At 34.5% G+C, this 72,089-nt stretch overlaps 2 protein-coding genes across 3 annotated transcripts; both read right to left on the bottom strand.

Moving 5' to 3' along the window:
- Nucleotides 1–31,695: 31,695 nt before the first annotated feature.
- Nucleotides 31,696–33,859, bottom strand: LOC107009056 (F-box/kelch-repeat protein At1g30090). Its single transcript, XM_015208316.2, has 2 exons — nt 33,606–33,859; nt 31,696–33,375 (listed from the first exon to the last, which is right to left on the bottom strand). The coding sequence occupies exon 2, from the start codon at nt 33,296–33,298 to the stop codon at nt 32,090–32,092; it is 1,209 nt and encodes a 402-aa protein (XP_015063802.1). The 5' UTR covers nt 33,299–33,375; nt 33,606–33,859; the 3' UTR covers nt 31,696–32,089.
- A 6,956-nt stretch (nt 33,860–40,815) lies between these two features.
- Nucleotides 40,816–47,405, bottom strand: LOC107012036 (protein MALE DISCOVERER 2-like). Of its 2 annotated transcripts, none has more exons than XM_015211755.2 (14): nt 47,000–47,405; nt 46,384–46,839; nt 46,137–46,269; nt 45,850–45,921; nt 44,463–44,606; nt 44,193–44,333; nt 43,433–43,519; nt 43,284–43,351; nt 42,731–43,198; nt 42,376–42,566; nt 42,096–42,228; nt 41,798–41,952; nt 41,503–41,691; nt 40,816–41,367 (listed from the first exon to the last, which is right to left on the bottom strand). In XM_015211755.2, the coding sequence occupies exons 2-14, from the start codon at nt 46,496–46,498 to the stop codon at nt 41,107–41,109; spliced, it is 2,157 nt and encodes a 718-aa protein (XP_015067241.1). In that variant the 5' UTR covers nt 46,499–46,839; nt 47,000–47,405; the 3' UTR covers nt 40,816–41,106. The 2 variants fall into 2 exon arrangements, with proteins under 2 accessions (XP_015067241.1, XP_015067240.1); XM_015211754.2 differs by having other exon boundaries at nt 42,731–43,201; nt 47,000–47,404.
- Nucleotides 47,406–72,089: the final 24,684 nt, after the last annotated feature.

Raw genomic sequence — 72,089 nt, 5'->3', positions numbered from 1 at the left:
TATGGTGGCTCGTACCAGGGTTCTCAGGTTTTGACTTTCAGGGTTGCACAACAGATCTTAGGAAAATTTATATGCTAATTTGCCACAAATTGCCCACGTTAGGTGTTGAAATTAGAATAATGTTGATACTATTAACTTTGTTTTGTCTAACTTGCTATGATTTTGTACTAAGACATGTGATTAGGTGGTGCATGAACTTTCAAGGTGAATGAAGTCTATATGAGCAAAGAAGGAGTTAGGAAGCACAAAGATGGCATAAGGAGCACTGTAGGGTGGCGAATTTTCTGGCATGAGGAGCTAAGGCCTCTACTACTGGCGATCTCCTGAGGCGCATTGACTGGCGCGACGCGCCAAGGCCACAACTATCGAGGCACTTCACAAGCACAGTGACCGATGCGGCTAGCCAGAGCAAGAAATATTGAAAGTTGTTGCTGATGCATTGAGTGGCGCGGTGACCTAGCCTTTGCTCGACGTTCCCAATGAAAGTTGATCTAATTAGGACTCCTTTTTAAACCGAAATTAGAAATACCCTTCCTAAAATCTATAAATAGGACCTTAGTGTTATTTTTTGGGGAGTTCGACTTTTTTTTGGTGGGCAAGAGCAAGTATTAAAGTTTTGTAATAGTTTTCAATTCTATAACTCTTTATTTATTTGAAAATCACATGGACAATATTATTTTGCGGTTTTTAAATATTATGAGTGGATAAACACTCTTGTTCTAGGACTATAGCTAGGGAAAGTCAAGATATTTCTCAAAGGTCTCAGAAGCAGTTATACCCATAATGCCAGAACAATATATATGAGTATTTGTGCAGTTCTTTTAGAAGATAGTCTTGGATTTGGAATGGTTCACTTTCTAACCAAACATGTTGCAGAAATTCTGGAGTACTGTATAATTGTATTTTAGCTGTTGTCATTAGCTTTTGCAAATAGGCAAAGGTCGTCAACAAAGAAGAGAGGAATATTTTGGGGTTCATAGGAGAAATTTTATGGGGGTCCAACTATTATTGATGATGGCTTTATCAATGTTTGTGAAGAGTCTCTCCATGCACATGATGAAAAGGTAAGGGGACATAGGGTGTCTTTGCCTGAATTTTCTTAAAGGTTGAAAGTAGTAAGTTCTCCTTCCATTGATCAAAATGGATATGGAGCTAGGCTAGTGCATGACATGATTAGATTGGATAGTTTAGGAGGAAGACTGAAGTAGTGCAGGCTATCCTTAATGTAGGACCATTCAAGCCTATCAAAGGTCTTCTCGAGGTTAATTTTTAGGATCATGTTAGGACTCTTCCCTTTCATCTTCCCATAATGGGTGATGTATTATTGGGAAATGATATCATTGTCGAAAGCTCTCTTATTCGTCAAGAATCTAGCTTGGCTTGGGCCAATAATAGTGAACAAGATGGGCAGGATGGGCTTGATGCACTTGACAATGATCTTTGTCACAAGTTTGTAGTTAGTATTACATATTCCAATGGGCCTGAAACTCTTGAGAGTGTGGGGGTAGGGGAAATATGGGATAATGCAAACGAAGGTGGACTTGATGTTGAGGAGCATGAAGGAGTTTTCATAAACACCTCTGCAAAATGCAATTATTTTTCCTTAGATGATGTTTCAATATTTTTGGTAGAACATGTGATGAAATTCATCAGGTCCCGAGTCTTTGAGAGGCTTGAAGGAGTTGAGAGCATTAAGAATTTTCCTATATCTAATTAGAGTGCCCATAGATTTATCTAGATCAATAGATAAGATGTGGAGGGATTCGTATTGGTTGGGTGGATTTTCCTAGAGCTAGGGTGTTCAGTGGTGTAGAGATTCATGTAGAAAGTAGTAATATGGTTCTTATTTTGTCTTGATCTTCCAGTCCATTACATCATTGATTGAAATGATGCGATTCCTCCTACTTCTTTGGATGGTGGAGGTGTGGAAGAAGCTGACATTAAATTTCATCACTAAGCTAATTGATTCTTGAATTAATTCTCCAAAAGTCTTTTTCAACAATGAGGAGGTCATCGTAATCCATAAGAACATTGGATTCAAGGTCCTGGATGAAAGGGATGTGGTGGTAGATGGGGTTTATAGATCTCCTCCAGTCTGACAATGAGTCATCTCATTTTGGAGAAGTTGTTACCAAAGGCGGTGTTTTTCCAGTTGGTTGCTTTGATTTGGAAGATGTCGATAGATTCTTTAAGGTTTTCGTGCTTGTCGAAGCATTTTAGGACAAGACCTTGAAAGGATGGATACCCACACTGCATGAGTTCCATTCTTAAAGTCATGGGTCTTTTATTGGTATGCGTGTTGTTCAATTGGACGAGCATTGGATATTGGTCAAACTTGGTTCTGGGTAGGTGGGTTACCTGAGAGTTAGGGAAGAGCTCTACGCATGGGTAATTTGCGACACACCCATCAAGTCTTTCTAAAAGGAGGTTGCTTCTTTTTTGTATCACTTATTGGTCTAGGTGTATTTACATCCTCTATAGCCCAAATCTACCATTTACACTGATTAAGACATTCCTAAAAGAGATTGGCCTTAGTGTTGTTAATTTATTCCCTCATAGTTTCTCTTTAGCATTCAACATTTTGTTGAAGTCTCCTCCAATTAGCCATTTCTCATTGATGTTTTGGTTTAGACTACAAAGTTCATCCATAAAATAGTTCTAGGGTTAAAAAAAAGGGCTACCATAAATTGCGGAAAAATGCCAAGAGTGATTGTTCGGTAGTACCTTAACTGTGACGTGGATTCCTTGGGGGCATTACTGATAAGTTGTCCAACTTCAGTGCGATCTCCTTCCATATGATCATTATTCCACCGCGAGCCATTATCAACTAATTGGATTTGGGTGTTAAACTAGTTCTTTAGTAGGCTCTTAATTTTTTTTTAAAAGTACGAGTATATTCATCACTATACCACTTGCGAGTGTTTACATCCCTGCTCTGTCGAAATAGGGCAAAACGTCGCGGCAACTCGAAAATAATTAATTGATTCAATTTTAACAAAGTTTTAAAAAATAAACGAGTTTTAAAAAAAGAGTCGCCACCTAATTTTAGGGAAACTAGGAAACCAATTATTAGTCTACGAAACCAAATTGATTCTAGGTAAGGGGTTCAAGTTATTTCGAAGGGAAGGGGTTAGGCACCCTTCGGAATACACAATTGTGGTTCCCGACTGAATTCATTTTTTTTCAAATTGAGGAAGAATATATAATAAACACATATAATAAACTCACAATATACACAATAAAATAATAATTATCGGCCTAAAGTTTGCCTAACGTTAATATTCACAAAATAATAAAATAAAAGTATAATTCGAACTTTTTCGAATAATTTCAAGGAGAAGCAACTCCGTGTACCTGTAAAGACACTTAGTAAAAGAGTTAGTGTCAAATAAATAAAAATGAATAACTCAAATAATGACTTAAAAATAAAAATCCGTCTTATTAACATGGGAGGCCTTGGAAATCGACGGTAATTTCTTCATCGGCCAATTCCAACAACTAAAATTATATATAAACTTGAATTAGATTTCCGTCTTTTAAAATGGAAAGGCCTCTAAACCCGACGGATAGATTTTTCATCGGCCCTTTTCAACATATAAAATATGTAAACTTGAATTAAAATTCCGTCTTTTAAAATGGAAAGGCCTCTAAACTTTTTCATTGGCCATTTAACAAATTATAATATAAACTTGATTAAATTTTCCGTCTTTTAAAATGGGAAGGCCTCCAAAATCGACGGAGAGTTTTTTCATTGGCCCTTTTAACAAATATATTTAATATAACTTGAACATCAACAAAACATAACAAACTTATCCCAAGAGAATATGGAAAATAACAACCAAGAATTCTCAAAATTTTATGAGTATTCTTTTGTTTTCCCCTCCAAATCCTCTCCTAAAAATAGTGAATGAAGTGGGCTTATATAGAAACCCAAAAATCCTCAAAAAGGATGAAATACCGATGTGGGACTATTGCAAAATTGAAAAAATTGTTTGAGAGACAATGTGGGAAGGCAGATTTTATTTTTTTTGTATTTGACTCAAAATGTATGAATTTTAAAATCATCGGACCAAAATTGCTATTAAATAAATAAAGCTTCAAAATCACGAATTTTTAAAATGTTAGGCCAAAATTGGGTGTCAACAGCTGTCCCTTTCGTTGTGTATGATTGATGAAAGAAATCGTGGACAACGAAAATTGACAAATCTAATTTTGACCAACACATGACTTTTGTAGAGAAGTGCGGTTGCATGTGGTGGAAGTCAATCCAGACCTGTCTCCAAAAGGTTCCATGATGTGTTGCGTCCTTGTTGAAGTAGTTTGCACCTGTTTTATTTTTTTTGATTTTTTTTTTGATTTTTTGTTTGAAGAAATTCATCCTTTCGAATGCTCTTGACAAAGTCTGAGATAAAACTCGTCAGCTTAAAAATGCAATTTAAATGGGAGACAGTGTCTTCCACCGTGTCGACACTCAATTTTTCTCCTCGGCATTTAACGTTAGTTGACGTTGAAGGATAAATATTTCATTTGAGATGCACGATCCCTTTTCTGACAGTGCATGATTGCTTGCAGGGCATGAATATATTTCCGCGACGCGCAAATTTTGCGAGGGATGGAATCTTCTCGCGATGCATAAAATTTTGCGAGGGATGAAATCTTCTCGCGATGCATAAATTCCGCAAGGTATGAAATCTTCTTGCGATATGTAAACTTTTGCGAGGAATTGAATCTTCTCGCGATGCATGAAATTTTGCGAGGGATGAAATCTTCTCGCGATGCATAAATTCCGCAAGGTATGAAATCTTCTTGCGATATGTAAACTTTTGCAAGGAATTGAATCTTCTCGCGATGCATAAAATTTTCCGAGGGATGAAATCTTCTCGCGATGCATGAATTCCGCAAGGTATGAAATCTTCTTGCGATGCATACATTTCTGCGAGGTATGAAATCTTCTCGCGATGCATGAATTTTCTGCGAGGTATAAAATCTTCTCGCGATGCATGAATATTAACCAGTGATGCATGAATTGACTCTCAATGCATGAATTAACTAGTGATGCATGAATTCCGCAAGGTATGAATTCTTCTTGCGATGCATACATTTCTGCGAGGAATGAAATCTTCTCGCGATGCATGAATGTTAACTCTCGATGCATGAATTAACTAGTGATGCATGAATTCCGCAAGGTATGAAATCTTCTTGCGATGCATACATTTCTGCGAGGTATGAAATCTTCTCGCGATGCATGAATTTTCTGCGAGGTATGAAATCTTCTCGCGATGCATGAATTTTCTGCGAGGTATGAAATCTTCTCGCGATGCATGAATTTTCTGCGAGGTATGAAATCTTCTCGCGATGCATGAATTTTCTGCGAGGTATGAAATCTTCTCGCGATGCATGAATTTTCTGCGAGGTATGAAATCTTCTCGCGATGCATGAATTTTCTGCGAGGTATGAAATCTTCTCGCGATGCATGAATTTTCTGCGAGGTATGAAATCTTCTCGCGATGCATGAATTTTCTGCGAGGTATGAAATCTTCTCGCGATGCATGAATTTTCTGCGAGGTATGAAATCTTCTCGCGATGCATGAATTTTCTGCGAGGTATGAAATCTTCTCGCGATGCATGAATTTTCTGCGAGGTATGAAATCTTCTCGCGATGCATGAATTTTCTGCGAGGTATGAAATCTTCTCGCGATGCATGAATTTTCTGCGAGGTATGAAATCTTCTCGCGATGCATGAATTTTCTGCGAGGTATGAAATCTTCTCGCGATGCATGAATTTTCTGCGAGGTATGAAATCTTCTCGCGATGCATGAATTTTCTGCGAGGTATGAAATCTTCTCGCGATGCATGAATTTTCTGCGAGGTATGAAATCTTCTCGCGATGCATGAATTTTCTGCGAGGTATGAAATCTTCTCGCGATGCATGAATTTTCTGCGAGGTATGAAATCTTCTCGCGATGCATGAATTTTCTGCGAGGTATGAAATCTTCTCGCGATGCATGAATTTTCTGCGAGGTATGAAATCTTCTCGCGATGCATGAATTTTCTGCGAGGTATGAAATCTTCTCGCGATGCATGAATTTTCTGCGAGGTATGAAATCTTCTCGCGATGCATGAATTTTCTGCGAGGTATGAAATCTTCTCGCGATGCATGAATTTTCTGCGAGGTATGAAATCTTCTCGCGATGCATGAATTTTCTGCGAGGTATGAAATCTTCTCGCGATGCATGAATTTTCTGCGAGGTATGAAATCTTCTCGCGATGCATGAATTTTCTGCGAGGTATGAAATCTTCTCGCGATGCATGAATTTTCTGCGAGGTATGAAATCTTCTCGCGATGCATGAATTTTCTGCGAGGTATGAAATCTTCTCGCGATGCATGAATTTTCTGCGAGGTATGAAATCTTCTCGCGATGCATGAATTTTCTGCGAGGTATGAAATCTTCTCGCGATGCATGAATTTTCTGCGAGGTATGAAATCTTCTCGCGATGCATGAATTTTCTGCGAGGTATGAAATCTTCTCGCGATGCATGAATTTTCTGCGAGGTATGAAATCTTCTCGCGATGCATGAATTTTCTGCGAGGTATGAAATCTTCTCGCGATGCATGAATTTTCTGCGAGGTATGAAATCTTCTCGCGATGCATGAATTTTCTGCGAGGTATGAAATCTTCTCGCGATGCATGAATTTTCTGCGAGGTATGAAATCTTCTCGCGATGCATGAATTTTCTGCGAGGTATGAAATCTTCTCGCGATGCATGAATTTTCTGCGAGGTATGAAATCTTCTCGCGATGCATGAATTTTCTGCGAGGTATGAAATCTTCTCGCGATGCATGAATTTTCTGCGAGGTATGAAATCTTCTCGCGATGCATGAATTTTCTGCGAGGTATGAAATCTTCTCGCGATGCATGAATTTTCTGCGAGGTATGAAATCTTCTCGCGATGCATGAATTTTCTGCGAGGTATGAAATCTTCTCGCGATGCATGAATTTTCTGCGAGGTATGAAATCTTCTCGCGATGCATGAATTTTCTGCGAGGTATGAAATCTTCTCGCGATGCATGAATTTTCTGCGAGGTATGAAATCTTCTCGCGATGCATGAATTTTCTGCGAGGTATGAAATCTTCTCGCGATGCATGAATTTTCTGCGAGGTATGAAATCTTCTCGCGATGCATGAATTTTCTGCGAGGTATGAAATCTTCTCGCGATGCATGAATTTTCTGCGAGGTATGAAATCTTCTCGCGATGCATGAATTTTCTGCGAGGTATGAAATCTTCTCGCGATGCATGAATGTTAACTCTCGATGCATGAATTAACTAGTGATGCATGAATTCCGCAAGGTATGAAATCTTCTTGCGATGCATACATTTCTGCGAGGTATGAAGTCTTCTCGCGATGCATGAATTTTCTGCGAGGTATAAAATCTTCTCGCGATGCATGAATTTTCTGCGAGGAATGAAATCTTCTCGCGATGCATGAATGTTAACTCTCGATGCATGAATTAACTAGTGATGCATGAATTAACTCGCGATGCGTGAATATTAACTCGCAATGCATGAATTAACTAGTGATGTATGAATTAACTCGCGATGCATGAATTGACTCTCGATGCATGAATATTAACTAGTGATGCATGAATTAACTCTCGATGCATGAATATGAACTCGCAATGCATGAATATGAACTAGTGATGCATGCTCTTTGTAGTTGCTATCAAGCTTCTGGCAGTACTTATCAGTATTTTGAGGTCTTTCTTAAAATTCTGTCCCAGTTAGAATTTTGGTACATCTCAAAATGATCTTCAATCTTGACTTGTTGGCTAACTCTATTGTGAATTTTTGAAATATCTTCAAAAATTCTGTCCCAGTTTTCACTGTAATGAGAAGTAATAATCACACTGGGTATATGACCGAGCCATCGTGGCGCCTACATATCCTGTTGAGGCAGGAATCAGGTCAAATGTAATTCCAATCTTGTGGATGATGAGTGCTGCAAAGAATCTGGAAGATTATCAATAGAAAATGCACAATATGAACATGATGAAATATGAAAATGGTATTTCTTGCTATATTCAAAGCTTAAAACAAGACATATCACATTTTGGGGATGGACAATCCAATGAAGTAAAATAGGCGTCTCACACATATAAGATTAACTTAATGACACCTTTTATAATGAACAGCTCAAAAGACAATTTTTTTTCAAAATATATAAAAAGTTGATGAGATAGTCAAGTCTTCACCACGATTGGTACCAACAGTTAGGATTGCAGGTAAATCTCTCATTCCTCTTTTTTTTTTTGTAAGATTGAATTAAGGTAATTCCTACAGCTTCAAGTGGTTCCTCAAATATACTTAAGGATCAACAAGATCCGTTCATCTTGTTTCAAACAAAGATTTCGAATTGTATCAATCCTCATGTTTCAAGTGCCCTCACGACAAAGGCTAGTCTTATTTCACACATATTTGAAACATTTGATTATAGGACATTTTTCAAAGCACTCACACTCACAAGAATGTTCAATGTACACAACTGTGATACCATATGCTTGACCCTTATGTAAATCTCCACTAATGTGAGAACATTTGGAATGAGATCATGTAGGGCTTGTCATTGGCTTGTAACGTAGGCTTAGGGATGGATAGGATATTTATTTGAGGTAAAAGTGACTGAATTCCTCCTTGAGCTCACACAGAATTTGTGCTCTTAATGATTGGTACGCCTTTGACGTCAGATCCTCTTCATTGTTCTCCCACCTTTCAAATTCTTTTGAATTCTCATTTTGAACGTTTTTCCTTTTTTTTTCTTTTTTCATTTCTCATTTTTTGAGCTTTTCTCTTCTTCTCTTTTTTTTCTTCTTTTGATTCCTTATTCGTTGGAGCTTTTCTTTATTCACTTCTTTATTATAATAATTTTTCCCTTTTTTGTTGGAGTATTTTCCTTCCCTCCTTTCACTGACCCTGTAAGGGTATTCTTTACCTTTCTTTATTTCTTCCACTTTCTTTCTTCCTTTCTCTCTTTTATCTAGAGGTCTTTGCTTCCTTTTTTTTTTGGGAGACTCAATATCTTTGCTTTTGGAAATTTCAAACATGGATCTCCTCTTATAATTCGCACATTCTTGGTGCACTCAAGAAGGTTGGGCCAAGAGAGGATAGTGCTCGTAAGCACTCAAAATGGTAGTGGTTAAGATGTGGTTGTCCAAATGAAGGTTTCAGGCTCAAAATGGGAAAACTAGGGATTAATGTAATTTGGTAGGCTTTGAAAGGCACAATCGGGTCAAAAAAGGCGTACAATCATTTCTCAAACCAAACATTACTCATGATTTCGCCTCGAAAAACATTCAGGTCAAGTTCTAGATCAACAGTGTAACACAATTGAACTTTGATCAAAATCTCACCACACAATGCACATGAAACATAAGGTTAGTTTTATTCTTATCTTGATTGCATGCAAGAGAATTTTCAAGCATCACAAAAGTACAGATAAGAGGTACCACGAGAATCTGTAGTTTACCGCAAAGTCAGTCTTTTCAATTATATCGAATATATTTACATGCTCTTAACCACATAGGTCCCAACCGAGCTGAAGACATGACTCTTACGTTATGTACAAATTTTTTTTTTGAAAGAATGATTATCGAATCCGATAAGGGCTGTCTACGTATCTCATTAACATGAGAATCAAGTACGCGTAGTTCGTGCAGACATCACATGGAAAATATGCACAAACTATTTTTATAAAATCTTTTTTTGGAGAAGATAATACCGAACCCAAGAAGAGTTGCCTACGTATCTCATTAAAATGAGAATCAGGTACGCGTAGTTCGTGCAGATATGACTTGAAAATATGCACAAACTATTTTACTTTTTTAAAAAAAGATACCGAACCCAATAAGAGTTGCCTACGTATCTCATTAAAATGAGAATCAGGTACGCGTAGTTCGTCCAGATATGACTTGGAAAATATGCACAAACTATTTTTTTTAGAAGATAATACCGAACCCAAGAAGGGTTGACTACGTATCTCACCGAAATGAGAATCAGGTACGCGTAGGTCGGCCAGATAAGGCATATAAGAATTTAAAGATTTAGACAACTCAACGAAATTCCTAGGTCTAGCGCCACTAAAATTTGTAGTCATGAAGTTTTTTTTTTTTTTTAGCTAATATGTTTTATAGCCTCTTAATCGTCAATATTTATACTCTCTGTTGAATATACCCTACGAATTTCCACAGTAATCATTTGTTGTACTCTTTTTGGATGTTTTCTTGAATCTTTGTCTCTTCCCAATTTTCACGAGATCCAAACATCGTTATGACCATCCCCGACTGATGTTGGGGACGGTATCCCTACAAAAATATGAGAAATATGTGAGAGCAGGACCATCATGCAGAATAATAATAAAAATAAATGGATGCGACCTCATAGTCAAATACTCCCCTGATTTATCGTTTTGACTTGATATAATTGAGAAATGCGAGGACTCTAATTTCGCTAATCCTCTTGTCTCTTGCAATTTTGGACAAATAATGATTTCTGAATTCAGACATAAATCAACGTTTCGCTTTGAAGAAGAACAACTCAAAAATGTAAAAGTGTTAGTTCCTGTACATAATGAATAATGCAAAATGTCACACATAATGAATAAAACACATAAATGTTGTTTTAATTAAAGAAAAACTGAATATATCACAAAGCATACAAACAATTATTGCGCGTCCTATACAAATATGTGACCCTTTTATGCCAGGACTATCGATTCGAAGGATGTATACGTCATTTGAAATATTTCATTGCCTCAAATCTCAAATTATACAAATTTTATAAATAAAACTTAATGGGGATACATAATAGGGGAAATGTATACAAAATAATCAGTCCCACACAGGGGTATGACCCTAAACTATGCCTCCACGAAAGATCCTTCTGCTTTCTTGATTTGTTGTCATCCCCGGGTGCCAAAATCTTCGAATAGGCTAGTAGCTGGTGAAGCTCTTTCTTTAACCTAAGCAAACTATAACTTAATCCTTACCCTATGAGACAATAATTTTCTCAAACAACGTATACATCCTTCAAATTTAAACACATAAGTATAAACGTCCATTTAGGCCGTGGGCCGTTTTGGACTCAAGGTGGTCTTCTAATGGGCCAAACACGCCTTGGGTATTGATTCATCTTAGTTCAAATGCGCTATTTTCGGAAATTGGCTCGGCTCTACACTAGTTGACTAGGAGTGGGTTGTATTTAGAGTGGAAAAGGTAACCCAAGCGGACTACTTGGGCTGGGACAGTTAACGATCGTTGACTATCAAGTAGCCAACTACACTCGTCAGGGTGCCCCGAGAAAATCTTTGGTTAATGAACGACTGCGAACCCGCATAATCGTCCTTTAGTGGAAATGAAATAATTATCGTTTGACGGAAAATATTATGCCATGAATGCAATGATAATATACATACAACAAGATAAATAATGAATAAATAAAATATACAAATAATCAGCGAAATATAAAAATACAAGGTATAACATAATAATAAAGCAAAAATTTCCTCAATTTGAAAAAATAAATAAATTCATATTGGTTAAAACCTCTAAAACTCCCCAGCGGAGTCGCCATTCTGTTTACATCCCTACTCTGACAAAATAGGGCGAAACGTCGCGGCAACTCGAAAATAAATTAATTGATTCAATTTTAATAAAGTTTTAAAAATAAACGAGTTTTAAAAAGAGTCGCCCCCTAATTTTAGGGAAACTAGGAAACCAATTATTAATCTACGAAACCAATTCGATTCTAGGTAAGGGGTTCAAGTTATTCCGAAGGGAAGGGGTTAGGCACCCTTCGGAATCCACAAATGTGGTTCCCGACTGAATTCATTTTTTTTTCAAATTGAGGAAGAATATAAAATAAACACATATAATAAACACACAATATACACAATAAAGCAATAATTATCGGCCTAAAGTTTGCCTAACGTCAATATTCACAAAATAATGAATGAAATATAATTCGAACTTTTTCGAATAATTTCAAGGAGAAACACCTCGGTGTACCTGTAAAGACACTTAGTAAAAGAGTTAGTGCCAAATAAATATAACTAAAAATGAATAACTCAAATAATAACTTAAGAATAAAAATCCGTCTTATTGACATGGGAGGCCTTGGAAATCGACGGTAATTTCTTCATCGGCCCTTTTCAACATATAAAATATATAAACTTGAATTAAAATTCCGTGTTTTTAAAATGGGGAGGCCTCTAAACCCGACGGATAGATTTTTCATCGGCCCTTTTCAACATATAGAATATATAAACTGAACATCAACAAAACATAACAAACTTATCCCAAGAGAATATGGAAAACAACAACCAAACTAAAATAACATAATTAGAAATGGAAACAACAATAACGTAATATATAAAAATTAAAAATAACATTAAAATAGAATAATAACAAAACCCTGAAAAGTTAAGATAGCAAATAGTTGACTAACAATTTTAAAATAATAGTAATAATAAATAAATAAACATCGAATCGTAAAATAATGCTAATATTAAAACTACAATAAACACAAATATTAATTGACTTTTAGAACTACATTAAACTAAAAAACAAAACAAGCTACATATAATAAACAGAAAACATAAAAGAGCTGGGAATTAATTAAACAAAGCTAAGAAAAAAATTTACCTGGTTCTGGACAGCGAACCGGAACTCCGAGTTTGAAAGAGACGACTCCACCTCCTCAACTTGAAAAACCACAAAAACACTTTAAAAATTTTGAACTATGGGAACCAAGAATTCTCAAAATTTTATGAGTATTCTTTTGTTTTCCCCTCTAAATCCTCCTTTAAAATATTGAATGAAGTGGGTTTATATAGAAACCCAAAAATCCTCAAAAAGGATAAAATACCGATGTGGGACTATTGCAAANTTAAGATAGCAAATAGTTGACTAACAATTTTAAAATAATAATAATAATAAATAAATAAGCATCAAATCGTAAATTAATGCTAATATTAAAACTACAATAAACACAAATATTAATTGACTTTTAGAACTACATTAAACTAAAAAAAAAAAAAACAAGCTACATATAATAAACAGAAAACATAAAAGAGCTGGGAATTAAATAAAACAAGGCTAAGAAAAAAAATTTACCTGGTTCTGGGCGGCGAACCGGAACTACGAGTTTGAAGAAGACGACTCCACCTCCTCAACTCGAAAAACCACAAAAACACTTTAAAATTTTTGAACTATGGGAACCAAGAATTCTCAAAATTTTATGAGTATTCTTTTGTTTTCCCCTCCAAATCCTCTCTTAAAATAGTGAATGAAGTGGGCTTATATAGAAACCCAAAAATCCTCAAAAAGGATGAAATACCGATGTGGGACTATTGCAAAATTGAAAATTGTTTGAGAGGCAATGTGGGAAGGCAGATTTTTTTTTTTGTATTTGACTCAAAATGTATGAATTTTAAAATCATCGGACCAAAATTTGCTATTAAATAAATAAAGCTTCAAAATCACGAATTTTTAAAATGTTAGGCCAAAATTGGGTGTCAACAGCGAGCCCATTAACAGTTGATTGGATTTGGGCGTCAAACTTTATTTCTTCAGTCATGGCTCTATCACTATCATATTTTGCTATGTGGCATAATTTAGACCCATGATTATTTATCATACCCCAACCCAATTAATCTCTTTTATGAGTAGTAAATATGAGTCATTTCATTAAGTTCAATGATATACTTAAGTCATTTCTTAGTCTCTTATCACGTCACAACCACTACTAACACCCCAAATTTCACCATTAAAAGACATGTCTACTCTTTATTCATATTCATATGTACTTTCACATCCAACTACACCTCATTAGTGTACTCTATTTAAGGCTTAAATCATCAACAACAACTTAAAGTTGTCCGTGTATTTAATTTAAACACCTCTACTAGAGAATGTACTTATTGAACACTAATATTATTCAAAACAAGTACCTATTAAACACTTTTTCGTTGATGTGGCAGTGAAAGTGCATTACACGAGAGCGTGAGAGACTATTTTTTTTGTTTTTTAAAATCTCTTTTTCTTCCTTTTTCCTTAATTAAACCTAATTTCTTCCACCACCATTTCCACCGGTTCCACCGCTACCGCTGGCACCATCTACCCTTCTTCTTTCTCTCTTATCGTCAGCCATCCCACTTTGATCCTCACCACTATCGTATTTCAACATGAAATTTATCAATTTCCTTCCGCACCAAGCACACAAACAAGATAAAAAGAAGAAAATGGAGATAGTTTTAGTTACAAACAACACAATTTCAAAATTCTTTTCCCAGAAATATGTACTTTTTTCTTAAAACAGCTCAAATCCGTCATTAGCAATTTCTTTTAGCAACAAAGATAAGAAAGAAATGAAAATGAAGAAATTTAAGAAGTGTTGATTTCAAACATACAGTTTTAGAAGTCATTTGCTAGAGTTGAAAATTTTCTTCACTAAAACAACTAAATTTCATCATTAATGATAGAATTTTTTCAACTTTCTTAGAAATTGAGACGGTAAAAAAGAATAAAATTGAAGAAATCGCAGAAGGAAATGTAATTTGTTATTTTAATATTTTTCATTTAAAATCATATCAGAAAAAGGAAGCAGATGGTGGCAATAGTGGCTCAAAGGATGTTAAAGCCTTGAAGGTCCATGGTAGAGCAGACACTATAGAGCAGACAAAGATTTTTTTCTTTTCTTTTCTTTGTAAGCTTTTAATAAATATTTTGTCTCAAAATGCCACATGTAGGTTAGTCATTTGCCAATTTCCCACATTAGCGCAAGTGTATTACACACATCAATTCTTTTAGTTGAGTGCTAAAAAAGTGTTCAAATAGTTTAAATTTAAGTTGGTACAAGTATTCAACATGTATAAGATTAAGTTGATGTGTCTAAGTGAAATGTGCGGACAACTTTGAGTGTCGGTTCATGACTTAAGCCCTCTTTAATCCTGTTTTTTTCTCAAGGCTTAAGTCATAGAGAGCCCCTTAAAATTGTCCACATATTTAACTTATACACCTTGATTAAGCTTTGTACCTACTGAACAACTTATATGTTTAAAAGTGAATCATATTAGACACAAAAGGCTGACATGGCAAAAAAGGTGTATTTCAACCTCCTTAAGTGTGTCAAGCAATTTGAAAATACATTTTTTTTTACTTATACACCTTATTAATAAATAATAATAATTAATTCATTAATTATTTAAAAAAAGGCTGAAACATTTTTGGTCTTCTCCCCCATCTCTCCCGCAATTTATTAATCATTCTTTACACCCACCCCACCCCCTCCACCTCTCTCTCTCACACCCTCTCCAATTCTCCAATTCTTTTTTGCTTCTTACTTTTTTTTCATGTAAATCTAATGTAAAGCCTCAAATAATTCGATGAAGCTCAATTGTTTCTATTGAAAGAATGAAGTTGATTATTTTTTTTCAATAAAACTTTTCTTTTCTTAGTGTAAGTGTGATAAATGATTACTAGTGGAAAGGAGATGAAGGCAACAGTTGAAATGTTTTAAAACAATTAGAATGAAAGGTGAATGAGGGTTAACTTAGATAGGGATCAATAGTATATTATCGGTCTCGGTGAAAGGGATAAGATTCAAGAAAAGGGTGAAGACGATGATTTACGAGCGGTTGAAGTGCAAAAGCTCAGTAGAATGGAAAGCAAGATCCGACAGAGAAGAAAGTGGATAGAGGCACTGGTAGCTGAGGCACAGGAAAAAGGGAAATAAGTTCGTCGAGAAAAAAAGAAGACGAAGGGTGGAGTGGTGTGGGGATTGGTGTGGGTTAGCTTAAACATAATATTTTGTTTTCTAAAAATTCCTTGGGGATTATTTGGAAAGAGTTTTTAAAAAATTAATTCAATTGACATGTGTCAACATTCCATTGGTTTATTTTGTTAAGTATATGTGTTTGAGATGCACACAACTTTGTATTTTTATTAACTATCACTTTGTGTCAAATCTGTATGAACTTGTTAAGATTTAAGTGTTCAATAGGTACACGGCTAAATTGAGGTATCTAAGTGAAATATGCGAACAACTATAAGCGATCACGTATGACTTAAGCCTTTTCACAAACAAATTTTATGTCCTTTTCCAAGCCATCATCATGGTGGCCCTATACACCAAATCCATCATGACAATTCATACATACTCTTCATTCATACTCAATATGTACTTTTATAGCAATCTATACCTCATTAGTGAATTACCTTTTGTTGGTGTAACATTTTAATATTAATAAAAATATATTATATGTCACATAATATATCATGTTATGTCTATTGGTGGATATTATATTTGTGCCTCTTTACTCTCATCAATTGTGGAAGAAAGTGGTCATTAGTTTTTAGTAATTTATGTAACCACTGACTCTTCATTTCATCCATTATTTTATATTTATGTCTTGTAATTTATGTAACATTTGAGCCATTCATTTGACGAATTTACTACCTACTATCTTTCTATTCATTAAGAGGAAGAATTCATCACCTATAAATAGTGTGGTCTTCCTTTGTGTTATAATATAAGAAGAAACAAGACAAGTACAATAAAATATAGAGTGAAAAAGATTGGTAATATTTTATTGTCTTTATATTGAGATTAACGTTGTAGTGAAAGAGAGAGATGAGATAGAGAATAATATTCGAGTCCAAAGCCTTAAGGGCAAAAAATATTGCCAAAAATTCTAAAGGGGTATATTAATTTCTTTTCTAACCAAAAGGGTAAAATCGCTACTAACGTAACAATTTTGTTTTCACACCGCTAAGTCCGTTAAAAGCAGCGATTTTGTCCATATTTTTTTTCCTTTTTTAAAAAAGAAAATTGTTGCCCATGCAGCGTTTTTGGCGGATTTTTTAAAAAAGAATTAAAATCGCTGCGGCAACAACAATTTTATGAAAAAAATAAAAATTGAAAAGTGGGAGTTATTCACTGCCTTGACAATGATTTCTAGGGGTGTGCACTATTTGGATTAAACCGAAAAACCAAATTGAATTGTAGTGTGGATTGTTGGATTTTTGGTTTGATTTTAGATTTATAAGTTACTTTGTTTGGTTTGGTTTCGGATTTAAAAAAATGAAAATCGTAAAATCGAAAATTTTGGATTTAATAATTACACATATAATATTTAGGTTTACCATGTAGGGTACTAGATTTACCATATCAAAGGCATTAGATTTTACATCATAACTATAAATATCATATATTACTTGAACTTTCATGAAAAAAATTAACGGCGCTAATCAACATTTTTACTTTTGTCGTTTGCTCTTTTTTCTTGCTTTTAGCTTTCTGCTTTCTTGCATCACTGCTAGTAAGTTTTTCTTGTAATTTTTTTAATGTTATTCTTATCTATTAATCATATAAGCATGAATTTTATTAATAGTTGATTTCAAATAATTTTCATAGTAATATCTTAACATATAGTAAAATCTACTTCTCTTAAATAGAGATATGCAAAACAATATGCAAATTTTGTCAGTTAATAAATAATAAAGCATGTATGACACCATTTTTAAACTCTCTATGTACAATGTTTGTATTTGAGGATATGATGGACTGTAATGGCTCCAAGGGACCTATATAATTTTGACGTGAAAATATGCATAAGGAAAAGGAAAAGAAGTTTGGAAGACCACCAAACCAAATAGACAAATCGAAAAAAACCAAACCTAAAAGAGAAAAATCGAACCAAATTAAATTTATTTTGGTTCGTATTGGGTACACTTCTTCAAAACCAAAAATCAAAAATCCAAACCTATTAGTATAAAACCGAACCGAAAAACGAATCACAACCCTAGCGATTTCTATGGATTTTTTTGTTCTTTTTGTAAAAATCAAGACAACTATTAAAGTAAAATATTTTTTAAAAATATCTCCGCCAATTATTTTTAAAAAATTAATCAATGTTGGTAAGTTTTTTTAAAAAAAATAATTAAAATGTTGCGATTGCAGTTTTTTTTGGAAATTGCTGCTAGTAAAAATAATTTTTAATTTTTTTTTTGGAAAACCGCTGTCTTGGCAGAAATTTTGGTGAAATTTCTTTTTAAATAAGAAAATCGCTTCTAGTAAATTTTTCTTTTTTAAAATGTCGCTGGCAATTATTTTTTAAAAAAATCGTAACAAATGTTGGTGATTTTTTTTCTGATTTTGGTCAAAATAAAAATTGCATTATAATTCTTAGTAAATATTTCACTAAATGATTTTATTTTTTTTAAAAAAATCCAAATTATTTTAGTTTATAAAAATCGCTGCAATTGCAACATTTATATATAAATAAATGGCAGCATTTTTGTGATTTTTTTTCTTCGGAAAATCGCTGAAAATTAGTTTTTTAATAAAAATGTTACCTCAATTTCAAGAATCTATTAAGATTCGAGGATTGTGAGAAATAACTGCTAAAGAACAGTTAAGAACAATGGAAAAATAGAAAAGAAGAGAAGGAGAATATAGATTTTAAGTGAGAAATGAGTTGTATTGTATATTCATGATGAAATCTCCTTTACTATTCAGAACTTAATAGGATTTACAATTGAATTAGAAAGGAATATATCTACTAACTGTTTCAACAGTACTCTAACAACTTTAACAAACTCAGTATTTACTAACTAATTGCTGACGTGGTTCAATTAATTTCCGAATTCATGTTATTCATCCTAATTCCAAATATGTGTAACAATACTTCCTTTTCCAAACAGATCCTTGTCCTCAAGGATCAAATTGAGGAAATATAACCTTCAAGGCATTGTAAAACTACCAAGTTGCATCATCCGCTGGCAACCCTTCCCATTTAACTAGAAATTGGGCTACAACTTTATTGCCCTTTTTCATCATTCTTCTTTGTAAAACAGCCTTAGGCACAAGACAATGAGGGTTAGCAATATCAAGTACAAGAGGGTAGGAAATGCGATCAAGAACTTCATGGTATTTCTTCAATAGTGATACATGTACATTAGGATGAATTTTCATTGAATCTGGAAATAACAATGTGTAAGCCACTGGTACGACTCTTTTGAGCACCTGAAATGGACTGTAATACCTTGCAGCAAGTTTGTGAAATTGTTGAGCTGACAGAGGTATCTGCTTATATGGTTGAATTTTGAAATACACTCAATCACCAACATTAAACACTCTGTCACTTCTGTGAAAATCTGTCTGCTGCTTCATCCTAAGGTGTGCCCTCAACATATGGTGCCTAAGTAGTTGTAGCTTCAATTCCTTATTGAGCAATGTATTATCTACCTCAGTTGAATTTGATTCTCTTGGTAGGTATGGTAGATGTAAAGGTGATGGCCTGCCATAGAGTGCCTCATAGGGAGTGGTCTGAATAACAAAATGATAAGAAGTATTGTACCAATATTCTGCCATGGCTAAACAAGAGAACCAATTGGTAGCATCCTCATTACAAAAACACCTTAACTAGGTCTCTAGGCACCTGTTCAACACTACAGTCTGGCCATCAGGAGGATGGTAGGCTGATGAAGTGTTTAGTTGGACTCCTTGCAGAGTAAACAAGTCTTGCCAAAAATAACTTAAGAACACAACATCCCTATCACTTGATAATTCTAGACCTTAATGAATGTATTTAACTTGATTAGGAAGTATTAGATCCTAAACGTCAAGGGACGACCACGATGTCTGGAGATTTGTGAAAACAAGCTAGTGTGCCTTTAGATGTTTTAAGAGGGTTAATGAGTCGGATAAAAGTAAAACTTGGCAAAAAGGCTTAGTATATACATTAAAGTGTGTTTAGGGTCGAAAGTCCGAGTACGAATCCCCAAGGACCACCATAAGGGCCCTCGGGGAGGACCCAAACCATTGACCCAAGAAGCTGTTCAAAATAGTGTGCAAGAGACGAGGGCAAATGATACCCGTCGATTTACTCACGCTCCGTCGTTTGGAGTCGTGAGTACACACTTAGAATGTGAGCCAGGGTCCATTCGACCAGTCTCTAAACTAAATAACGCCTTTCCAGGACGGTCCATTCATGGAATGACAGACCGTCGACCGGAGGCCGTCGTTGGTGCCTGCGAGCTGCTGCAATTCACTGCCAAGCCAAGGGTGAATTAGTAAATTCCACGCTTGGACAAATTAAATATGGGGTCGGTCTATTTTAGTTATTTTAAGTATATTAAGGGATTTTAACTCATTAAACTAGCCAAAAACTTCACAACTCCAAACAAAAAATCAAAACCCATTTTCCCTCTCTCACAAATTCTCTCTCTAACCCACCATTGAAGAACAAAGAAGAACTGAAGCTAGGTAACTCAAGATTCATACTTTCTCACTTCAAATTTATGTACTATCATCAATTAAGGTATGGGGATATTGATTCATGGATCAGTTACTCCTGAAGCCCTTCAAAACTTCTGTTTTCGAAATCTACATTGTAACCAAAAGCATGGCTTGTGATCTAGCCATAGGTTCAACTCAAAAACAATTTTCTTTATGTTATATGCCTTGTATTATGAATATATTGGGATTAATTGATGATTTTTATGGTGAAAACCTTCTAAGAACCCATGTGCAACCCATGACCTAATTTCATGAATGTTGATGGATGGATTGAGTAGATATGAACATCATGCATTGTAATTGATGATTATTTAGTCATAAAATCTTGTTTTAATGCCTATTGTGATGTAGATCATGATACTTGATTCCTAACCTTGAAAAAGGGTAAATTCTAGGATTGTATATGTGATGAAGAATACTGTATATAGACTTTGAATTTGCTTGCAACGTACATGGCTTATGAAAGGATGCAAAAAAGATAGTGTGGGATGGTTTCCACTCTCTTGAACCTTACCTATTGTGTGGAATGAATTATGTATAATAAAGTTAGTCTCTTGTATTAATTGAAAGTATAGTCCTCGTGAAAACACGATAATTGAGATTTGAAAGTTCTACTCACATATGTATGTTGATTCTAGGATGAAAATGTATTCTCACCTTATGAATCTAAGAGATTTGTTATGAATTGTATTGAATGAAGAGGGAATACTTCTTCACACATGTAGATACAATTTGAAAAGACTAAAGTTGGGAAAGTATACTAAGCACCGAGAGGATATGGCCAATGAGGAAAAGATCATTCCGTTAATGCAAGAGGTTGGGTCATCCTAGAGATATTAATGAGATAGGGACTCCTCCGTTAATGCAATAGGTAGAGTCTCTAAGAGCAATCTCCTTATCCCTTAACTATGTGCCCTTGTAGGACTTAGCTAGTGGGTCCACATAGTAGCTAGTATGTAGATTCTACCTTGGCAAGTAGAACACCTTTTTTTAGTGTGGGGCTATATGACACCGAATTACATGTAAGCGCTCATGGTCTATGTCGATTATGGTTGATCTTCCCTAAATAATAAAGTAACAAATGAAGTATGAACTAGTCTATGATGTCCTAATAAGTTTACTAAGTACAAGTGAGGATATGAGACTTCACTTGTTCATTGCTCTAGTAGGTTTTGAAGGATATTATAGGGAGTTCTTTGTGGTCATGAAGTAATATGAGAATATGTATGTTGTTCGGATAATAGTTGAAGTGAACATATTCTTATATACCAATGTTGCTCATGACGCATGTAATTCACTTAGGATTATTGGAATGATGAATTTAAGTATAATATGTGTGGCCTATGTGATTTCTTGGGAATGCTTGGTAGGGTTGGTAGTATGGGATGCTAACTCTACATCGCACAAGAGGACCCTAGAAAGTGCTACAGTCATGTCTTCATTATAGTTCAGACATTGTTGGGGTATTGTCTTATGTGTTGTCTTGATGATCTAAATGGCTTTGAAAAACCTCATAAATGCATACTTTACATGTAAATGTCCCTTTCTCATGTTTTAAAGGTTTTTATGCATTTCTCCATACTTAGTCCATTAATTGTACTAACCCCTTTCTCCCTTTTTCTATTATGAGTGTAGGTTTCGGCTAATCGGTTTTCTCCTCCATCTTACCTGTAAGGTCGCTTATTCACTGGTTCAGCCCCTTGCTGTAACACAATTCTATGATCAAAAGTTCCTTTAAATGGAGGTAACTTTATAGGCTCATCAAACAAATGCTTAAACTCTTGCAACAATTCTAACAACCTAGGGTCCTAATCAGGTTGATTTCTAGTCCCTAGTGCATAACACTGCGTCTCAGTGTTCATGTTTGGAAAAACTTGTATCATGCACAATTGAGAGTGATTACCTGACAGTTTAGCTAGTTTCCCAGCTCCAGGAAGAGTAAATTGCCTTCCTTCACCCTTGAGATGATGTCTCCTCCCTCGATAATAAAAATCCATAGTAAGAGATATAAAGTTCATCTTGATATCTCCCAGATTAAAAAATCACTGCACTCCAAGCATTACCCTACAAGAACCTAATGGTAATAGCAGAAAATCAGCTGTGAACTCAGCTCCTTGTAGCAACCACGAGATTGTGCACTCTTGCTCTTCTATCATTCATCTCCTCTTTACTCAAAGTTCTCCTGTTAACCCCTTTTGAAGCCATAGAAGTACCCATTGTGGGAGTCACTAGTAAGGGTGGTTTGCTTTGAAACTTTCGCTCACTAATTCCGTACCTTCTATTAGCTTGCTGATTCTGCACTGGGGCTACATGTTGTTTGATAGCAGTTTGATAGGCTTCCTACATTCTTGCTGATTTGTACACCTAAGATAGAGTCAGAGGGTTACCCTATTTTATTGTCATATTGAGCTCATGCTTCAACCCTCCAATGAAACAACTAATGTCATTCTCTTGAGACAGATTGACCTTTGTCAAATTCCTCTTAAATATTGTTTGGTAATCCTTGACACAACCTGTTAAATTCACCTTCTTGATCTCCTCCATAAGATCATCGTATTCTGCTCCAAATCTTTCCTCAAGAGACATCATATACGCATTCCAAGTTGGTGGCTGTAAGTACTTCCTGTACTTCATGAATGACAAATGCCATTGAACAGCCTCACCTTCAAATTGTAAAGTTGCAATGTCTATCCTCTCATCCATATGAATGTTCTCCATATAAAGGATTGTTTTATCCTGAATAACCAAGACCAAAGATGTTCTCTAGAAAACCTCAAGAACTCCATCCTTGACCATCGAGAAAACTGAGAATGGTGATAGGTAATACTACTGGAACTTTTCTCCCTTTGAGACCTTTCATCAAACACCCTCCTTGCATTCGTCAGTTTCTCCCTTTCTGGATGATCCATTGGTGTTTTTTCCTTGCTATTTTCCCCAGAAATTTCTAATTGTTCCCTTAATTCTACTACAACCTGATCCAATTTATGACTTCTCCTACAAGAGTTCTCACTTCTGATAATACCTTCTGTATCAATTCATGCAATTTACCCACCTTACTGTTACCAATCAGTTGATCTTGTGTTCTTTGTCATTGTTGCCAAGGAAAGTGTAGCTCTGATATCAAGGTTACTTCAATTGCAGGAATCAACTAAGATTTGAGAATTGAGAGAAGTAACTGCTAAATAACAATTAAGAACTATGATATAAAAGAAGAGAAGAAGGAGAATGCAGATTTTAAGAGAGAAATGAGTTGTATTGTGTATTCATGATGAAATATCCTTTACAATTCAGAACTATATAGGATTTACAATTAAATTAGCTGAAAGGAAAAATATCTATTAACTGTTTCAACGGTACTCTAAGAACTTTAACTAACCCGGTAGTAACTAACTAATTGCTGACGTGCTCAACTAATTTTTTGAATTCATGCTATTCATCCTAATCCAAATATGTGTAACAAAAAATCGCTGCTAAATCGTAAAATTTATTTTTTAAAAGAATTCGCCAACATTTAATACGATTTTTTAAAAAAATGGCAGCGATATTTTTAAAAAAATAATTAGTTTACTAAAATAGCTGCCAAGGCACCGATTTTTTTTAAAAAAAATTCCCCTCTAAAATCGCTACCTAGGCAGCGATATGAATTATTTTTTTTTATAAAAACACTACAGTCGCAGCGATTTTAATTTTTTTAAAATTTTTTTGCCAAAAACGCTGCATGGGCAGTGATTTTCTTTTAAAAAGTGAAAAAAAGTCCGGATAAAATCGTTAGTTGGTCAGCGATTTTGAGCCTCAGACTTAACGGTGTGAAAACAAAATTGCTACATTAGAAGCGATTTTGCCCTTTCGATTAAAAAAGAAATTGATGTACCCCTTTTGAAATTTTTGGCAATTATGTTTGTCCTTTAGGCTTCGGACTAATAATGTTCTAAGTCTTCAACTATATTCATTATACACAAAAGAGAAATATTTATTTATTGAAGGAAGATGTTCTTTTGTGGAGTTTTTTATTCTTCAACTAAACCGGAGTTGCTTGAGTTGTACACGTTGTTGAGTTGTTGTATCCTGTAGGACAACTCGAGAGTGATATTATTGGATCGTTGTAGATTATGTTGTAGCGGGTTTGAATCTCCTTAGAGAGAGCGAGATATCTGCGCCTCGACCTATTATTCATTTTATCATTTTATTTTCAACTATAATTTATATTATTTGTGGTATATTACATCAACACCTTTTAAACTTTTTTTTTCTTACACAAATTTTATGTCCTCTTTTTAAATCACCACCGTTTTCAGCAATTGTAATACCCCAAATCTACCATGAAAATGCAAACATATTGTTAGCTATGCACTTATATTTATTTTTCTTACCTAGGTATACCTTATTAGTATCTTTTAATATCATTTTTGAATCCTAACCAAAATTTTATGTCCTAATCCTAAGTCATCACCACGTCCCAACCATTATATTATCCCAATGTCACCATGAAAATATGTACACTCTTAATACACACTCATATGTAGTTTTTATACTTGACTACACTTTGATGTATTCTTTTAAAACCTAGTTTTGCTTTCTTAGAATTTTTTATGTGTTTTATTAATTTTTTTAGAAGTCATAGAATATGTGGAAATTGTAAATGGTGTACTACAAGATTTAGATTCAGAATCTAATTAAACAAGAGAGTATAATTTTTTCATGTAAAATAATAATATACTTTCTATAAGGGACAAATTTTTCCATACAAATTGTAGTTTAGAAGTTGGAGGTTTATAGGAATGTGATTCTAAAAGGTTGAATGTCATGATTCAATGATAAGAATTTTTTTAGACAAAGTAGAGTTGTAATCTAAAAAAGTAATGTATTATAAGTAATTAACAAAGCACTCAAATATGTCAGTGAACTTAATATTCACACGTGTATTCGTAAAAGAGGGATGAAGCTAATAAATAAGTAAGGGATTAGGTAATGTCACATGACAAAATATGGTAATAACATAGATATTTAGTCGCGGTTGCATATCGATTGGTTTAGTTTGGTTTTAAAGTTTATCGGTTTGGCTTATTGATTATCGATTTGTAGAGATGCTAAATTGTTATAAGTCATTGAGATATTGACTTATCGATTATTGGTTTATCGATTTTTGATCGTTATCGTGTCGGTTATCGATTTAGCCGTTAAGATTTGACACAAAAAAAAATATTAATAATCATTTAGAAATAAGGTGACAAACCAAATAAATCATGCACATGAATTCACAAGTTATATCTTGCTCAAAATTTATCAAACACTTTTACATTGTAGAATAACCAAGTGTTTGAAACAACCAAAAATAAAAGTAGAAAATCAAACTCAAAGTCAAGGATTTTATATTCAAAATGGTTACCCGTTAAGAAAAAACCTCAAACCGTTTAGAACCGATAACTCGATAACAAAAAAATCAAAATCATTATCAAACCACTAACCAATAACTCAATACTAATAAACTAATAACTTTTTTTCGATTCAAATTATCAAATTTAGTTCGTTTTGAAGCGCCCTATCTAGTGGCATGAGTGAACCAAATGTGTCACGACAATGACATCAATAAGAATAGAAAAGGACATACATAGTCCCTTAACTATAGGAATAGGTCTAAAATGGTCTCTTAACTGTACACTTAACATATTTAGTCCTTTAATTATTCAAAAACTTATCAGTTTTGGTCACTTAACTGTACAATTACCAAATTTAGTTCCTTAACTATAAACTTATCGATTCACTCCTTTAAATATTCAAAAACTCATTAGGTTTGGTCTTCTTCCATTCTTAATACAAATAGCTTAGGTTTATATTAATGAAATTCTTCGTGTAATTAAATCTTTCACCCATATTTTAAGTTGTTTTTCTTTCCACGCCTTTTTTTTCTTGAAATTACTTTTTTGAAAAGAACAATAACGTCAACACTTTAAAATAAAATTAAAGAGGAAAGAAGATATACGGACTAATTTTATTCAATGAAGGATAAAATTAAGCATTTAATTGTTGTTAATGACTTGAATCCGCACTTGAATATCCTAATCAGTGCGGATTTTATTTAATTTACTCAAATTTCTTTACGTAAAATAAAATAAATAGAATAATAAAATTCATCTACTTTTTTAAAAAATGCAAATTTACCATTTTAAACATTTCAATTTCTAAAAAATTAAAAAATTTCGTTCAATAAAGTCGTTGAGGTACAAACTTTGAATTTAACAGGGTAATAATTTTTACTTTTTATGATAATGTTTAGCATATTAAAGTCATTAGTAGCAATAATATGTTTTATTCCCTTTTGAATATATTATGACTTATATTTTCTTTCTTAGTAAATTTTATTTTAACTCGTTGAGGTTAAGGTTTCTTCATAAGGTTAATTTTGAAGAAAAAGTAGCGGACAGAGAGAAATAAAAAAAAATTGCTAAAGAATCTAATTTCTCAAGACATGAATTTCATTAGTATAAACCTAAGTTATTTATATTTTAAAAAAAATAGACAAAGACCAAACCTGATAAATTTTTGAATACTTAAAGGATTAAAATAGGTATGTTTATAGCTAAGGACTAAAACTGGTAGTTAAAGAACTAAATACGTTAAGTGTATAGTTAAGAAACTATCTTAGACCTACTCCTATAGTTAAGGGAATTATGTCATTTTCTCTAAATAAGAACAATTATCGATTGATGGCAAAGCCTAGTTATTTGTGAATGTAGGATGACATATTTGGTTGCAAGATATAGTAAAAGCTTACTAAATTAATATAGGTGGTACCATAAAATAATAGTATTATTTTATAGAGGTATTTTTTAATCGATAAATTAATATATATTAATTTAAAAAGTGTTTTGTTATTCACCGAAAGTTAATTTTGATTACATCAAAATCATAGTATCTTATTAATTTATGTATCATATTTATTAAATTTACATAAAAAAATAATTTTATTATACATAAAGTACAATGAATACTACAAGTCTATAACTCTTCACAATTTTATGGTGCACTTTGAAAAAACAACACCAAAACTTTTGAATGCAATAAAAAAAGTTAGAGATGAATTTCAATTAGATTTAAATTTCAGCAAAAAACAAAATACAATAGAATCATATTCACTAAATTGTTTTTAGATATATTTGTAATTAAAAAATTATTAGGGGAATAAAATTTATAATATTAATGAGGTCATATATTAATGTTGGGTTTTGAAAATATATTATCTTATTAACTTATCGAAATAAGTGATTTTTCTATTAACCCAAGTTGAAATCAAAGGCAAATATCATCTAAAGAGATACATGTCTTATGTTTTTCTTATTTCCAATATCTACTAATATTTCTAAAAGCCTCTAAAATTTCTAAAAGCTTTAATGTATTCGAACCAATATTTAATGTATCCGAGCTACATATTATGTATTCGATTTATTTTATAATGTATCCAAGCTAGTTTTTAATGGATCCGAGCTACATATTATGTATATGAGGTAGCTTTTTATATAGCTAAGCTACATATTATGTATCCGGCTTATGTTATAATGTATCTGAGATAGTCTTTAATGCATATGAGCTACATATTAATATATCCGATTTGTATTATTTTTTCAAGGATTAATTACTTGAGTAAGTCCTTTTTTTAAAAAATAATACTTATTTTAACTATGCTCTTTAATTATTACCATTTATAGCAATATATAACAATAGTATCTTTTGTCTCTTTCTCTCTCGCTTTTTTTCTTTTTTATATGTTTTTCTCGCTCTTTCTTTAATTTTTTTCTTTATATTGTTCTTTTTTGTTGTTTTCTTTCCTGTTTGCTGCTTTTCTCTCTTACTTTCTTTCTAATGTCTTTTCTTTTTTTTTTCTTTTTGTTGCACTTTCTCTCTCTCTCTCTCTCTTGTTTTTTTTCTCTTTCTCTCTCTATTGCTTTTATAGTGTAGTTAATGATTCGTAGACTGAATAAATTTGTATCAATAATTAATTAATTAGACAAGTAATTTAGTTGTAACAAGTGAAGAGACATAATAAATTGCAAAATGAATTAAACTTGAACACACACATTAAAGTTGAATTAGAAGAGAATTAATATGAATGCAAAATTGTAGCAAACGAAAGAGCATTCTATGATATATAAACTGAATGGAATTGTATAAACAATGAATTTCACAAGTAAATAAACGTAAAAAATCAATTAATAAATTACAAATTCAATTAAAATTGTTCTTAAAAGTGTATTATACTAATATTAAACAAGTAAATAAATTAAATTTGCTTAAACTTGTATTACACAATATTAAAGTTGAATTAAAGTTGAACTAGAATAGAGAATTATAAATGAATGAAAAACGTAACTGATGAAAGACAAGCCAACGGTCTATAAACTGAATTAAACTTATATTATTCATTAATAAAACATGTATTATATGTGACTTATAAATTATTTTGGTTTGTATCTCTAAGAATGTGAGTGATGTTTGCGATATGCACTAAAATTGTGTTGTGCATGTATTATAAGTGTGTTGCTCAAATTATTTTGGTTGTTATCACTAAAAAAGAGTGAATTTTGTAATATGTATTACAAATGTAATGTTCATGATTTTAATACAATTTTAATACAATTATGAAACATATCTAATACAACTTTAATACAAACGTGATAAAATTTCGTAAACTTTATCCTTATCAAGCTTCAATCAATATTTCTCCTAAAATCAATTCTAAATTTAATCAAACCCTCTTAAACTTGAGATATAAACTCCATTTGTCATTTTCAAATAGAAACAACCTATCCAAACTAAAGAGGAGACAAATAATCTAATCGTAACAAATGAAGAAACATAATAAACTACCAAATGAATTAAACTTGAATTAAAAATGTATTACACGCATATTAAAATTGAATTAGAAGTGATTAAACACGGATGCAAACTATAACAAATGAAAGATCATTCTGTAATTTGTAAACTGAATAAAACTTGTATCAATAATGAATTAAACAAGTAATTTAATCATAATAAATCAATTAATAAATTATAAAATGAATTAACTTGTATTAATTAAAAGTGTATTACATACATATTAAAGTTGAATTGGAAGAGAAAATTAAGCATGAATAAAAAATGTAACTAAAGAAACACCAGACAAAGACCTGTAGAGTGATTAAACTTATATAGATAATGAATTAAACAAGTAATCTAATAGCAACAAATAATATACTACAAAATGAATTAAATTTGCATTAAAAGTGTATTACACAATATTAAAGTTGAATTAGAAGAGAAAATTAAGAATAAATAAAAACGTAACTAACGAAAGACAAGACAATAATCTATAGATTCAATTAAACTTGTATTATTCATAAATAAAACATATTGGACAAAAACTGATTTGAGAATAATTATTTAAATGAAAATTTGAAATAAGAAGAAGGATAAAAAAAGAAGAAGAGGATGAAGAGAAAAAATAACACAAAAGGAGATCAAGAAGAAGAAAAGATAAAAAGAAGAAGCCGTGGACGAAAAAAAAAGACAAGAAAAGAAGCGAAGCGTTACAATTTTTAATACAAAAAGTTATTATATTTAGTAAGAAAAATTATATGTCATAGATGGTAAATATTTTCTTAATATAGTATATTTATGTGATTTACCCATTTTTTTAAGGGATTAATGTAACTACAAACTAAAGAGAAATAGATTGTAATTTCATATTGAAACTATGGATTTCTAAAATATATTCATTATTAATTTACCAATTATTAATTTAGTAAAGTTCTACTGTATATGGATAATAATAATATGATAAAGTTAGCAAACCCTCTACCACCACCAACTTGAATGGTACTTCTCTTCTGTCAAATATATAGAGTGATAGACTATTTTTCATAATTCATTGATAAATTTGATGTTATTTAGTGTTGTTGAATTAGCTTATTTTTAAATACATTTAATTTTAAAGATTTTTTAAGTTCTGAAGGGGTTTGAAAATGTTAAAAAGTACTCTATATGTTTCTATTTAGTTGTCCACTTAAAAAATAACACGCATATTAAGATAGCAATAATTAACATAGTAAAGTTATAATTTTATCCTTACTAATTATGGTTTCAAAAATGACGAATTAAAACTTGAAATTTTTAAAAAATTTAAAGGAGCGTATAATAGGAATTTTTTTTATCCTTTCTTGATTTGTCAAAATGGTCAAATAAATAAGGACAGCTAAAAGAGAAAATATGAATTGAGACGGATGGAGTATTTTGAAGCACTTACTTCTATGCTATTTCTTTTTTTTTTTTTTAAAAATAAATGAAAAGTCATAAGTAGAATATCCTCTACTTATGACTTTTAGGCTTTAACTATTACTTTCTCCATCCACAATTGTTTGTCAGGTAAAGTCATGCACTTCTCTTAAGAAAAATTTATCACAAAATATAATTTGACTAATATAACTCAACTATACCAAGAATATCAAAAACTACATAACTTTTCAATTGAACAAAATGAAATAATTATTAAGGCAGAATTGAGAAAATTAACTAATTATTTCTTGATTGTTTAAATTAAAAATTAATCTCACACATCTATTTTTAATATATCTGTTAAACATTAATGGGCGGAGGAAGTAATTCATAAGTTAATCTTTATAAATCTATCTAAACCGAGCCTAAATTAAGTGCTAATTTGAAAAGAAAGTCAGGTACACATAACTAAGGAGAGAAGGTGCTTCGGGATCTAAATTCACTTTTTTATGTTTCCAAGTACATGTCACTTTTTCCCTTTTCCAGATACAAAGAACCCAAAAACAAACAAAACAAAACAAAAAGAAAAAAAAAATATTATAGTGGACCAAACAAGCTAAGCTAATACTAAACTTTTTTCACTTGCAAAGCAATCACTCTTTACAAAGTGTAGTATGTAGATAATAGGAATCATAGTGTATATTTAATTCTTACAAAGATGAGGAAAACCAAAATCCAGTGTGCCAAGTGCCAACCAAAATTGGGCAACTCCAATGTCACCTTCATGCCCATTCACTATGAATCATAACACCTCATAGCCCACTTTTATATTTATACTAAAATATGATTAAAAGGTGTAGTTGGCACCAACCATTTGGATTTTATTTAAAACAAAACAACCTAGCCAGTTGGAGATTACAAAACTACAACATTCATCCTTTTTACTCTATGCACATCTTCATTGCAACAGTCTAGCCATTGCCAGAACCCTTCATTCGACCCGCTTCATTGTGCATCCCGAAAAGAAGGTGTTCACATTCAAGAATACAAATGCAGGTTTGAAGGAGAGCAGTGGTTATTAGGGGAACAAAAACATATGCATATGATAAAAAGACTATATAGAGTAGTAAAATACATATATAGATCAATACACAAATGTGCTTTGTTAAAGTATACCAAAACTATTACACTACCACAATCCAGTAATTTCATCAATCTATATCAACTACATATCATTTAATCGCTACTTCCAGCTGGTTGAGCTTTCGACTATGTCACTGAATGAAATAGCATTAATCAAGAACTACATTATAAGAACCAGGAAAGCTATATGGTAAAGGGATTTACTATATTAGAGCTAAATACAGTAGAAACTGAGGAAAACCCAGAAAAACAAGAGTAACTGAACCTTGTTGGAAATACATAAGATTTCATTAGGTAGTTCACGCGAATTTTTGGCGATCCCATGTAGTTGCGATGAAAAGTAAGAAGCTAAGCAAATAGAACCTGTGCACTAGATGGCGTGAAGTCAGAGAGGGATGCAGGAGCATCTACCACTTGCCAGTAAACAGCAAATGAGCAACGTTTGCTAGATGGCTGCAGGCTCTTGATATGCCCTATAGCAACATGAAGATTTCGGCCTACAACAACAATCCGGTTGTCACAGCAATCTACAGAGAAAGGTTTACATATCTGCTCTGGCAGTGGAAGTCCTTCAACAGTGTCCCAGGAATCATTTTCAGGTTCATAAACCTTAAGTTTTGTGCGCTCGTGTTCGGAAACTACAAACAATCGCCCATATAGCACAACACTAGAACCAGTCCAACCTTCTCGAAGTCCAGAAGCCATGTTCTCCCAATTACCCGTTTGAGGGTCATAAATCTGGCCCCTAGGCACAACATAAAATGGCCAAAACCAGCCTTCAGTTACTAGAAGCTTCCCATTAAGAACTGCAGAGTCATATGAGGCCATATTAGTTCCCATATTTGCAACAGGGCACCAAATCCCTTTATCAGGATCCAAGACTTCCGCAGAGTCCAGCTCAAAAAGATGTGTGCTATTTCCTCCAGCAACATAAATCATCCCATCAATTACTCCACTGGCAAAAAAGGACCTAGCTGTGATCATCTTCTTCATAACAGTCCAACGGTTTCTGCGAACTTCATACTTAACCACCAAATTAAGGGGACAATCAACATCAGAGGCTACCCCACCACAAACATAGAGAACACCGTCATGGGGAAAGCAGATACACCTAAATCCATGGGGGCACACTTTTTCCTTGCACGGCATCGCAGGGATAGTATGCCAAGAAGAGTTTTTTAGATCAAAAACTTTCCACTGAATTTTCCCACTAGTTTTATGAAAGGCAAAGACAAAAAGCCAAGGATCATGAAACCCAAGCTCCTTCCTTCGAGAAAAGAATCTATCTTTCGTAGCAAAGAGCGAATACCATCGCTTACATACAACCCTACAGTTCATATGGTCATCAACAGGTATCCTAAGGAGACAGTTGAGAGCAACATCATCTGGAAGTCCAGGAATTAAGGGTTCTCCCTTTCGCCACATTTCTAAATCAAATGAAGGATCAAGTAAATCAGATTGCTTTGCAGCTAACCTAAACTTTGGAGACAATGTCATTTGTGAATCTCCTAGCCTTTGCACTGGAGCTTGATGTGATGATACCCTAACTCTTTGCATTTTTTTTCTTTGTGAGAAAAACTGCACAACCCCTTTTCTTTAAACTAATTCTTTGACAAGTAACACCATAATAATACCTGGTTTCATTCATCAAAAGGGGTTATTCAGAATCTAAATCCCATAAAATTCAAGAATCGATTTTTATTCATAAGTTAGAAATACAAAAAAAAAAAAATTAAAACCCTGAATTTAAGCAAAAACTCATAAATTCAAGAATCCCACAACACATATACTTTTTAATTAACAGATCAATCATCTACATAGCAAAGTATATAAAAGTGAAAAGCTGAAACAAAATTAGACTTACAGATTAAGATAGAACAATTGATATGAGCAGCAGAGCAAGGCAAAGGGTAAAGCTGGTGGCTTTAGCAAGAAGAAGAAGAAGAGAAGTTTAACTATTTAATCATTGAGAAGATTAACTGAACCAAAAAGAAAGATTTAGTGATTTTTTAATCCTTCAAATACTGCATTCCAGCCTCAAATTTGTACATGCTCTCATGTTTCCAGGGAATATACTTCCCACGCGCCATTTCAGAGAGTTTCATATACTCCAAACACACTTTTGCCTCCCTTCGTTCTCTCCGTTTATTTTTATTGTTCAAATTTGACTTGACACAATACCCTCAATGAAAGGATCAAAATAGTTTGTTTTTTTTTTTAGTTAAGACTCAAAGTGATTCTTGAGTTTTTACATTGAACATTAATAGTCTTTCATGTTTGTAATATTGGTGCACTTTCGATCCTCCTTCAAAATTTTACCTATTTTTTAGCATTGATTTTATCCAGGACGTATGTATGGAATGTTCAATCGTCATTTTATATTTAACAACTCCATATGATCGAATGTGAGAAGAAAAACACTTTGTGTTGTTTAGTAGAAACCGTATTGCAGATAAAGTCGAGAGGTTTATCATGATAATTTCACGTGCAATAGTACAATTTTTTCTTTTCCTGCAAAGTCATATGTTAAGATGTTTTTAGTTTAGCTGCAGTAATATTCTAGTAAACAGATCAAGGTGTTTTTCTTATCATCTTCTCTCCGATAGAATTATTATTTCTGTTATATATATAAAAAGACGATTGAACATTCCTTATATAAAATTTTGGACAAAATTAATGCTAAAAAATAGGCAAATTTTTACAGTAGGATCAAAAGTGCACTAATATTGCAAACATGAGGGACTATTATTGCTCCATGTGAAAACTGAAGGATTACTTTGAGCCTTAACCCAAAATTGAGGGACTATTTTTAGTCTTTCCTCCAATACCCTCCTCGTTTATAAAAGAAGACATAAATTGACTTGAAACCGAGTAAAAGAATTTTTTTTTTTTAATTTTGTGAATGTAAATTAAAGTTATATTAAATATACCAAAATGTTATTGAATCTTGTGGTCTTTTAACATGTCAGATGAAAAGTTAAAGTTAAAATATTGTCAAAAAAGAAAAAAATCATTTTTTTATGAAACAGACTGAAAAGAAATTTGGTCAAAGTTTTTCGAAACAGAGATGATATTAGGTATTGAAAAACAAATATTTCATGCTGAGTATGTAATGTGAAAAAAGATAATAATTAATTTTGTTTTTTTATATGTTAAAAGTGATAAATAAAAATAAAAATCTATTTTTTTTAAAGAAAGCGACAATAAAAATGAGCGAAGGGAGTATTAATTATATTCCTTATTATTGACATAAGTTAGTTTATTTAGTATAAGCCAAAAATAATATATTATAAGCCAATAATATTTCTACAATATAGGGTAAGAATTAAGCAACCAATGTTCAATAGTGATGTGCTTATTGAACAATCTATTTCGGGAAGTGATGCTCTCGAAATGAATATTTTTATAATTAAAATTTTTAACTAAAAATAAAAAAATTTCAGTCGTTTTATCACAATTATACTAATAATACATTATCTACCATATAAGCATTTTTCTTATGCTTTTTTCCTTTTGCTTTTAAACATTTTCTTAGTTTCAGACACTGTAATCATAAAAGGTGTCTAATTGGTCAAGCTTACTTTTGTTGAATAATATTTTGTTAAAAGTATTTTTAAAAAAAGTTGATGAAAGATTAGTTATTGCTCAAAAATATCTTTTAAATTTATTGATTAAATACAAATTGTTTTGTTACCAAAAATAACTTTAAAAAAAAAAAAACACTTTCTAAAAAAAGATAAAATTTACAAAACATGGTCAAACATGCTATAAAAGACCACATCAGACTATATCAATTCAATTATTTTAGTACACTTCAAAAAATGTTTTATTAATCCAACAATCTTGACCTAATAAGAGATGCCATCAAATAAGTCAGGGTACACGTATTCAGTGCTTCAAACATCCTATGTTAATTTGATTTGAAAATAAGTTATGATTGAATTAATTATAACGAAATTAGTTATATTATATTGAGGTTAATTATGTTAAATTAGTTATTCCAATATTATTCTTTAAATATTTGATAATAATATGCATTATATAATTTATAAAATAAATTGTTTGTTTATAAAAATACATTTCATAAGTTTAAAAGATGTGAAGTGATGAATAAAAGAGGATTGAGGGGATCTTTTTTTAAAAAAATCATTTTAACTATTTTAATTCAAGATAAGTTTTTAGAATTATTATTCCCCTAGAGACATGAATAACTAATTTCAGTACTAATTATTAATCCCGAGATAAATTCTTTCAAACTTCGTAACCAAACCATCACATCAACCATGTCGTAAAATATAGAATGATTTATTAACTTCACATTTTTGACTTACTACAACAAATTTAGATAAGTTATAATCTTATGGGAAGTACGATTGAAATACGACAATTAAAATCTAGCTTGTGAACAATATATTATAGGTGGAAACAAATATTTCCGCCTTGATACTATTTTACATCTTAATACAATCGTTCATTGCGCCTTAAAAAATAAATCTAGGTTAATCCAACACTATAAAATTTTAATCTATATCGTCAATTACCTTAAAATTTTCACACAAGAAAGCAAAAATATGTTGGAAATGGACGGAGTAGACCATTTTGGGACCTCACTAAAGGTATGGTCGAAGTTTATAAATTATTTTAAAATTTTAATCACTTCGAAAATAACATCAGGCATATGAGATTATACTGAAATTGGAAAATTCTCATATGAGTGTCGTGAAGTTTGACTTGCCATGGCCAAGGCCAAACTTTAGACAATAGGGTTTCAAATTTTGTTTGTCAAGGTACATGTTTCAAGTTCCACATATATATGTAACATGTGCAAAAGTAGAGGCAATTTATCTTAATTTTGAAGACTTACTGTGTAACACCTCGGGAATTGGAAAGTCGAATTTGAAAGCATGAGTACATTTGGGCACTAATGTTGGATCTAAGGAAGCCATTTACGTACAGTAGGAAACTCTACGGGCCGTAGGAAGTCAATTGTAGGATTCGGTTGATATTTGGAAAAATTTCAAGTCTCTGATGGTTGACGTACAAGTAGTCAAGACGAATCGAGGATGGTCTACGGGCCGTTGGAAATGCTCGTAGAGTGATTTAGAGAATCAATTCGAGACCTCAGGTCTGCGAGAGGAGTTGATGAGTCCACATATGATCTACGGGTCGTGGGTAGGATCCGTAGAAGTTATCTAGACTTAATGGAATTTTGAATTTGAACATGAGTTATACGGATAGACGTCCATGAGCTGTCGAAAGTGGGACGGACTGTAAAAAGGTTTTGTGAAAATGATCACAAATAATTAACCCTAGTAATAGATTATACGGTTGACCAGGACGGCCAATAGAAAGTCCTACAAACCATAGGATAAAGATTTAGTGAAATCAATCAGAAATAATGAGCCCTAATAATAAGTTCTAAGGTTGACCAGGTAGGTTGGTAGAAAGTCCTATGGACCATAAGTCCAAACATAGACCTATCTGACAAATTTTAATCAAGGGTGTTTTGGTCTTTTCCTACCAATTAACCCCTAAACTAGGTCATTTTAGCTTTATAACTACCCCTATAATTTCTTTTACTCTTCAAAACCTAACTCATTCCCTCAATTCACTCAAACCCTCTAATTCCCTCAAGTCCCCTTCTCTAAATTCTCTCAAAAGCTTTATGGTAAAGAACTAGGATTTCAAGGTTCTTCCTCCATTGTTTTTACATGTTGATTGCCAAGGTACGTCAGAATTCACCAATGGATCCCTTTTATCCATGGAGTCCCAAAAAAGTCTCAATCTCTTAGGTTGATTTTACCCAATTTCATTAGGGTTTCATGTAATTTTTCATGAGTTCTATTTATTATGATTCAATTGCTTATATTTATTATGATTCAATTGCTTAATTCAATCTAATATGTATGATCTGACTCAATTACATGAAATTCAATTGATTTCTCGGAAGTCATGCCTTTGCCTATGCTTATTTTATGAATTTGATTTATGAACAATGCTTATGAAATTATGAAGTATGATCATATATTTGATTAAGAACTTATGCATGCTTTAATAAAAACAATGATTAATGACTAAACGATGCTTTTAAAATAAAGTGTTAATGACTTAGTGAAAAGTTTTGTTGCAATTGACTGAAATCATGATTTAGATGCTTAGGAAGGTAAGTGTCTACTATGAAAGTTTAATGAAATCGTGATTTGAAAGGAGCTACTATAATATGAACTTATGACTGGATTGGTAGTCTTAATTGTTGCCTTTCAAAGTATTTTGATATGAATATGACTATGTCTTTTCGTTGAGATTTACTTAGCACCGAGAGGACTTTGGAATGGAGGCCATACTGCTAGTAGATGTTTGGTATTTAGTAGCATTCCCTTGTCCCAAATTACATGCCCCTACAAGATTGTCTTAAATTACCTAAGCTAGTGAATCCACTTTAGCAAAAAATGAATGTGACAAAGATCTACCTTGATAAATAGATTTCTCTTTTCGGTGCGGGGATCATGTTAGATTTCATGTTATACCTCACATGATCTTATTATCGTTTAACATAAATAACCCACAAAATGAACTATGTGTTCTTCAAAAGTATTATGAAAGCTTGTCAAATGATTTTAAGTGTGCACTTACCTCAATTTGTGATTTCATTGTAAAGGTTTTTATTACGACTTACTTGGTCATGCATATCATGTTTAAGTTTCTCATATGTCTTTATGCATTTTCCGCATTCTTAGTACATTCATCGTACTAATGCATACTTGTGCCTGTATTGTCTCATAATTTAGGGTCCGATCCTCCTCTTCCCACTCGTGGATAGCTTGGATTGTTATACTAACACATTGGATAGGTGTGTCCTTATGCTTCGAGGACAATAACATAGACATTTTAGTTCTTTTATCGTCTTTTCATTTCAGACTTGTACGTGGTGTATGGGTTACGTCATAATCACTCTTATGATGAATAGAAAGGCTACATCACAGTTTAGTATAACAAACTTATGTTTAGATTTCTTATATGATATGAGACTTATGTTGCCTATTCTCTCTCATTGTATTTTTTTACATCATGCTTATGTCAAGTGGTTGTTTAGAACCACTCCGGGTTCTATTCTTCATGTCATACCTAGGAACTAGGTATTAAAGACATGTTTTAGAAAAGATCCTAGGATATCTGAGAAGCCACATCAAGTAGAGTCTTATTCATGAGTGTGAAACGCGTCATATTTATGAATAGAAAGCTACAAGGCGTTTAGAGAACTTCACATCTTTCATTATTCTAAAGTCGTGCCATAAAGTTTATCTCGATAAAGGTCTTTCTCCTAACTCTTGTTCGATGTTTTTCAGGATATGCCTCCTCGAAGGGCTAATGCAAGAAGGTATATGGGCTAATGATGTGGATCCAAAGGTTCCTCAAGTGTCAGTCAATCCTTTGGTCGAGCAAGTGACTCATGTCTGATTCCGAGCCACTTTTAAGTATTGACTCAATCTATGACGGTCAAAGACAATAGAGTCAGCTTCTCCCGTGAATCTAATTATGGTTACAATAGCAGCAAGGGTGAGGAACGTCACAAGGATGAATCTTCCAAAGTTCCATGGGTCGAAAGTTGAGGAAGATCCTCAAGAGTTTATTAATGATATTGATAAGATATAATGAAAATTATGGGAGTGTCAACGGTGGAAAATGTGGAATTAGTTGCTTATCAACTCAAGGGTATTGCTCGAATTTAGTTCAACTAATAGAAGGAATAGAGGGCTATCCATGTGGGTCCTCTTGATCGGGAGAAATTCAAAGGGGCTTTCCTTAATCGTTTTTTTCCTCTTGAGATGAGAGAGACAAAGGTGTTTGAGTTCATTAATCTTCGTCAAGGGAAATGAGTAGGAAAGAGTATTCATTGAATTTTTTTCTGTTGTCTAAGTATGCTCCAACTATGGTTGCCAATTCTAGGGTAAGGATGAGTATGTTTGCATCGGTGTGCCCGAAATAGTGGTCAAAGAGTGTTGAACATCCATGTTGATTAAGGAGACGAATATCTCAAATAGGGCAAGGACCAGTGATGGTGACTTTTCCTCATTCTAAGTCCGGTGGACATGATTGTTTTCAATTCTGACAAAAGTTTTCCAGTCAAGATTCTTCAAATATTCTGGATTCAAAACTCAACAAGGATAGAGAGTCTAACCCGAAGCCTCAAGGAAGTAGTGGAAATGGATCTTTTATTTTCATGATGTTCATAGTAATCTTGTACTTCTCGTTTTTATGATTAGTTCAATTGAAATATACTAATTCGAAAAATCAATTATTTTTCATAATATTAGTTAAAACATATGATTATTGGTGATATATTATCAAAAGACAATATATATCTTAAATATTAAGTTTAATATCGTCGAAAAAGTTTCTTATTTGTCTAATATAAATTTTAAATAATTAACTTTTATTTTAAAAACTTAATATAATTTTATAATTGCAATTGTCCATCCAAACAGTAAATGTTTAATTACACTTCATCAAACAAACAGGTCAGTGTAATTACTAGACTGATAATTACTATCTTAATTACACTAATTTCAGGTAGCTTTCCAAACAAACCCTTAGTAAATCGAGAGCTAATCCAAATTTATGAACTGTTACATAAAATGTCACGAAAATAGAAAATTACATTTCATAAACTAGCTAAACGAAAAGCAAAGACAAACAAATTCAAATAAATGAAGTATTAGTTGGCTCTAATTTCTAAAGAATTCCTTATTTATACCATATGCTCTTTGACAACTTGGAAATAACGAAAAAATAGATAGCACTAGAACGTCCTTTAAATATTTTGATCTTAAGCTAAATATATGTTCAATGTATGATTATATCCTTTGAAACTTTTGATATTTAACGTGAAATATTGAAATGAAAGAGTTACGAGAAAGTAACATAATATTTTATAAAGAGAAAGTATAACACACATTGAAATAGACAAGGTATTAGTTAGCTCTAAAAAACTTCTTGTATATACCACATGCACTTTGACAACCACCTGGAAGTCAAGAAAACGTTTATGTAGTAGAAACATATTGAGAACAACCAAGTTCAAATTTTGCTTGTACAAACCAAGCTCTTGAGCACAAATGGGCAAAGACTATGTAGAATATCCCACCAAGTGAAGGGTCATAACTGGATTTGTTGCAGAGACAACGAAAAATAATGAAAGAATGAAGCAACAAATCTTGAGGATATAGAGGAATAGTGGGATAACAGAAAAACATTAGGTATGTAAGGGGTTGAGTCTGAGGAGAAACCAGTTTTATATATCATGTATGGTGTATTTATACATAGCAAAGCAATACTCAACTTACAAAGCAGACAAACAAATCAGGCTAAGCTGCCTCAGAAGATAAGAGCTCGAGTTCAGCCCACCAGAGGGGAGAAAGCCTTGGAACTGCAGCATCAGGCGATATATCAATCGTTTCCCTTAATTTTGCAATGACTTCGCTTATCGTTGGTCTCTTCCTTATATTTTCTTCAAGGCATTCTTCAATTACCACACAGATAGCCATAAGCTCATTATTTTTGAAAGACTTGAGTGTTGGATCAACCAAGGAGCTCACATTCGTCTTATCTTTAAGGTATTGCTCCGCCTAAATAAAACAATTGTTATCAATATGCTTTTGCATTGGTAAAAGTCTGAAAGAAAAGACAATGCACGCAGACTAGGGAACGCATTGTAACGATCAAGTATAAGAAAATAAGGGAAACATATGAAGGAGATTTACCCAGTTCAGAAGAGACCCTTGTTCTTCTGAATAAGGTGACTTTCCAGAAATTATTTCTAGTAACAGAATCCCAAAACTATAGATATTTGTTTCAGGATCAGCAAGTGCCGGCAGCTCAGAATTTTCTAAATCATCTCTCGAGTCCTTAGACTTGGCTATTAGTTCTGACCAGAAATCAATCTCTGTAATCTGTGAAAATATAAAAAATTCTACTTCAATATGAAATACAAATGAAAAATGTTTATTAGTTCAATATGGTAGATAAATTGTATATATTGAAGAAGACGGAGCAGACCTTAGCAGCATAATCGTCAGTCAAAAATATGGCATTTGAATTCAAGCTGGAATGGGGCACTGGAGGATTCAGATCATGCATGTACTGAAGACAATATGCTGTCCCCATTATGGCTCTCACCCTTGCAGACCAGTCAAGAGGATCGGTTTCTTTAACTGACACAATGAAACGTACATTTTAAGTCATTCTGAACATCTTTTTTTAAAAATAAAAATAAAATAAGAAGTGTTATTCTGAACTAAATCAAGCCATCATTGTGAGTAATTAAAGCTGAACTGTGGACAACAAAGAATCTTACCATGTAGATGCTCAGAAAGAGTTCCATTTGGAGCATACTCGAAGACCATCATCCTAGTGAAAGGTTCATCCTCCTCACAGTATCCAATAAGATTAACAAAATTTTTGTGGTTCACTCTTGAAAGTGTATCAATCTGTTCAATAACACAACCACAAAATGTCATGTCTTTTACAACCGAAATGGATGAAGAGATAACAACAATGTCATTATGTGAAATGTAAGACCCTGACATCTATGGAGAGATAATATTTAATTTTTGATGTAAATGGAAACAACAAACCTTCTTCCTGAAAGCCATTTCTGAACTCTCAGACCAATCTTCGAGAGAAGTTAGAGTAGTCGAGGCAACAGCAATCTCTACTCCACTAGACAGAGTTCCCTTGTAGATTATATATGCATCATAACTACTAATTATATTGCTAAAATCCTCACATGCTGTTTCAAGCTCAGACCTGTTGAGCTTAGGGACCCCTGCAATGAGAAATAATCTTTTTGCGATCAACATCAGGATTATATCTTCTTTTATCGCTGTGATTTAGGACTATTATATCAACCAACAGTGATTTTGTCATTGAATATCAGAATGTGGACAGAATATTAAAAGTAATTCTTGTCACAAATTTCAATTGAAGTACCTGTGACAAATGCTTTTTGCAGCTGTCCACTCAACCCAGTCTTCCAAGGGCCTATTGTTTTTGCAGCTCTGCTTCTGTAAACTAAGAACACAACTACAGCAGCAATTAGCAGAAAAAACCCAAAACCTCCAACTATATACTTCCATGTATCACCAGATTTTTGAGCAGGTGGGGCTTGTCTATTAGTTGGCTGTTTAACACTACTTGACTGTCCCATTGGATTTGGTTTGAGTTGAGACTCAGGCTGTCGTTGCGAGGCAGGCAAGGGTGTAGGAGGTGTTCCTTGGGTATTTGGCACAGCACGAAATGACCCACTACTTCTGGTTCTTGGCACTGAAGCAATAGGACCCAAAGGTTTCCCACCATTGGCAGGAATAGCAGCAAGGTTGCTGGATTGTTCAACTAACTTGCGGCGTGCGATATTCGCCTGGTTCTGAATAGTATGGATGATGTGAGGCCTATTTGAACCTGCTAAAAGAAGAGTGAAAACAATCTTTTGTGCACTTTCAACATAAGTCCTGCTAATGATGCGGAGTAAAAATTTTTCACTCACTTGGTAGGTTGTCAGAGGAATACCCTGTCTGATTATCCAATGAGCCACTCTCAAGTTGTCTGGAGAACCTTTATTGACACAAAGACGCTTCTAGAGTGATAAAATGTAAGTCGAAAAACATGGTGATTGAAAACCATTTAGTTACTTACAGAGTGAAATAACGCAGAAGTGTCCCTTTAAGTGGTCCGATAAAGGAGTCTACGGTTTTTAATGGTATCAGACTGCCATAACAGATGCTGCGAGAAACAGACATCAAATTACCAGAGAGAAGCAGGCAAATGAAAATATCTGATTGAGAAGGTAAGTGCTATTGAAAGTAACCATGCTATTAGTTTTGATAGTCAGTATTATATGTAAGAGTTAAAGCTATCTGAGAAGAGTATCTTGATAAAAAATTAAAACAAATTAGAACCAATATGATAACTTGATGCTCTCTTGGTTCGAGGATCAATCCCTAGATCTCCAATATATTGCATCCCTCATCCTCAACCCCATCCTTGGAGAGATGCAATGACTGGAAAATCACCTCCTTGTAGTTAAAAAACTTTTTCGTTTGAGTTGATGTATGGGCAAGCATTACTAGTGAATTTCAAGCATCAGCAGCACAAGTAATTGCATCGCCACATCTATGAAATCATCTATCTCCCAGGCTTTATTTTAATTGAGATAAACCACAATATCCCTTGTTGCCATTAATACTCAACCTTATCAACTTGTGTTCACCCACCCCCTCACTCCCACCAAGAAAACCTTTTATGACCATATTCTGAAAATAATGGCAGCCTGAAATGGCTTAAATACAAATTTCATACATTCCAGACATCTTGGCATGTTGATATTTGGTTACATATATGTAACAAGAATCAGAACACGGATATAAAAGGTCCAATAAAACCAAAAGAACCTTACCAGTGTGCAAATTTTCTATGTAAACAGCATGTTCCACCAGCAGCAGGGATGAGTGCTTCGTCAAATTGCAATTCGGAGAGCAAACGAAGCTTCCCAATTTCAAATGGAATTTTTCCTTCCAAGTTGTTGTTACGAATCAACCTGTGAAAAGGTATAAGAAACAGTTCAAAAGAATCTTTTTAATGGTTCTTCCTCATGAATACTCACATATATAAACTTATATAGGCAGCACACATCTTCACATGCACAACAATTAAATTATGAACTCACAAGCTTCTTAGCGCATACAGGTTTCCTATTTCTGCTGGAATTCTCCCACTCAAATTATTATCTGTCAAGTCAAGCACTTCCAACCTTTGAAGTCGTCCAAATTCTTTTGGAATGGCACCAAAAAAATTGTTTTCTGACAGCACACTGTGAGCCAATCATAGAGAAAAAATGTTTAAATTGTTAAGATAAAAAAGGAGCCATACACAACACACAGGAAGATACAGCATGCAAAATGATGAAACTACGATTATTAGACATGGAACTAATTCTCCTTAGTCTATTCCACTCAATTTACTAATCTACTACTTTTTGTTATGCAGATTTTCTGCAAATTATGTTTTCAAGTGTCTATTAAACCCCTCTCATGCTTAGTAAAAATTGAGAGACATTTTCAACAATATTTAGCTGCACCATCTTTATAAAAACAACAAAATAGTATCCAAAGCTTCATCGATCTTACCCTTCGGGGTGGCCCAGTGGTTTGAGCTTGGGACTTCCATGTTAGAGGTCTCAAGTTCGAAACTCTTTGCCAGCGAAAGCAAGGGGTTTGCCTCTGGGTCGAGCTCGTCGCACCATTCTTGCCTAGTGCGAGTTACCTCTCCTATGTGGTTTGCGAGCTATTACATAGGAGCGGGGGTTTTACCCTGTGCGCACCCAAAGGGTAGCGGCTGCGGGTTTCCCTTGTGATAAAAAAAAAAAGCTTCATTGATCTTATGGGATCTGCGGGTTCTTCTAAAGAACTATTGTCAACCAATTTTTAACTCGTCAAGGCTATTTTTAACCCACCAGGGCAATTTTTAATCCATTTTTTAGAACTCATTAGGGGTTATTTTCAACCTGTGCTTATTTTCAACGCGCAAGGTTAATTTTAACCAATTTTCAACAGTGACGAGCAACAGTCTCTCTTTCAATGTCCCACAAATTTTCACTACCAAAAACTATCACGTTTGGTCAATGAGAATGAAATCATATCTTGAAACCTATGATTTATGGAATATTACAATGGAAGAACGATCCTTAGAAACGCTCATCTCAAATCCTATCATTGTCCAGGAAACAAGCACTTTCAAAAGAGCTTTCAAACAAAAACAAGATTATTTAGGGAGTTTTTTTAAGCACAAAACCAAAAAAAGAAGAGGAAGATCAACTTTTTTAAAAAAATAAAATTGCAAGTTAAAAAAGAAATCAAAAGAAGGAGGTATTTTTAATCCGACAGGCTATTTTCAAACCATTTTGAACTCACTAGGGTTATTTCTAATCCGTGCTTATTTTCAATGCGCAATGCTATTTTCAACCATGACGAGCAACAATCTCTCTTTAATGCCCCACAAATTTTCACTTATGAACTAAAAAAGCAAAAAACATTATGTTTTAGGTAAAAACTTACATTGATTTTAAGTGAGTGAGATTCCCAAGCTCTGGTGCCAATGTGCCTTCCAAAGAAAGTCCATGAAGATCCCTAAACAGAGAAGAAAAAGAAAATAATTAACAACATGAGAGATAGCACAAAGGTCAAACCGTATGAGTTCATTTTTGCACATTTATTGTCATTAAAATAAATCTAACAGATTTGTTCTTATACTATAAAAGAAACGAACATTACAATTATAAAAGTAAGTTTCATGGAATCGAATACTCATTAACAGAGATGATCGTATGTAACAAGGGACTTACAACATTTGCACTTTGCCCTCCAGACACTGTACTCCAAACCACATACATGGGTCACAATGATCAGGATTCCAGTTTGCAAGAACTCCGTATGGATCACAATCCACTTTAGATCGTAGTCCCAACAATGCCAATCCTTGTTTTGCAAAGTAGACCAATCCATTATTCAAATGGACATAACAAACACTAGATACAATCAAGATATAAACACCAAAACCAGTAGGACAGTCCAAAAATAGAATAGAATTACCTTCAGAATTGAGTGAGCTACATCCGTGAACGTCATAAAGAATAATCAGAAGTGCAAGATATGATAACTTGAATCCATAAGTATTCCATCTACCACCCATTGCTAGCAGAACCATGTGTAGCAGTGGTTGAGGCAGTAATAATATCTGCCACTAGCCAGGACTCTATACAAAATGCCACACAAAATCGCCAGTTTTTTATATGCAATAACTCTCCGAGCGATGAAGATCACTCGGATACACGAGACAATTTTACAAGTAGAATAAAAAGAAAAAATCAGCTATTTTCTTATATACACAAATCTATTCTATAACCTATACAACTAGCAATGATAAAACACAAATGACCAAATCAGGGTCTCTCATTTTCTCTGCTTCTACATTTAGGTTATAACACCTCCATTTTCATCAACAACTGCGCAAACCAGGATCAATGAACTTCCAAAATTAAGCTTTAGCTGACAAAATAAATCAGAAATAACATTTATTAATTCATATTTGCACAAAAAATAGGACTAATTTACAAGCCAAAAACATAAGACACTCAGAGAATAACCATTTTCACAAGCAATAAAAAAAAGGGTAAAAATGTATAGATATACAAAAAAATAAATTTACCAGAAAGTAGGGACAAAAGGGCAGTCAATGAAATCTTTGTTGCTGCTTTTGTTTCAGATTATACAAAAGAAAAAAAATTAAATGCAGGTAGGTAATGATGAAACAAAGGTTTAAATTGAGACTCCAAAAGTCAGCAAAACGCAAGAAATTGACGTCAAATTTTTCAACAAAATGAAGAAAAAAATATTAAAAATCAAAGAATGAATGAATTTTCTTGACTGCCCCTTTTCAGGATGATCTCAGAAAAAGAACCTCTCTTCGACCATCTCTCTGAAAGAGGGTTGAGGAAAAAAAAAATTCTCTCTCTTGTTTTCTCTCTCTAAAAGGTTTTCTGTTAAACACCACCCCTGTCAACAAGCTCTGTTGTTTTTTCCCACTATTTTCTGAGAATTTTTTCATGGACAAATTTATTTTTGTTTCCATATATTAATCTTAATAATTTTAATATATTTTAATTATAATAGCAAATTGGGTCGATTTAATTCGACCCAAAAAAAAAAGAGATGAGGAACCCCACAATTAGAAATATTTATATGTACGTTGATTGGGTCCTACAAATATTCTGTGCCCTCTACTTCTATACTATATTTGCCATTTGACAACAACAATTGATTAATTCACAAACATGTGTAAATGCTATAAAATAAAGTCAAAAGTAATACTACTCCTGTTTAACAGTGGTTAACCATTTGACTTCGACATACATTGTTAAGAAATACTAAATTATAGGAATAATATTATTATATTATTCTTTATATTATTAAATTTAATGATTTGAGAAAATAGTAGTTAATAACAAAGATAAAATATACACAAAAGTTAAACTATCTCTTAATTTTTAAAATTAAACAAGCATTATTGAACAATCATTTTAGTGTAGTGAATAACTATTGTTAAGCGAGAGAGTAATACGAAAGAATTTGTTATGAGATTGTCTTCAATATGACATAAATATTTTGAAAATGTGAACATTATGGGGGTGGGGTGAGGAGTGGGAGGTGAAGAATTAATGAACAAATAGTGAAGTGGGTATTACTGTACATAATAGTAAAATTATATTTTGAAGCAATGGACATTCATATTTAAATAAGGTTGAATTCATCCACAGACATCGAAAATTGACATTATTCACTTAAATAATTGTAACACCTCGAATTTTGGAAAAGAGAGAAAGGAGTTTTTTGGGCCAAAGTCTGCTGGTTCTACGGGTCCTATCTACGGACTCTAGAAAGAGAAAACATTAAATTTTCACAAATAAGTCCAATTACTTTTTTACAGGGTAGCCCATCGTTCTATGTACGAGTCCTAGATAGGTATCGCATGTGAGTCGCAGAGCTAATGAAATTTTGAAGGTTAAAGTTGGTTTCTATGGTTGGTGTCCCGTTAAAAGTTGGTCCAAATAATAGTTTTTAAACTTCTCTACGGTTAACCAGTACGATATGTAGAGACGGTAGGTTTGAACCGTAAGTCAAGTCTAGTAGTTATTTTTAAAGGATTTTAGGGTCTTTTACTAATTGTTTTATTCCAACACTACATTGTTTTGCCTCCTACCCTAAGCCCTGTATAAGGCTTTTGAGTCCTAAAACTACCAGCTTCAACCCCATTTTGTTAATTCCCAAAACCTAACAAAATCCACTCCCTAAATTACTCTAAACCTCTACTACAAAAAAGGGCTTTATAGTATGCAATAATAATTTGCATTAGTGGCAATAAGAATCACCGCTATATGCTTTATCAGTCATTGGTCTTTAGCCGGCGATGCAGGGGTCGGTAAAGCCTTTTGTGGCGATTGTCACAAAAGCTGGTAGATAATATAATGGATTGCCGCTAAAAATTATCACTTTTAACAGCTATTATTAGCAGCAATGCTCTTGGCTACTAAATCCAATTCACAACGACTAACTATACTTTTTAGCGTCTATTTTTATAGCCGTTAAATTAAATTAAATTGGTAAAAGTCAATAATTTTAACGACAATTTTTTATGACAATTAGAATGGCTACAATATCCCTTTTAAAAGCATCTAAATCCATTTAACATGAATTATAATGGCAAATATATTCAACTGAAGATTAACATTAATTGACAGTATCTTTAGCGGCAATTATAACAATTGTAATATTTCTCGTGAAACATATTCATTTTTCCCTTTAGAGTCCATTTTACGATTGGGATTCAATTTAGTTGGTGTTAGAAGCCATTAGGTTTAACAACAACTATTTGTTTTCTATTAATTATGGCTACTACATTTGTTTAGAAATGATCTAGTTTGCAATTCTAGTACAAACTTTTTTCACTAGTAAATTCAACAATGCTGTTAGTAAAATAAGGCCTACGAGTGACAAAAAAATTTACCGAATGTTTAAAAATATATTACTATTAATTCATAAAACAAAATATATTTCATTAGATCTAGACAAACAAAATGAATTAATAATTCAAATATTAGTGTTACAACTTAAAAATAAACTTGATCTTTTGAACTGATATAACCAATCTTATAGAATAATCTCTTCAAATAATTTCCGCAACTCTTCTATCATATTGAAATCTACCTGAACAATTTTTAAACACCAAATTGTAGGACCTGAAATGACAAAAATTTGTCAAAAGATGAAACGTAACGTATAAAAATGTCACTAGTGTGAATAATTTGACGGACAATTCTCTACAAAGTATGAATTCAAATTGTTGTGACAATTGGAACTAGTGTCATGGCCCTTCATCTTTCTGAATCGAGACCCGGGCGAAAGCCCGATCCAGCAATATCGCGTGAGTGAAGAAGGGCAATGCCGCCTTCGAAAGGTTAAGAAAACATCAATTGAAGATGAACCCGAAAAAATGTGCATTCGGGATCGATATTTGAAGTGTTGCTTAGTATATATTATTTACTTCAGATGTTTTGAGATTGAAGCCATTATATCAGAAACTCCACTTATATTAAGATTAAGATCAAGATCAAACCTAAACATGATTTTATAACTCTTTATGTTGAAAGATAAAAGGAAACATGGTTTACTTAAACCTAGTTTCTATGTTTCAATGTGATTTGGAACAGGATTATCAAGTAAACGGTGTTATTCTAATGGTTTATATAATTTTTCCATTGGTTGCGCAAAGAAGATAGGCAAGATGATGTGATTAATGTTGAAGAATTTTAATACTTTGATCTTCAAATGCAGTTTCATTGAATAACTATGGAAGGTAAAGGAATTAGATAAGAATGCGCTATACTTGTTCACAAAATATATCCATAATATCAAACTACTCATTTTAAAAGGTTATATAGGAATTAGCTATAAAATGGGTCTAATCATTTTTCTTTTCCAAGCTTAGAAGGTGGTTTACCTATTAAAATATATATGCGGCTTCATAAAACAAAAAGCTATATCATAAGCTTTTATTTTGTGTTTGCCTAATTTGTACAATCCACAACCACAAGACTTATCAATTATGATATACTTTGGAATAGTATATCCATAAGTTTTCATTATATAAGTTGATACATGTGTTTGATCTCTCATGGACTCATCTTTTGCAGGTCCAAAGTCAAAAAACTTTACAATATATTCCTGCATCAAAATTTCAACAAAGAGAAAGATTGCATATTACTAAAAAAAACCATCCATATATCTTCTCATCAAGTAGCAAAAAGAGTCTATTAATGGTCTCTATAATAAATGTAAATGAAGAAGACCATAAACACAATAAACCAGGAGTCTTGAAAGACACTGCATCCAACAAATTGTTTAACATCTATATTGAGATGCCGTTTGCATCTCCATTTGCTATTGGTTTGCCTTATGCTACACTCGACAACCTAGTTGGCATGGGGCTTGATGTCAAAAATCTTTTTGATAATATTGATTTTAATTTGATAAAGAACTGATCTCATTCTTTTCCTTATGGACATTTATAAGAGGAAGGCCAACATTTAGAAGGTGGGTGTTACTGAGATGCAATCAAATGGTTTAGAACATATGAGATCAACTGTGACAACAACTGATACAGGAGGGAAGCATCAAAAATCTGCTAAATTGAAGTGATTTGAGCGAGAAATCTGTTGGACTAAACTGAAGAAGATCATGAAAAGCCCTTTTCCACTTTTTCAATAATTAAGTAGCTTTCTGCCAACTCAATTGAAATGCCCAGAAAGCTAAAGTCTATTCTTTACCTTTACAAAATCATTCTTACAGGTTTTAATCTTAAAACAAGTAATTAGTTGATGCTAAAAAAATGATCAATACATTAATTTGAAAATATTATTAGTGTAGTCCAGGGAGAACAGGAAGCTTTTTTTGAGAATGAAAATAATAATCCCATATGCCCACCGTAGGGCTCGAACCCAGAGAATAAGAAGCTCATAATCTATTTGCAAATAATCTTCATAGTAATTGTTTAAATGTGTCTATTGGAAACATGCTCTATCCCGAGAAGAATTGGCATTGGGACATATTTAAAACTAAATTTACTCTATACCCACTCATTTTCTTTTTGCATTATCTTTTAGGGTTCAATTTTTAAAAAAGGAAAAAGTGTGGGGTCATGGGTCTTTTTGACTTTTTAAAAACTAGGGGTATATTTGTCAATGTGGGTCAAGGACTTATTTGTTGTTTTAAGAACTTGGGAAAATAATATAACACTACAAAATCTATTATAATCTCAAATATATTTTTTAAAATATTATATTCTGATAAAATATTATTACTTCACTACAATCAAGGCGCCTCTCACATTTCTTCTTCTCCAAGTGCAACGTCCCATCCCACTTTTCATTTCATCTTTTCCATACACCCTCTTCCAGTATAATCATACACTACTCTTCCCCATATACTTCTCTCCCCCCCTCCCCCCCAATTAACTTAAACAAACGTTTCTCACTTGTCATCTTTCTCAAATTACGTTTCTCGCTTATCATCTTCCTCAAATCGTCATTTGTTTTTCTCACGCCAGGTTCAAAGCTTTAATCTTTGTTAAGTTGATTCTTATTTAATGGTATTTTTCGTTAATTTTTAGCCATATTTGATTGTTTATTTGGTTATAGTAGTGTAATGATTTAGTCACTCTTTGTTCTAGACTGTTTTTCTTCATTTTTCGCCGTATTTCATGAGGTTTTCATTTGGATATGTATATCTGACCCTATTTGGTTGGGATCTCTATTTGGTTGCTTTTTAAAAAAATTATGTTTATCTCGCCTATTGATTTTGAATTTTTTTACTAAACTTTGATCGACTTTAGTGTCGTTTTCTGTCAATGACATTCTTGATTTATGTTAATTTGTTGTTTATATTGCATGTTTTATTGGAGATTTACTCTATGTATGTTAAAAATTAGTGGTCGATAAATATGTTTTATTTGTAGATTATAAAGAATGGCTAAAACTAGAGGTGGAAGTAGTAAACCATTTGTTTCTGTTGCTCTAAGAAGTAAGCAACGTACAGTTGAAAAAGTTTTGAAAACTTGTAAAAATAAAAAATTGTAGTCAAAGAATCCGAGCCTGATCCAATTTTTGAAATAATGGCGGACATAAATAACTATCAAGACAATAGTGATGATGCTGCTAATGATAATGTTGAGAGTAGTGAAGGAGAAAGTGACAGCGAGGAGAGTAGTAGAGACACTAGTCGAGATGAGGATGATCCTCTATCCTTGCCAATTTATGCAAGAGATATCTCAGATGAGTTGTATGACTTAGGGATATGGTTAGATGAATTAAAAACATTTCCAGCAAAGCTCACTGTAAGATCAAGGATGACAGTTTATCCCGAGTTTCGAAAAATTTTAATTTAAGAAAAACTTTATAATGAATTTAAGGGTACCTGCTTTGGACATTTAAGGAACATTCCAGATTATTATAAGTTCAATGGACAAACTTTCCATTACATGTTGTTGTGACGTGTCACAAATGACAAAATATTGCATGAAATATGATTTTGTGCGAACGATAAGCCTGCATGTTTTGGCTTACAAGAATTTGCATTGATTACGGGGCTGAATTGTTCAGCATAGCCCTGTGAATCAAAGCTGAACAAAGTTCTTAAAAGATGAGAATTTTCATTTCAAGGTGACAAGGAACAAAAACATCACTGGTGCAAAGTTGCTGAGGTTAATAAGTAGTAGCAAATTAAATAAGGATCAGAAATTGAAGTGTTCTTTAGTTTGGTTCGTCCACTCGATATTGCTTGTCCATGATCGATCTAAGATTGTGGATTTAAGCCATATCAATATGGAAGATGATTTGGATTTTTTTGAAAGTTATCCATGGGAAAGGAGTCCTTTGATTTAACATTGACCTATTTGAATAATCAAATTAATTTGAGGAAGCAAAGGGAAATGTATAATGAAAAGCATAATGCATGTTATGCTCTGTATGTCTTTTCCTAGGCATTTCTGATAAGTATTATAAACTATTTTGTCGATTTATGATATATTGTTATTTATTTGTATAGTACTTCATAGCCTTTATTTATTTATTTGTTCTTTATATGGATTTCAGGTTTGGATATATGAAGCTTTTCCATATCTTGAAAAGTATGCTGGGAAGTCCTTGGATACTCCACTGCCCATTCCCCGTATACTAAAATGGCACACATTAAAGAACGAAGATATAGTTGAAGGTGATCCATTCAAGTATAAGGGGAGAAGTACGAAGGTATACCTTTATTTGTTATTATCTAACAATAATTTTAAATTAGTGAATATTGTGCAATATTTATATGATTTTTTATATTGTGCACCCATACCTCATCTCTACTGTCTGTGAGATGGAACAGAATTACATGAAAATATTTAAGCCATATACGGATGAAGTGAAGGTCTAATCATCGATGTATTGAAGGCCCAATTGAAAAGTGTGACAATCCTCATTGAAGGTGATGAATATTTGGGTGATCACAATGTACATTGTGTGAATTCTCTTTCTAATAGACAGAAAAATGTACAGAGTACTTCTAATGATGGGAATTTGGAAAATCTGAGTGATCTTGTCTTATCCCTTGAGCAATCAATGGTTGAAGTTGTTGCATATGTAAGGGCAGAAAAGTTGAGGAGAATTGAAAAGAATAAACACAAAAACAAGAAAAAAAGGTAAATTAGTGTATATATTTATTGAAACTGTCAAGTAATTTATTCCTATATTTTTTGTCAAAGTAAAATATTATATGTTAACATTACAAGAAATAATAAAGACCTTGCAGTAGTTGATGAAGACTTTGCTGCAATTGATGAATACTTTACGAATGGAGTTGATGAAGTGGCAGTTGATGGTGTGGCAATTGATAAAGTGACAAGTGATGGTGTGATAGTTGATGATGTTATTGATGAAGTGGTATGTGTAGTTGATGCAGTGGCAATTATTGATGAAGTGGCAGGTGCTGATGTTGCTGATGAAGTGAAAAGTGATGAAGTGGCAGGTGTAATTGATCCAATGACAGTAATTGATGTTGTTGATGAAGTGGAAGGTGAATTTGATCTAGTGACATTTTTAATGAAGTGGCAGGTGAAGTTGATCCAGTGGCAATTGTAGATGATATGGCAGATGCAGTTGATTCAATGGTAGTTGATGTTGTTGATGAAGTAACAATTGATAATGTTGCAGTTAGTTAAGTGGCAGTTGTTGGTATTGCTGAAGTGATAACTGGTGAAGTGACAACTGATGTTATTGATGAAGTGGCAAAAGAGAAAAAGGAAGAAGAAAAAGAAGATGACAGTGTTGAAGTGGATGTCATGAGTATCATTATGAAACTCAATGGTGACATTAATGGTGATGAAAAAACAATTGAAGTGATTTTGAAGTATTTGGCATTTTGAGACAATGACTTTTGTTGTTTTGTTGTTTTGTGGATAAAATTGAAGTGATTTTGTGATTTTGAAGTATTTGTAGTTTTGTTGTTTTATGGAGAAAATTGTACATCTGAAAGATTATAAATGTTTTTGTATATTGTTAATGGTGATTTTGAGAAACAATTTAACATGATTTATTATGAAGGGGTTTTATGAATCTATATTTTTTTAGTATGGGATTTTTGCTTTGCTTAACATGTTTTATTGGTTTGTATGTTTAATATTATAGATTGTTACCACTGTTGATTTTTAACATTATCGATCAAAAATAAAAGATACAATAGTGCAATAAAGAGATAGAAATACTTTCATTTATTCAGCCTACATTCCTGTTACATATTTTCAAAAAGAAAACACCAAAAATAAATCACACAATACAGTTTTTAAACGTTTTTCTTTTTGTTCTGCCAAAATCAACCTTTCTTTTAGTTGATCTCTATCTCTTTCAGCATCTTGTAGTAACACTTTTAAGTGATTCCGCTGCTCTTTGACCTCTTTTAAGAAGTTCATAGCAGATCTCTATTTTCTTCAAATTCTCGTAACTTTGTTAATAATTTAAATTTGGCAACGCTTTGAAAGTTTGATGGGCTACTCGTTGATGATTAATTTTCAAGCCACCTAAAAATGAGCATATGCCAACTGCACAATTAAAGAATTGTCGATCTAGACTTGTATAGATGTGTGACGTCCTCAACATAGCTGGATTACCACAATGACAATTGTAAGACTCTTTTGCTTTGGATGTTTGAGATGATTGAGACATTGTAAAAATGGAGGGTTTTGAGTTGTTTATGAGGCATTGTCTTTCTTTATACTATAAAAGAAACAGGTTGAAAAAGTGGACTTGCATTTTTGTTACGGTTGTAAAATTTGTACATGTAAATATTTACTGGTTAACAACATATATAGACCATGTATACAATCGATACATCTTTATGCGTGGTGTATGTTCCAACCAAAGAGATTTATACTCTAACATTAGTCAGGTATATAGGGGTTTATGACTATATTAAATCATTGTCTATACTTTACCTACTAGAAACGGACACTTATATATTGATCAAAACTAGTGGAATTTAGAAAAAGACAAAACAAATTAATAAAAAATTTATTTTTTATATTTATCCAATTAAATGAGTCTAAACAAATCATATGATCATGTAAGAGTCCATATGCATTGGGTGTGGTGATTAGAGATATACAAGGAAGAGTTATAGTTATACAATCAACATTCTTATAACAATGTTTGTGAAAGATAAGTATGTAACTTGTTATGTGTGGATATACAATCAACATCTTTACAACATAAGCATGTTATTATGTATGAGTCTAATATAAAATGGAGTGGTAATCAACAATGTGTGGTTAAACAAGTCATATCCTCACAACATACTTTTGTTTTCTCAAACATAGTTCTAAACATGTTGATCATATAACCACAACTCTTCCTCGTACATCTCTAATCACCACAACCAATTTATGTGGACTCTTACATGATCATATGACTTGTTTAAACTCATTAAATTGGATAAATATAAAAAATATTATTTTTAATTAATTAATTTTTTTATCTTTTTTAAATTCCACTAGTTTTGGTCTATATATAAGTGTTCGTTTCTAGTAGGTAAAGTATACACAATGCTTTAAAATAGGCATAAACCTGAATATACCTTACTAACGTCAGGGTATAAATCTCATTAATCATACGAAATTGATCATATACACACCACACACATAGACATGCATCGATTGATTGAGGGGTCTATATATTTTGATTGTAGTAAATGTTTACTTATACAACAATGCTGACATATGATCTTTTATTAATTCTTTAAGGGCCGTTAGGTAAAGTTTATATTAAGATAATGTTTGTATTAGTCATTTTTGAATTACTTATACTTAGATTATTTCTTATGGATAGTTTAATTAGGTGCATTAAAATAATAATAATAATAATAATAATAATAATAATAATAATAATAATAATAATGATGCATGATGATGATAATAATAATAATAATAATAATAATAATAATAATAATAATAATAATAATAATAATAATAACAACAACAACAACAACAACAACAACAATAATAATAATAATAATAATAATAATAATAATAATAATAATAATAATAATATACATGATAATAATAATAATAATAATAAAAAATAAAAAAATACACATGCATTAAAATACACAACTTCAGATTAATAATACACAGTTTAATAGAGAATGGATGGACTCGAATGAATACTAAAGACAGCTTATAAAATTTATGTCGTCTTTAGATTGATCTATATTAGATCACGACTAAATACGATAATAGTTGACACTAAATTGATCAAAATGTTGTCAGCAAAAAAAAAGTAGTTTCCCCAGTAGATTGATTACAGTAGCTTACAAATTCAATCATGTTTCTTTAAGATTTGTTGTTGTTCACACATGTAGTTCTCTTGTGTCCGGTTCTCTTACAAGTTGAATATTTGTTCCTTCTCTTGCTCTTGAAATTCTCACTGATACCTTTGACACGTTTTCTTCCACGCTTGGTATCTACAAGAGGCGAAAGAATCTTCACATTGAGAAACTCTTCTGGAACACACCATTCCGACTCGAGAGGGGACACCAGTAATAGAAATAAGTATGCAAAGAGTTACGATTCAAATTTATACAAAGGCGAAGAGTAGTCATAAATGCTCATACCATACACGTTGCCATGCTTCGATCACAAAGCGACCATCCCGTGAGCACAAGGTATCTTGATCAAGTCATATTTCATACAAGAGCATGACTTTTCCAGTAGGTCCACATAGGCGGTAACACTTGCATTTAACATGGTAAATTGATTATCGTCACCGATTACGTTCTCCACCTATAAGGATTCTCCCTCGATCATTTTTTTTTCTTGCAATTTTTTTGGCAAAAGGCACCATTTGATTACCCATTGATTTAAGTATATATTCATGCCTCTACCTAAACAATTCTCCGAACCTCTTAGCAATTGAATTAAATATTAATGTCACGGGATACTCTCTTTCGTCTATCAACATAGCATTGATGATTCAGCGATATTTGTGGTTATCACATCAAATCTATTGCCACGAAAATGTGCCCTGCTCCACTTCTCAAAACCTATATCATACTCAAGAACAACGGCTGCCGCAGGACATTTGTTCTTGAATTCGACAAAATGATTGTCAAACTCTTCCAAAGAATAAGCCTTTGCCGCATTGTAATAAAGATAAAGGCAATCTCCACAATGATGATTTACGCGGAGATTTTCATCGAGGTGCCTCATACAATATCTGTGGTGAGCACGATTGTAAATGTTCGCAATGCCATTGGTGATACTCTTGTGTCTATTTGAGGGAAAACACAAGTCTGGTTCATTGACCACAATCTCGTTTAACTTCTCAAAGAAGAATGTCCAAGATGCATCTTTCTCTTTGTCCACCACACAAGAGGCAATTGGACAAACATGATTCTCCGTATCTTGTGCAACAACTCTCAACAACATGCCCTCGTATCTACCATGTAAATGAGTGCCATCAACTGCCATTACCTTTCTCATGTGGGAAAATCCCTTAATGCAAGCACCGAAGGCCAAAAAATAATACATAAACCTATGACGATCCTTGTTTACCATGATAGAATAGCTAGAACCAACATTAAGTGTCTCAAACATGTAGAAAAAAGCTGGTACACATGAATATCTATTCTCCGTTGTCCTCGGACCATCTCCTTGGCTACCACACCTCCCTTCCAACATTTTCAATAACTTGGACTACAACAAAAAGAATTAAGTATAGCCCTTCGAATCTCTTTAAAGTTTGGATCCTTGCCATCACAATACATATTTATACAAAGTGAAGCAATAACATTGATTGAGAGTTTTCTATGGCTACTTTTGACATGTTCAACACAACAACTATGCTCGCCAATATACTTATAGATACGAAATCTATCCGAAAACATCCATGCACAATTCTGAGATACACATTCCACCTTTAAATATTTAGTACAACTCCTCAAAGTAGCAAAATCAAAAGACTTTTTTACCGTCACTTTGGTTAATAACTATTGCAACTCATTCTTGTTACTGAAAGTTTGATTTATGCATAAATTAATTTCATCGAGGAAGCAATGGTTGGATTGTGATCTCAATTCCTCTTATCCCTACATTTCTTCACAACATTTGCGCTCGAGATCTACTGCATCTATCGAATGATTTCCACATTAATTGGATCATCATTGATATTCATTGAATGATCACACAAACTTTCATTTGAATGATGACACAATTTTTCATTTCTAATAGAATCGTTGTCGTCATCAAATGAATTTGTTGGTTCAATTGGAGGCCTCGCAATGACGTGTATCCTCAATGTAGGCCTGAAGCCATCAATACCAATATAACATGTACAATATAACGTGCCGGTCATTTTTTATGAATGTAGATGTATTTTTCCCCTTCCATTCATTTGATAGCTAATCACCTAGTCATTTGGCTCACAAGTTAACTCTCCGACCTCAATTACGCTTGCACTCATATTTTCATATGAACCATTGCGACGCAATGCAATGGTCATTGTCGTCTTATTAAAGATTTCAAATTCCAACTTTTGGGAGTCTCCTCCCATACTCCCATATAATCACCAGTATCAACAACAAATACATCTTTATGCCATTATAAACTACAAATATTTATAATAGATTAAAATATCAGTCTATGAGGTACGAAATCCATATGAGGACGCGACTGGATTAATCTGGGTTTGAAAATTCAGCTCCTACAATGGCAAAACATATTTTTAATTCTTTTAAACTACTAAAATGTATTTGTAATGAGTTATCAAGTAATTATTATGGAAGATTTCTCAAATTTATAAAATTGGTAGGAAACTAATTTTGAAGCTTGGTTTTGAAAGAAAATGAAGTAAACATAAATATGGAGTAGGCGATGATGATGATTTTACCTTGGATATGGATATCATCGTCAGAAAACTCACCGAAATTGACAAATCGCCAGCAACAAAAATGAGCGAAAACGAGCTGTAACTGTTTTCGATTGGCGACTTTTTTTTCTAATATAAAATTTAAAAATTAGAATAAATATATTATTCCAAATATGTTGGAAAGGGGGAGACTAAAGTGGAGATATGGAAAGTTGGTGGGGTCTTTTGTATGTGTCAAATAGGGCACATTGATGATGTCATCAATAGTGGGTATACCACTAATTTTTCAAGACTTGTGACTTAATGTCACATTAAGTATTTAAGGTGACTATTTTGCCAACTCTCCCCTCTTTTATTTTCAAGGTAAGGGTAAGGCCTGCACAAACTCTACATTCCCCAAACCCCACTTGTGAGACAACAATGGGTATGTTATTGTAGTGATAGTGTAATTGCAACCGAAATCCTAAAGAATTTATTTACGTTAATATCCCATATGAAACCAAATTTAGTTGAAATGATTAGGAAAAAATAATTTACCAATCTATTTAATGAAAATGATGAAAAAGTATCCCACCACTCCATTTGAAAATTTTAATTTGTAGTCCAATTTATCTATGCATACTGATTCATGAACTCCACAACATGCTTAGATGTCACAACTAAGCTAATTCTAATAATAAGTATTTCATCTTGAAATATAGGATTTTTTCGTGCAACATCTTTAATGTTTAGTGATTAGACGGATTTTACTTCACAAATTAACTAAAAAGGTTGCATCTTGAAATATAGGATTTTGTCATGCAGCCTCAATCTCAAGACAATTGTAATGACCATCTTGGTCATTTCTGTGTTTTGTCTTTTGAGAATCGTTTAGAGCATTTCTATAGCGATCCCAAGTCATTTATTACTTGTTGGGACCGACAGTTCGGTCACTTGGTCGTTCATTTGGTTATTGTGCGAGTTTTAGTGTTTTGGAGCTTATGAACCTTGAACGATTACTTTCGATCAAAAGTTCAAGAAGATGACATCGAAATCCAATTCTAACGATTCCATCAGCTCCAGAAGGGTCATTTTAGACTAGTAGCATGGTCAACACGACTCCTAAAGTTTTCAGTGTAAGTTGGTGCGATTAGGTGTTTTAACTTTAAGTTAAAGGATAAGTTTGACTTTAGTCAACATTCTGAGTAAACGCGCTCGGGTGAGAATTCTGTCAGTCGGGCTAGCTCCAAAATGTCGAGTTTGGTCTAGTTTGACACTTCTTTTGTGTCCTGAGGTTTCTGATTTTTTTCGACCCTTTTGTAGTTCTTGACTTAAAATGGCCGATGGAGGTGGGTCCCACATTTTATCGAGACGACCTCGGATGGATATTTCGACTGCGCCATTGAGTTTGGAATGTCGACTTTGGTAGGGTAGCATATCTATTTTATCTTTATCAGGTTTCGAACGAATTCCGAGCACCCCGTCAGAGACTTTGAAGGAATTAGCCAAAGCTGAAATCTGGTGCAACCCTTTAGCGACCAGAATTGGGGTTTTAACGACCAGTTTTCTGAGGCTTTTTAACGGCCAAGTTTCCCTTTTAAAATCCCCAAAATTCAGCCTTTATGCCTTATTTCAAAGTTGCGATATATTGAGCTATAGAGCTCCAAATTGGGCGATTCAAAAGGCTAAGTTGTGAAATTTTTCGAGGATAACGCATTGGTGAGCTTGGTATTTGATTTGGGGTCCCCTTTTTGAGGTAAATTTTGTATAATACCTGCTGTTTGTGAGCTTGAGTTTGGAAGTTTTGAGACTTGTTTTCTCAGCTTGATTTCAGTGATTTTTGAGTCTATCTTGAGTGAATTTTCTAGGAGAACATGTTGGCTTGTTCGAAATTCACATTTGTAGTCTCGTTGAAGGTAAAAATTGTGTTTTAACTGCTTTCATAGCTTATTTTCGAGCTCAATTTTTGGGAAACTTTTAGAAAGTGATTTGTTGGCTATTTTAGGTCCGAATATGGTGATTCAAGAGCCTATATTGTGGAGTTTTTGTGAGGATCGTCGTGGTGTGATTGGTTTTAGCAGTTGGACCTTCATTTTTGATAAATTTTTGTAAATAGCTGCTGCCATTGTTGTTGAATTTTAGTGTAGTATTCGGGTTTTTGGTTTCATGTTCGTATTAGGACTGTTTCGAGTCCCAAAAAGTGTTCCAAAATGGAAGACAAGTTCTGAGAGCTGTTTAGGACCTTTATTTGGGGTTAATTCTGAAATTTCCAACGTGGGTCCCACTTTTTCCATTTTGACCGCGAATTTGGCCTTTCCCCTTTACTGTGATTTTAGTGTCTTAACGACTGTAATAACGTTGGGACTGTATTTTTGATAGTGTATCAATGTTTTGAAGCCATTTTGAAAGGAAAAGCTCCGGAGAAGTGATTTTTGGAGCGTGCGTGATTGCGTACAGGTAAGCTACAGTTTCCTTTTCTTAGATTGAACTCGAACATGTGAATGCATGTTGATTAGTTGGGATTTGGGTCGGTAGTTATTGAATCATGCACAGGTGTTAGAAATTATATTTTTGGCCTATTTTTGAGAATCGGGTAACTATGAGCATGTTTATTGTTATTAATTAACCTTCTTTGCTATATGGAGTACTTGTATGCTTGAATATTGTTTATTGGAAGTGTGTTGGGCTTTAGTTTAGGTTTGACTAGAGCTTGCCTTAGAAATGCAGGAGTCGAAACTGGTAGGACTTAGTTTTGCCCCGATCTTGCTCGTTCGTCTTAAATCCTTGTAGACCGGTGTAGTAGACTTGAGTCTGATAGTTTGGACCTTAGCTAGACGATGAGCTCGCTCCGGCGATAGTTATTTTTGATTCGGTTTCAAGAACTTACATTTATTGGTTACGTGTGGATGTGTTCCACGGGTATTTATGATTATGGATAGATAGATTCTTTCAGTAGCTAAATTGACACCTTCGTCGAGCATCCGGATTTAAGGCCCGGCCTCGACTTCATTAATAATTTTCAAAGAGTATCCGGTTCAAGGTTCGGCCTCGAACATCTGCATACTTATGAAGAGCATCCGGTTAGAGGTCCAGCCTCAGTTATTTATATTTTGTGATCGGCTACTTGTGTAATTCTGGTGAGCATACGGTTCGAGGCCCGACCTCTGTAGCATCAAATTCTACTATTTGGTTTGGAGCATTTGGTTCGATGTTTTTTGGCATTGAGTTCTATCTCCTTAGTTATAGTTATTCTATGTTTTTATTTAAACTTGCGCACGAGTGTACCTTCTGGGCTTATAGGGGTCCAGTTAGGTGTAGTTAGCTTATATATTAAATTAGTTAGTTCTTTCTACACTTGTGTGCATTCCTTTGTTTAGTTCTTGACCTCTAGTTATGCAATTCCGTCTTTTTATATTGCTTTACTTCTCAAGTTCAGTTGGCCTATGATGCCTACTGGGTACCTGTTGTTTGGTACTCATGCTAAGCTCTGCATCTATTTTCGTTATGTAGGTCCAAGCACCAGTAGCCAGCGTTGATCGAGTTTGGAGCAGTCTGGTTTGAAGACAGGGGTGAGCACATGACGTTTTGTACTATTTCAGTCTCCATTTGTATATATAAAGACTTGTCTTTTACTTTTCGAGAAAGTCTAATTTTGGTCGTCCACTTTTGGGACTTGTACTCGTTTTGTTGGTAGCGCTGTACTAGTGACTTCCAGATTCTGGGAGGGATCCTTATCTGTATATATGTTTTGGTTTGCTTATGTTGTTATAGTAAATTTGCCTACTCTTGTTTAGTTTCTACCCTCAGACCCATTACACGTTGTTCGGGGTTACGGGTCGGCTTACCTACTAGTGGGTTATAGTAAGAGCCATCATGACTCCAGAAATTGGGTCGAGACAACTTTGTATCAGATCAGGTTCAACGGTCTCACTTTTATAGAGCTAATGTCTAGTAGAGTCCTGCGGATCGGTGCGGAGACGTCCGTAACTTATCTTCGCGAGGCTACAGGATATGTTTAGGAAGATTTTCGTTTTGTTTCAAATTCGTGTCGCGTGTGTCTTGTAGGTTTCTTAAAATCTCAATTGTTTCACTCTATTGCAGGATGGCTCACACGCAAGGCGGTGCGTCCAGGGGTGATGCATCCGGAGCTTCAGTTTGGGGTAGACGCTGACCTCGAGGTCGAGCTAGGATCGCAGCACTGGCCCGGGATAGGGTGGATGAGCCTCATCCTGTGCATGTACCGCCACAGCCAGTGGGGTCGAGGCCAGCCCAGCCACCACCCGCACCAGTTGCAGCACCAGAGGTTCAGTAGTCACTAGTTCATGTAGCCGCCCCGCCAGACTTAGAGGTTAGAGAGATGCCATTGCACGAGCAGAAGATGATTAGGGTATTCCAGAGGTTGGCACCGCCTATATTCTCAGGGGCGATTGTGGAGGACGCCCACGAGTTCCAACTCACTTACCAGGATCAATTACAGTCATTAGGCTTCTAAGAGTCGAGAGGAGCTGACTTTACCGCTCATTAGTTCCGTGGGCCAGCTAGGCAGTGGTGGCACACGTATCGAGAGTCCAGACCAGTTAGATCTCCTCCTATATCTTGGAGACAGTTCTCAGAGGCTTTCTTAGCCCGGTTCCTGCCACGGAGCGTTAGAGATAGGCTTTGTGATCAGTTCTCTAGATTGGAGAAGGGCCCTATGACCGTTTCAGAATGAGGCGAGGTTCCATGAGTTGTCTCGCCATGCTACTATGATCCTGCCCACAAAGGGGGAGAGAGTTAGTTGTTTTGTACGTGGGTTGTGATACCGTTTGAGGGTCGACGCATAGCATATGGTTTCAGCTGGCCGTTCTTTTCTCGAGGTGGTTGATCATGCCTGATCCATGGAGCATATTCAGCATGAGGCCAAAGGGAGTAGCGATATGAAGGGCACGCTACCAGGGCAGCTATAGCGGGTCCCAGATTATGGGGAGGGATTCATATGATAGGCCCCATCATAGATTCTAACAGGGTCAGTCCAGTTGGCCTGTTCAGGAGGCATTACCTTTTTTTAAGATAGGACAGTATCAACAGAGTGGTCCTAGTACAGTCCATAGTTCTAGGGGATCAGATTCCCTTCCTTCATGCCGCGGTCGGGTCACTACAAGGTGTTCAACTTCGTGGTGTTATAATTGCGGTGCTCTTGACCATTGGTCTAGAAAATGCCTCGGCGAGGTCGGGGGGCGATTGTACCAGCTCTATTTGCACCTAAACCAGTTTCAACAGTGTCTTCTCCGGCTAGAGGTGGTGGTCAGGACCAGGATCGTCTGGACAACAGACAGGGTGCCATGGGTGGAGCTCGGGGAGGCAGGTTAGATGGTAGATAAGGTGCACGAGGCAGAGGTGCTCAGGGCCACTTCTACGCAGCCCCAGCGAGGGCTGCGACTGAGGCACCGACGATGTCATCTCAGGTACGCTCTTATTATGCCATCATCCTGCTACAATATTATTTGATCTCGGGTCCACATTCTTGTATGTATCTATTTATTTTGCTCATCGATTGGGTATAAGGTCTGAGTCTTTGGCAGATCCGGTTCATGTTTCGACCCCGGTGGGTGAGCCTTAGTAGTGGATCAAGTATTGCGATCTTGCTTAGTGACTATCCAGGGTCATGATACTAGAGTTGATCTTATTATGCTAGATATGATTGATTTTGATGTGATTTTGGGTATGGACTGGTTATCCCCCTACCATGTGGTCTTGGATTTCTACGCCAAGACCGTTACCTTATCCATGCCTGGCATTCCCCTAGTGTTGTGGCAGGGTGCTTATAGTCGCACACCGACGGGGATCATCTCTTTTATACAGGCTAGGCGATTGGTTGCTTTTCGGTGTTTAGCTTATTTGGCCAAAGTTAGAGATGTGAGTAGGGAGGGACCTTCAGTTGACTTAGTTCCTATGCTTAGAGAGTATGCAGATGTGTTCCCTACAGATCTACCTGGCCTACCCCCAGAGCGTGACATTGATTTTTCCATAGATTTGGAGCCCGACACCCATCCTATTTCTATTTCGCCTTATCGGATGGCTCCTACAGAGCTCAGAGAGCTCAGTATTCAGTTAGAATACCTCTCAGGTAAGGGGTTCATCCATCCGAGTGTGTCACCTTGGGGTGCTCCTATTTTGTTTGTGAAAAAGAAGGATGAGACTATGAGGAGGTGTATTGACTACAGGCAACTGAACAAGGTGACGGTGAAGAACCGTTACCCCATGCCTCGTATAAATGATTTGGTTAATCAGCTTCAGGGTGGTGTTGTGTTTTCTAAGATTGATTTGAGGTCTGGGTACCATCAGCTGAGGATTAGTGCAGCGGACATCCCCAAGACCGCATTTAGGACTCGTTACGGCCATTATGAGTTCTTTGTGATGTCTTTTTAGTTGACTAATGCCCCAGCCGCCTTCATGGACTTGATGACACGTGTGTTCAGGTCATACCTTGATTCATTTGTTATCAGCTTCATTGATGACATACTGGTATACTCGCGGAGCCGGAGTAAGCATGAGAAGATTTGAGGATAGTGCTCCAGACTTTGAGAGATCAACGGCTTTATGCCAAGTTCTCAAAGTGCGAGTTTTGGCTTGAGTCTGTAGCATTCTTAGGGCACATGGTGTCCAAGTAGGGTATTTAGGTTTGATCCGATGAATATTGAAGTTATTCGTGGTTGGGACAGACCCACTTCTGTTATTGAGGTTCATAGCTTTGTCGTGTTAGCGAGTTACTACAGGCGTTTTATTGAGGGCTTTTCTACTATTGCAGCTCCTTTGACTCGGTTGACTCGCCAGGATGTTCCCTTTGTGTGGTCAGAGGAGTGTGAGATGAGCTTTCTGAAGCTCAAAGAGTTGCTTACTAGCGCTCCTATATTGACTCTTCTGGTTGAGGGCGAGGGCTTCACGATTTATTATTACGCGTATGGCATTGATGATGCAGTAGGGCCGGGTTATTGCTTATGCGTCGAGGCAGATTAAGGTCCATGAGCGCAACTACCCCACCCATGACTTGGACTTGGTGGTGGTAGTTTTCGTGCTTAAGATTTGGAGGCACTACTTGTATGGAGTTCGATGTGAGATCTATACCGACCACAAAAGTCTTCAGTACATCATGAGCCAGAAGGACCTTAATTCGAGGCAACGTCGTTAAATTGAGCTACTGAAGGACTATGATCTTTCTATTCTGTATCATCCGGGCAAGGCGAATGTGGTTGCAGACGCCTTAGCCGAAAGGCAGTGAGTATGGGTAGTCTAGCCTTCTTATCTATAAAAGAGAGACCCTTGGCTTTCGACATTCAGTTTTTAGCCAATAGCATGGTACGGTTAAATATCTCAGATTCTAGACGCGTCTTGGCTTATATGGGAGTCCAATCTTCTTTGCATTATAGGATCCGTGGTTGTCAGTTTGAGGATAAAGCCTTGGTGGCCCTTAGAGATCGAGTGTTAGCGGGTGATGGTGATCAGGATACCTTAGATCCTGATGTAGTGTTGAGATTCTTCGGTCGCATCTGTGTCCCGAGAGTTGGGGATTTGATACAGTTGATACTTTTTGAGGCCCATGAGTTCTAGATATTCAATCCATCAGGGTACAACGAAGATGTATCCTGATTTGAGGCAACATTACTGGTGCAGTGGCATGAGATGAGATATTGCTGACTTTGTTTCTCATTGCTTGTGCTGCCAGAAGGTAAAGGCCGAGCATTTGAGGCCTAGTGGTGAATTTCAGAGATTACCCATTCCAGAGTGGAAGTGGGACCGCATTACTATGGATTTTGTGCTGGCCTACTGCGGACTTTTATAGGAGTTGATAATATTTGGGCATCATTGATCGATTGACCAAGTCAACAGATTTCCTTCTCGTTCAGTCTTCATTTAGTGCCGAGAGGTTGGCTCGTATCTACATTCGGGAGGTGGTTCGACTTCATGGGGTTCCAGTTTCTATTATATCAGATCGGGGTTCTCAGTTCACATCAAGCTTTAGGAGGACCTTTCAGGATCATTTGGGCACCCGGGTTGACCTTAGCACAACTTTCTACTCACAGACTGATGGTCAGTCAGAGCGTACTATTCAGGTCCTTGAGGACATGCTACGGTCTTGTGTTTTGGAGTTTGGTGGTCAGTGGGACCAGTTCTTGCCTTTTTGCCATTCTAGCATTCAGATGGCCCCGTTCGAGGCCTTGTATGGTATGCGTTGTCACTCACCTGTGGGATGGTTCGAGGCTACAGAGACTAGGTCGCGAGGTACGGATTTGATTCAGGAGGCTTTGGAGCAGGTGAGAGTGATTCAAGATAGATTCAGGACAACTCTGATTAGGCACCAGAGTTATACGGATCGGAGGCGTCGACCTTTGAGATTCTCTGTTGGTGATCGGATATTCCTCCGTGTGTCACCAACGAAGGGCGTAATGAGATTTGGGAGTCTGGGTAAGCTTAGCCCCAGGTACATTGGGCCTTTTGATATACTCCGGAAAAGTTGGGGAGGTTGCTTATGATTTAGCCTTACTTCCAACATTTTCAGCCATCCACCCGATTTTCCATATCTCGATGCTACGCCGATATATTCCTGATGAGTCCCGTGTGCTCCAGTATGATGCAGTTGAGTTGGATGACCATTTGGCATTTGTAGAGGAGCCAGTTGCCATCCTAGCCAGAGATGTGAGGAGATTGCGCTTGAGATCCATTCCTATTGTTAATGTCCGTTGGAGGCATCGTTCAGTCGAGGAGGCTACCTAGGAGACCGAGTAGGAGATGCGAGAGTAGTTTCCCAGCTTGTTTGAGCCTTCAGGTAATTCTTGACTCTTACTTTCTCGGACGAAAGTCCTTTTTAGTAGTGGATATTGTAATGACCATCTTAGTCATTTTTGTGTTTTGTCTTTTGTGCATCTTTTAGAGAATTCCTATAGCAATCCCAAGTCATTTATGACTTGCTGGGACTGACAGTTCAGTCACCTAGTCGTTCGTTTGGTTATTGTGCGAGTTTTAGAGTTTTTGGAGCTTATGAACCTTGAACAATCATTTTCGATCAAAAGTTTATGAAGCTGACATCAGAATCCGATTCTGACAATTCCATAAGCTCCGAAAGGGTCATTTTAGGCTAGTAGCATGGTCTACATGACTCCCGAAGTTTTCAGTGTGAGTTGGTGCAATTAGGCGTTTTAACTTTAAGTTTAAGGCTGAGTTTGACTTTAGTCAACATTCTAAGTAAACGCGCTTGGATGAGAATTCCGTCAGCTAGGCTAGCTTTGGAATGTCGACTTTGGTCTAGTCTGACCCTTCTTTTGTGTCTTGAGGTTTCCGATTTTCTTTCCGAGACCTTTTGTGGTTTTGGACTTAAAATGGCCGATGGAGGTGGGACCCACATTTTATCGAGATGACCTTGGATGGAAATTTTGACTGCGTCGTTGAGTTCGGAGTGTCGACTTTGGTAGGGTAGCATATCTGTTTTATTTTTATCAGGTTCCGAACGGATTCCGAGCACCTGGTCAGAGACTTTGAAGGAATTAGCCAAAGCTGAAATCTGGTGCAGCCCTTTAGCGACCAGAATTGGGGTTTTAACGACCAGTTTTCTGAGGCTTTTTAACGATCATGTTTCCCTTTTAAAATCCCCAAAATTAAGCCTTTATGCCTTATTTCAAAGTTGTGATATATTGAGCTATAGAGCTCCAAATTGGGCAATTCAAAAGGCTAAGTTGTGAAATTGTTCGAGGATAACGCATTGGTGAGCTTGGTATTTGATTTGGGGTCCCCTTTTTGAGGTAAATTTCATATAATACCTGCTGTTTCTGAGCTTGATTTTGGAAGTTTTGAGACTTGTTTTCTCATCCATTTTAGGTTCGATTTCAATGATTCATAAGTCTATCTTGAGCGAATTTTCGAGGAGAACGTGTTGGCGTGTTCGGAATTCTCATTTGTAGTCTTGTTGAAGGTAAAAATTGTGTTTTAATTGCTGTCATAGCTCATTTTCGAGCTCAATTTTTGGTAAACTTTTCGAAGGTGATTTCTTGGCCATTTTAGGTCTGAATATGGTGATTCAAGAGCCTATTTTGTTGGGGGTTTCGTGAGGATCATCGTGGTGTGATTGGTTTTAGCAGTTGGACCTTAATTTTTGGTAAATTTTTGTAAACAGCTGCAGCAATTGTTGTTGAATTTTAGCATGGTATTCAGGTTTTTGGTTGCATGTTTGTGTTGGGACTGTTTCGAGTCCCGAATGGTGTTCCAAAATGGAACACAAGTTTCGAGAGATGTTTAGGACCTTTATTTGGGGTTAATTCTGAAATTTTCAATGTGGGTCCCATTTTGACCACAAATTTGACCCGTCTCCATTTCTTGCGATTTTAGTGTCTTAACGACCGTAATAACGTTTTCGCTCTATTTTTGATAGTGTATCAACGGCTTGAGGCCGCTCGAAAAGGAAAAGCTCCGGAGAAGTGATTTTTTGGAGCGTGCGTGATTTGCGTACAGGTAGGATACAGTTTCCTTTTCTTAGATTGAACTCAAATATGTGAATGCAGGTTGATTAGTTGGGATTTGGGTTAGGTAGTTATTGAATCATGCATATGTGTTAGAAATCATATTTTTGGCCTGTTTATGAGAAATATCGGGTAACTGTGAGCATGTTATTATTATTAATTAATCTTCTTTGCTATATGGAGTATTTGTATGCTTGAATACTATTTATTGGAAGTATGTTGGGCCTTAGTTTAGGTTTGACTAAAGCTTGCCTTAGAAATGCATGATCGAAACTGGTAGGACTTAGTTTTGCCCTGACCTTGCTCGGTCGACTTAAATCTTTGTAGACTTGTGTAGCAAACTTGAATCTAATAGTTTAGGCCTTAGGTTGACGATAAGCTTGCTCCGACGATAGTTATCCTTACTTCTGCGATGTTACGGCTTCACGAGTTGCGTCGGTGACAATGAATTCCACTCCGCATTTCAAAGTTGATTTTTTATTCGATTTCAAGAACTTACATTAATTGGTTATGTGTGGATGTGTTCCACGGGTATTTATGATTATGTATAGATTGAGACTCTATCAGTAGCTAAATTGACAACTTCGTCGGGCATCCAGATTTAAGGCCCGACCTCGACTTCATTGATAATTTTCGAAGAGTATAACGTTCAAGGTCCGGCCTCGAACATCCGCACACTTATGTAGAGCATCCGGTTAGAGGTTATTTTGTGATCGACTACTTGTGTAATTCTGGTGAGCGTTCAGTTCGAGGCCCGACCTCCGTACCTTCAAATTCTACTATTTGGTTTGGAGCATTTGGTTCGATGTTCTTTGGCCTTGAGTTCTATTCTCCTTAGTTATAGTTATTCTGTGTACTCGTCGGGCTTATGGGGGTCCGTTCGGGTTTTTATTCAAACTTGCGCATGAGTGTACCTTCTAGGCTTATGGGGGTCCAGTTAGGTGTAGTTAGCTTATATATTAATTTAGTTAGTTCTTTCTACACTCTTGTGCATTCCTTTGTTACTTAGTCTTCAGTTTTTGACCTCTAGTTATGCAATTCCGTCTTTTCATATTTCTTTACTTTTCAAGTTCAGTCGGCCTATGATGCCTATTGGGTACCTGTTGTTTGGTACTCATGCTACGCTCTGCATCTATTTTCGTGATGTAGGTTCGAGCACCAGTAGCCAGCGTTGATCGAGTTCGGAGCAGTCTGTTTGAAGACAGGGATGAGCACATGTCATTTTGTACTATTTTAGTCTCCATCTGTATATATAAAGACTTGTCTTTTACTTTTCGAGACAGTCTAATTTTGGTGGTCCACTTTTAGGACTTGTACCCTCAGACCCATTACGTGTTGTTCCGGGTTACGGGTCGGCTTACCTACTGGTGGGTTATAATAGGTGCCATCATGACTCGAGAAATCGAGTCGTGACAACTTAGTTCCATAGTTGCCATGAAATTTTTTAGATGAATGATGGGCTAGAAATCCCCGTATTGCACTATGGACCTCCAAATAATGGGTTGTAATATGAACCTCTGAATTATGTCATACTCACTTAACTGCATGTATCTGAACTTGCTCATGAAACTCAATTTGTTGCTTCAATCAACCCTAAGGAACCACAATCCCACTCATAGAATAAACTTAAGATTAGGCCAAGGGATTCAAGAGTTTGCTTATCTCTTCAAAGAAGTGGACATTGTATCTATAGAGACAATTACAATTATGGAAAAGACATGCTTCACAAAAAAAATTATAAGCCTATTGAGATGTAGTTTGATCTCCATTTGCTATTGGTTTGCCTTATGCTACACTCAACAACCTAGTTGACTTGAGTCTTGAT

This window comes from Solanum pennellii, chromosome 2, assembly GCF_001406875.1.
Source record: "Solanum pennellii chromosome 2, SPENNV200".
NCBI lineage: Eukaryota > Viridiplantae > Streptophyta > Magnoliopsida > Solanales > Solanaceae > Solanum > Solanum pennellii.
Note: the sequence above shows the minus strand (reverse complement) of the source record. Positions and strands in the feature narration are given on the sequence as shown.

What these genes read in the sequence shown, in the direction of transcription:
- LOC107009056 (XM_015208316.2), bottom strand. Translation starts at nt 33,298, where the DNA reads ATGCAAAGAGTTAGGGTATCATCACATCAAGCTCCAGTGCAAAGGCTA.
- LOC107012036 (XM_015211754.2), bottom strand. Translation starts at nt 46,498, where the DNA reads ATGGTTCTGCTAGCAATGGGTGGTAGATGGAATACTTATGGATTCAAG. An exon ending in CTGTATGCGCTAAGAAGCTT is followed by an intron (nt 44,334 to 44,462) that starts GTGAGTTCATAA and finishes ACCTTTTCACAG; the next exon opens with GTTGATTCGTAACAACAACT. An exon ending in CTGACGATTATGCTGCTAAG is followed by an intron (nt 41,692 to 41,797) that starts GTCTGCTCCGTC and finishes ATATTTTCACAG; the next exon opens with ATTACAGAGATTGATTTCTG.